Source organism: Eubalaena glacialis, chromosome 5 (genome assembly GCF_028564815.1).
Source record: "Eubalaena glacialis isolate mEubGla1 chromosome 5, mEubGla1.1.hap2.+ XY, whole genome shotgun sequence".
Taxonomy (NCBI): domain Eukaryota; kingdom Metazoa; phylum Chordata; class Mammalia; order Artiodactyla; family Balaenidae; genus Eubalaena; species Eubalaena glacialis.
The window spans coordinates 28,040,678-28,112,766 of NC_083720.1; the positions used below are offsets into that span (position 1 = coordinate 28,040,678).

General features: G+C 38.6%; 1 protein-coding gene across 1 annotated transcript; it reads left to right on the forward strand.

Annotated features, from left to right (window-relative positions):
• The first annotated feature begins 118 nt into the window (after positions 1-118).
• Positions 119-585, forward strand: LOC133091958 (ATP synthase F(0) complex subunit C1, mitochondrial-like). Its single transcript, XM_061191139.1, has one exon. The coding sequence runs from the start codon at positions 175-177 to the stop codon at positions 583-585; it is 411 nt and encodes a 136-aa protein (XP_061047122.1). The 5' UTR covers positions 119-174.
• The last annotated feature ends 71,504 nt before the right edge of the window (positions 586-72,089 follow it).

Here is a 72,089-nt window from a genome sequence, read left to right on the forward strand (position 1 = left end):
TGCACATTTGGCAAAACTTTAAAAAAAAACAGAAGAGTGCCTATCAGTCGAGACTGAAATAAATTAATTTGCAAGAGATATATGTGACTTGAGGAGTCAGTCGCCCACCTCAAGCCGGGCGAGCACTGTGGGCCGAGCAGGGGCAGCAGGGCAGTGGGAGTGCAGACTGAAAAAATGCAGACCACCGGGGCACTACTCATTCCTCCTGCTCTGACCCGCTCTGGTACCAGGGGTCTGATCAGGCCTGTGTGTGCCTCCTTCCTGAGGAGGCCAGAGGTCCCATCTGAACAGCCTTCCTACAGCAGTGTCCCACTCCCCATGGCCAGGCGGGAGTTCCAGATCGGTGTTGTCTCCCGGGACACTGACACGGCGGCCAAGTTTATCGGCGCTGGAGCCGTCACAGTCGGTGTGGCTAGTTCAGGGGCCGGCATTGGCACAGTGTTTGGCAGCTTGATCATTGGCTACGCCAGGAACCCATCTCTGAAGCAGCAGCTCTTCTCCTATGCCATTCTGGGTTTTGCCCTGTCTGAGTCTATGGGGCTCTTCTGTTTGATGGTCACCTTCCTCATCCTCTTTGCCATGTGAGGCTCCATGAAGGTCACCTACCCACCCCTGATGCTTCGACTCCAGGCCATGCCCAGTGCTAGAGTGTGGTAAGCTTTACCATTAAACACAATGTTTCTCTAAAAAAAAAAAAAAAAAAAAAAAGAGAGAGAGAGAGATGTGACTTGAATAGCATAAATAACAATGTTTGATTTTATATCTATTTGTCACAGATAACCAAAGGTATTTAAAAATCTAGTAGTGTGTTGACATAATAAGAAGACGCTCTCTAAATCTTTTTTTCACACACAAAAAAGATGTATATCTCCCACTAAGATCAGGTATATGGAAAGGACATTCCCCTATCACCACTTCTTTGCAGCATTATAATGGAAGTCCTTGTTAATGCAGTAAGGCAAGAAAAGGAAATAGAAGGTACACAGGCAGATTGGGAAGGAAGACATAAAACTGTCTTTGTTTGCAGATGACATGATCATCTATGTGAAAAACCAAAAGGATCAAACAAACTCCTGAAGCTAATAAGTAATTATAGCAAGGTTGCAGGATACAAAGTTAATATACAAAAGTCAATTGCTTTCTACGTACTAACAATGAACAAGTGGAATTTGAAATTCAAAACACAATAACATTTGCATTACATCAAAAAAAAAAAATACTTAGGTATAAATCTAACAAAATAAGATTTATATGGAAGATGGCGGAAGAGTAAGACGCGGAGATCACCTTCCTCCCCACAGATACATGAGAAATACATCTACACGTGGAACTGCTCCTACAGAACACCCACTGAACGCTGGCAGAAGACGTCAGACCTCCCAAAAGGGAACAGACGCCCTCAGGGGACCTACATGCAGAGGCGGGTCCAAATCCAAAGCTGAACCCCGGGAGCTGTACGAACAAAGAAGAGAAAGGGAAATCTCTCCCAGCAGCCTCAGAAGCAGCGGATTAAAGCTCCACAAACAACTTGATGTGCCTGCATCTGTTGAATACCTGAATAGACAACGAATCATCCCAAATTTAGGAGATGGACTTTGGGAGCAGGATATATTAACTTTTCCCCTTTTCCTTTTTTTTGTGAGTGTAGATGTGTATGCTTCTGGGTGAGATTTTGTCTGTATAGCTTTGCTCTCACCGTTAGGCCTAGGGTTAGGTCCGTCCGTTTTTTTTTTTTTTTTTTTTTGGCTTAAAAATTTTTTTTTTCCCTAATAAATGTTTTCTTAATAATTTTTTCCTTATTTTCTATTTTTAAAAAAATTTTTAATAAGTTTTTTCACATTTTTTATTTTAAAAAATTAAAAAAATTTTTTTCTTAATAAATTTTTTCTAAATAATTTTTTTCTTATTTTTAGTATAAAAAATTAATAAATCTATTTTTAAAAATTAAAAAAAAATTTTTTTCTTAATAAATTTACTCTTAATAATTTTTTTTCTTATTTTTTATTATAATTGCTTTATTTTATTTTATTTTATCCTCTTTTTTTCTTTCTTTCCATTTTTTCTCCCTTTTATTCTGAGCCGTGTGGATGAAAGGCTCTTGGTGCTCCAGCCAGGCATCAGGGCTGTGCCTCTGAGGTGGGAGAGCCAACTTCAGGACACTGGTCCACAAGAGACCTCCCAGCTCCACGTAATACTAAACGGCGAAAATCTATCACAGATCTCCATCTCAACATCAAGACCCAGCTTCACTCAACGACCAGCAAGCTACAGTGCTGGACACCCTATGCCAAACAACTAGCAAGAGAGGAACACAGCCCCATCCATTAACAGAGAGGCTGCCTAAAATCATAATAAGGCCACAGACACCCCAAAACACACCACCAGACGTGGACGAACCCACCAGAAAGACAACATCCAGCCTCATCCACCAGAACACAGGCACTAGTTCCCTCCACCGGGAAACCTACACAACCCACTGAACCAACCTTAGCCACTGGGGACAGATACCAAAAACAACGGGAACTACGAACCTGCAGCCTGTGAAAAGGAGACCCCAAACACAGTAAGATAAGCAAAATGAGAAGACAGAAAAACACACAGCAGATGAAGGAGCAGGGTCAAAACACACCAGACCTAACAAATGAAGAGGAAATAGGTAGTCTACCTGAAAAAGAATTCAGAATAATGATAGTAAGGATGATCCAAAGTCTTGGAAATAGAATAGACAAAATGCAAGAAACATTTAACAAGGACGTAGAAGAACTAAAGAGGAACCAAGAAACGATGACAAGCACAATAAATGAAATTAAAAATACTCTAGATGGGATCAATAGCAGAATAACTGAGGCAGAAGAACGGATAAGTGACCTGGAAGATAAAATGGTGGAAATAACTACTGCAGACCAGAATAAAGAAAAAAGAATGAAAAGAACTGAGGACAGTCTCAGAGACCTCTGGGACAACATTAAACGCACCAACATTCGAATTATAGGGGTCCCAGAAGAAGAAGAGAAAAAGAAAGGGACTGAGAAAATATTTGAAGAGATTATAGTTGAAAACTTCCCTAATATGGGAAAGGAAATAGTTAATCAAGTCCTGGAAGCACAGAGAGTCCCATACAGGATAAATCCAAGGAGAAACACACCAAGACACATATTAATCAAACTATCAAAAATTAAATATAAAGAAAACATATTAAAAGCAGCAAGGGAAAAACAACAGATAACACACAAGGGCATCCCCATAAGGTTAACAGCTGATCTTTCAGCAGAAATGCTGCAAGCCAGAAGGGAGTGGCAGGATATACTTAAAGTGATGAAGGAGAAAAACCTACAACCAAGATTACTCTACCCAGCAAGGATCTCATTCAGATTTGATGGAGAAATTAAAACCTTTACAGACAAGCAAAAGCTGAGAGAGTTCAGCACCACCAAACCAGCTTTACAACAAATGCTAAAGGAACTTCTCTAGGCAAGAAACACAAGAGAAGGAAAACACCTACAATAACAAACCCAAAACATTTAAGAAAATGGGAATAGGAACATACATATCGATAATTACCTTAAATGTAAATGGATTAAATGCTCCCACCAAAAGACACAGACTGGCTGAATGGATACAAAAACAAGACCCATATATATGCTGTCTACAAGAGACCCACTTCAGACCTAGAGACACATACAGACTGAAAGTGAGGGGATGGAAAAAGATATTCCATGCAAATGGAAATCAAAAGAAAGCTGGAGTAGCAATTCTCATATCAGACAAAATAGACTTTAAAATAAAGACAATTACAAGAGACAAAGACGGACACTATATAATGATCAAGGGATCGATCCAAGAGGAAGGTATAACAATTGTAAATATTTATGCACCCAACATAGGAGCACCTCAATACATAAGGCAAATACTAACAGCCATAAAAGGGGAAATCGACAGTAACACAATCATAGTAGGGGACTTTAACACCCCACTTTCACCAATGGACAGATCATCCAAAATGAAAATAAATAAGGAAACACAAGCTTTAAATGATACATTAAACAAGATGGACTTAATTGATATTTATAGGACATTCCACCCAAAAACAACAGAATACACATTTTTCTCAAGTGCTCATGGAACATTCTCCAGGATAGATCATATCTTGGGTCACAAATCAAGCCTTGGTAAATTTAAAAAAATTGAAATCGTATCAAGTATCTTTTCCGACCACAACGCTATGAGACTAGATATCAATTACAGGAAAAGATCTGTAAAAAATACAAACACATGGAGGCTACACAATACACTACTTAATAACGAAGTGATCACTGAAGAAATCAAAGGGGAAATCAAAAAATACCTAGAAACAAATGACAATGGAGACACGACGATCCAAAACCTATGGGATGCAGCAAAAGCAGTTCTAAGAGGGAAGTTTATAGCAATACAAGCCTACATCAAGAAACAGGAAACATCTCGAATAAACAACCTAACCTTGCACCTAAAGCAATTAGAGAAAGAAGAACAAAAAAACCCCAAAGCTAGCAGAAGGAAAGAAATCATAAAGATCAGATCAGAAATAAATGAAAAAGAAATGAAGGAAACAATAGCAAAAATCAATGAAACTAAAAGCTGGTTCTTTGAGAAGATAAACAAAATTGATAAACCATTAGCCAGACTCATCAAGAGAAAAAAGGAGAAGACTCAAATTAATAGAATTAGAAATGAAAAAGGAGAAGTAACCACTGACACTGCAGAAATACAAACGATCATAAGAGATTACTACAAGCAACTCTATGCTAATAAAATGGACAACCTGGAAGAAATGGACAGATTCTTAGAAATGCACAACCTGCCGAGACTGAACCAGGAAGAAATAGAAAATATGAACAGACCAATCACAAGCACTGAAATTGAAACTGTGATTAAAAATCTTCCAACACACAAAAGCCCAGGACCAGATGGCTTCACAGGCGAATTCTATCAAACATTTAGAGAAGAGCTAACACCTATCCTTCTCAAACTCTTCCAAAATATTGCAGAGGGAGGAACACTCCCCAACTCATTCTACGAGGCCACCATCACCCTGATACCAAAACCAGGCAAAGATGTCACAAAGAAAGAAAACTACAGGCCAATATCACTGATGAACATAGATGCAAAAATCCTCAACAAAATACTAGCAAACAGAATCCAACAGCACATTAAAAGGATCATACACCACGATCAAGTGGGGTTTATTCCAGGAATGCAAGGATTCTTCAATATACGCAAATCAATCAACGTGATACATCATATTAACAAATTGAAGGAAAAAAACCATATGATCATCTCAATAGATGCAGAGAAAGCCTTCGACAAAATTCAACACCCATTTATGATAAAAGTCCTGCAGAAAGTAGGCATAGAGGGAACTTTCCTCAACATAATAAAGGCCGTATATGACAAACCCACAGCCAACATTGTCCTCAATGGTGAAAAACTGAAACCATTTCCACTAAGATCAGGAACAAGACAAGGTTGCCCACTCTCACCACTATTATTCAACATAGTTTTGGAAGTGTTAGCCACAGCAATCAGAGACGAAAAAGAAATAAAAGGAATCCAAATCGGAAAAGAAGAAGTAAAGCTGTCACTGTTTGCAGATGACATGATACTATACATAGAGAATCCAAAAGATGCTACCAGAAAACTACTAGAGCTAATCAATGAATTTGGTAAAGTAGCAGGATACAAAATTAATGCACAGAAATCTCTTGCATTCCTGTATACTAATGATGAAAAATCTGAAAGTGAAATTAAGAAAACACTCCCGTTTACCATTGCAACAAAAAGAATAAAATACCTAGGAATAAACCTACCTAAGGAGACAAAAGACCTGTATGCAGAAAATTATAGGACGCTGATGAAAGAAATTAAAGATGATACAAATAGATGGAGAGATATACCATGTTCTTGGATTGGAAGAATAAACATTGTGAAAATGACTCTGCTACCCAAAGCAATCTACAGATTCAATGCAATCCCTATCAAACTACCACTGGCATTTTTCACAGAACTAGAACAAAAAATTTCACAATTTGTATGGAAACACAAAAGACCCCGAATAGCCAAAGCAATCTTGAGAACGAAAAATGGAGCTGGAGGAATCAGGCTCCCTGACTTCAGACTATACTACAAAGCTACAGTAATCAAGACAGTTTGGTACTGGCACAAAAACAGAAATATAGATCAATGGAACAGGATAGAAAGCCCAGAGATAAGCCCACGCACATATGGTCACCTTATCTTTGATAAAGGAGGCAAGCATATACAGTGGAGAAAAGACAGCCTCTTCAATAAGTGGTGCTGGGAAAATTGGACAGGTACATGTAAAAGTATGAAATTAGAACACTCCCTAACACCATACACAAAAATAAACTCAAAATGGATTAAAGACCTAAGTGTAAGGCCAGACACTATCAAACTCTTAGAGGAAAACATAGGCAGAACACTCTATGACATAAGTCACAGCAAGATCCTTTTTGACCCAGGTCCTAGAGAAATGGAAATAAAAACACAAATAAACAAATGGGACCTAATGAAACTTAAAAGCTTTTGCACAGCAAAGGAAACCATAAACAAGACCAAAAGACAACCCTCAGAATGGGAGAAAATATTTGCAAATGAAGCAACGGACAAAGGATTAATCTCCAAGATTTACAAGCAGCTCATGCAGCTCAATAACAAAAAAACAAACAACCCAATCCAAAAATGGGCAGAAGACCTAAATAGACATTTCTCCAAAGAAGAGATACAGATTGCCAACAGACACATGAAAGAATGCTCAACATCTTTAATCATTAGAGAAATGCAAATCAAAACTACAATGAGGTATCATCTCACACCGGTCAGAATGGCCATCATCAAAAAATCTAGAAACAATAAATGCTGGAGAGGGTGTGGAGAAAAGGGAACACTCTTGCACTGTTGGTGGGAATGTAAATTGATACAGCCACTATGGAGAACAGTATGGAGGTTCCTTAAAAAACTAAAAATAGAACTACCATATGACCCAGCAATCCCACTACTGGGCATATACCCTGAGAAAACCATAATTCAGAAAGAGTCATGTACCAAAATATTCATTGCAGCTCTGTTTACAATAGCCAGGACATGGAAGCAACCTAGGTGTCCATCATCGGATGAATGGATAAAGAAGATGTGGCACATATATACAATGGAATATTACTCAGCCATAAAAAGAAATGAAATGGAGGTGTTTGTAATGAGGTGGATGGAGTTAGAGTCTGTCATACAGAGTGAAGTAAGTCAGAAAGAGAAAAACAAATACAGTATGCTAACGCATATATATGGAATCTAAGGGAAAAAAAAAAAAAAAAAAAGAGGTCATGAAGAACCTAGTGGCAAGATGGGAATAAAGACACAGACCTACTAGAGAATGGACTTGAGGATATGGGGAGGGGGAGGGGTGAGATGTGACAGGGTGAGAGAGTGTCATGGACATATATACACTACCAAATGTAAAATAGATAACTAGTGGGAAGTAGCCGCATAGCACAGGGAGATCAGCTCGGTGCTTTGTGACCACCTAGAGGGGTGGGATAGGGAGGGTGGGAGGGAGGGAGATGCAAGAGGGAAGAGATATGGCAACATATGTATATGTGTAACTGATTCACTTTGTTGTAAAGCAGAAGCTAGCACACCATTGTAAAGCAATTATACTTCAATAAAGATGTTTAAAAAAAAAAAAAAATAAGATTTATATGAGCAAACCTCTGATTAATGAAATAAAAGAACTAAATCAATGGGGAGATACTGCATCTTCATGGATGAGGAGACTCAATATTGTCAAGATGTCAGTTCTTCTCAACTTGATCAATTGATTCAATGCAATTCCAGTCAAGATCCTAGCAAGTTGGGCTTCCCTGGTGGTGCGGTGGTTGAGAATCTGCCTGCCAATGCAGGGGACACGGGTTTGAGCCCTGGTCTGGGAAGATCCCACATGTCACGGAGCAACTGGGCCCGTGAGCCACAACTACTGAGCCTGTGCGTCTGAAGCCTGTGCTCCGCAATAAGAGAGGCCGCGACAGTGAGAGGCCCGCACACTGCAATGAAGAGTGGCCCCTGCTTGCCGCAACTAGAGAAAGCCCTCGCACAGAAACGAAGACCCAACACAGCCAAAAATTAATTAATTAATTAATTAATTAATTTAAAAAAAAAAAAGATCCTAGCAAGTTATTTTATGGATACGGACAAGCTGATTCTAAAGTTTGGGGACTTCCCTGGCGGTCCAGTGGTTAAGACTTCGCCTTCCAATGCAGGGGGTGTGGGTTTGATTCCTGGTCGAGGAGTTAAGATCCCACATGCCTTGCAACAAAAAAACTAAAAATATAAAAAACAGAAGCAATATGGTAACAAAGTCAATAAAGACTTTAAAAATGGTCCACATCAAAAAAATCTTTAAAAAAGATAAATAAATAAAGTTTGTACGCAGAGGCAAAAGACCCAGAATAGCCAACACAATATTGAAGTAGAATAACAAAGTTGGAGGACTGATGCTACTCAACTTCAAGACTTACTATAAAGTGGCAGTGATCAAGACAGTGTGGTACTGGTGAAAGAACAGATAAATAGATCAATGGAACAGAACAGAGATCACAGAAATAAACTCGCATAAATAGAGTCAACTGATCTTTGACAGAGGAGCAAAGGCAATACAATGGAGCAAAGATAGTCTCTTCAACAAACGGTGCTGCAATAACTGGACATCCATGTGCAAAAAAATGAATCTAGACATAGACCTTACACTCTTCACAAAAATTAACTAAAAATGGATCATAGGCCTAAATGTAAAATGCAAGAACTATAAAGCTCCAAGAAGATAAACTCCCAGATAACCTTGGGAACAACGCCACCAAAGGCATGATCCATGAAAGAAATAATTGATAAGCTAGACTTCATTAAAATTAAAACATCTGCTCTGCAAAAGACAATGTCAAGAGAATTAGAAGACAAGCCACAGACTGGAAAAAAAATATTTGCAAAAGACACATCTGAAAAAGGATTGTTATCCAAAATATACAAAGAACTTTTAAAACTCAATTATAAGAAAACAACCATATTAAAAAATGGGCCAAAGTCCTTAACAGACATCTCACCAAGAAGATATACAGATGGCAAATAAGCATGTGAAAAGATGCTCCACAACATACGCCACCAAGGGAATGAAAGTTTAAAAAATGGGATACCACAACACACCTATCAGACTGGCCAACATCAAACACTGGCAAGGATGTATAGCAACAGCAACTCTCATTCATTTCTGACAGAAATGCAAAATGGTACAGCCACTTTGGAAGACAGTTTGGCAACTGTCTTAAAAAATTAAACATATTCTTATCTTACAATCCAGCAATCGTGCTCCTTTGTATTTACCCAAAGGAGTTGAAAACATGTCCACACAAAAACCTGCACACAGATGTTTATAGAACCCTTATTCATAACTGCCAAAACTTAGAAGCAACCAATATGTCCTTCAGTAGAGGAATGGATAAACTCTGGTACATACAGACAATGGAATGTTATTTAGCACTAAAAAGAAATGAGTTATCAAGCTATGAAAAGACATGGAGGAAGCTTAAATGCATATTTCTAAGTAAAAGAAGCCAATCTGAGAAAGCTACATATTGTATGATTCCAACTATGATATTCTGGAAAAGGCAAAACTATGGAAACAATGAAAAGATCAGCAGTTGCCAGAAATGGGGGTGGGGGTGAAGAGACAGAGCATAGAAGGGTTTTAGGACAGTGAAAATACTCTGTATGATATTATAATGACATATTATTATATGTCACTATGCATTTGTCCAAACTCATAGAATTAGAATATATAACACAGTGAACCCTAAAGTAAGCTATGGACTTTAGGTAATAATGATGTGTCAATGGAAATTCATCCTTGGTAACAAATGTACCAATCTGGTGAGTGATGTTAATTATGGGGGAGGTGAGAATTCCCTGGTTGGCCAGTGGTTAGGACTCAGTGCTCTCACTGCCGAGGGCCCAGGTTCAATCCCTGGTTGGGGAACTAAGATCCCACAAGTCACACAGTGTAGCCAAAAAAAAAAAAAAATTATGGGGGGGGGGGCTATGCACGTGTTGAGGCAAAGGGTATATGGAAAACCTCTGTACCTTCCTTTCAATTTTGTTGTGAATCCAAAACTGCTCTAACAAATAAACCTTTAAAAAAAAAAGGTGTACATCTACATCCAAATCTCATATTGCCATATTTTTTTACACACAGTGAAGAATGGATTTTGCAAGCCAAAATATTTTGGTCAACATTGTAAATAATTTACAGGCTATCTCAAAATAAGATTGATTTTTCTTGTAGTTGAATTTAAATATTAAAGGCTTTATGGTTCCAAGTGGTAATGCATAATAACTGGGTCTGCTTTACAACGATTTTTTAAAGCAAAGCATAAGTAGCAAGAAAGTTTAAAGGAGTAAGATGCTAAAATGTTCTTTCCTGTGTCTAGTAGTATGCTTTAAAAAATTTTTTTAACCATAATTCTTTAATTGAAATATCTTCCTCGACTCTGTCTGAAGTGAAGGTGGCTGAAACCTTTTATAAAACAAGCTTAATATTCTGAGAAAAAAAAAGCAAGTATCCAGTTTTCCAAGATAATCTCAACTAAATCTACCTACAATGCAGGAACATTGACTACTAAGTATTGCTAACCTGGGAAAAAGAGAAAAGCTTACAGTTAAAAAACAACACCGACTGGTAACGATTTATTTTCCAAAGTCATTCCAGCACCTCTTACCTCTTTCTACAAATGTGTGTACCAAGAGCACAAGGGCCACGGAAGCTTGGCAAAGAAGATTCACCTTGGTATGCCCAGTGTTCATTATTGAAGCTCAGGCTTCCCTGTATCTTTTCAGGTTTTATGTAAGAAAGGGTCACTACTTCCAAGGGCCTCAAAAATTGAGGGTCACTAGAAAGGCTAAAGATATATTAGGTATCAAGGAGAAGTAGCAAAATAAGCGTGAGAGAGTGGGCAGTAAAAATGGATAAATATTCCCACCAACGATCCAGATGTACAAACTCTTCCATCATTTACATCCACAGCCCACCATAGACTATTTATTTATTTATTTTTGGCTCTGCTGGGTCTTCGTTGCTGCCTGCGGGCTTTCTCTAGTTGCAGTGAGCGGGGGCTACTCTTTGCTGCGGTGCACGGGCTTCTCATTGCGGTGGTTTCTCTTGTTGCGGAGCACGGCCTCTAGGCATACGGGCTTCAGTAGTTGGGGCACACGAGCTCAGTAGTTGTGGCGCACGGGCTTAGTTGCTCCGCGGCATGTGGGATCTTCCCAGACCAGGGCTCGAACCCGAGTCCCCTGTATTGGCAGGCGGATTCTTTAACCACTGCGCCACCAGGGAAGCCCCCCACAGCCCATAGACTCTTGAAGATGGATTTCTCTCAAGAGCAAGCAGCTGTTTCACCAAAGCTACACTGGGGTTATTTCTATAAGATAATATATTATTTTGTGAAGACTCCCTCTCTCCTCATATTTCTGGTTCTTTCCCTCTTTTTTTATGTTATTGGCCACAGTATCAAACTGAGTAAACATTTTCCAGCTCAACCACATTATCTGCTTTGTCTATCCACACAGTTAAAGTTGCTCTTAAGGGGGGCTGTATTTTTCTGTGAGAACAGGTGAAATACAGTCTGTCATGAGAATCAGTGCGAACCATCTGGAATATTTTCAGGAAGGACCAAATAAAATCCAATCAAATACGTTTGAGAAGCAACAGAAGTTTAAGGTGGTGTTTTTATCCACTAATTGTAAAGTTTATAAATTGCCATTGTTGATAGGTGTTTATCCTTTGAACACACTCATAGGAGTATGCCCTATATATTTGTAGGAGCAGTGCCTGTCATAACAAAAGACTAGAAACAACCTAAATGTCTATCAGTAGGGAGCTGGTTAAATAAATTAGTTTACCCCATACAATGAATGGATACTATGCAGCTAATGAAAAGGAATGAGGTAGACCAATATTTCTGAGATGGAAAGCCCACCAAAGAATAATAAGTGACATTGAAAACAAGTTAAAATGAAAAGTTTAGGTTTAGTTCATGTATTTTCAATTGTGTACTATGCCAGAGTATGAGGATACCACAATATATTTATAAAACATATCAACATAAATGTATCTCATAAACATAAATTGAGGGCAAAATGCAAATTGTTAAAATACTAACAATATTATATCATTTATATGAAATTTTAAAACATGAGAAACAATTCTACCTACTGTTAGGGACACATATATATGAATTAAGAGTACAAAGAAATGAATGGGAATGATGGTAGTTATCACCTGGGGGTTAGGAGGGACAATGTAATTGGGACAAGGTATTGGGTTAAACCACATGATATTGCCAATGTTCCACCATTTTTGACCTACAAAAACAACAATGTCATATATGGTTCAACCTCACATGTAAGTGGTCTTTGACTATGTTAAATAGGTTTTACTTTTTAAGCTAAGAGGAAGATACACGTGGGTTCATAGGAACCCATGTGGATCCACCATTATTTAGCTCTATGACCCAAGACAAGTTATTTAACCTAATTTCTTTACCTGTAAAATGGGGATAATAATGAAACATAGCTCACAGGGGTACCATGAAAATCAAATAAGTGAATATATATTAAGCACTTAAACAGTACCTGGCACATGGGTAAGCATTATTTGATTCAGCTACTATTATATTCTATAGCTTTTTGTACAGCTGTAATATTTCATGAAAATATTTTTCACTTATTATTTTTCACTTATTATTATGGAAAACTGTAAATATAAACAAAAGCAAGGAGACTAGTATAATAAGCCCAAATGTACCAATCACTTTGCTTTAATAATTAGCAAAGCATGGCCAACATGTTTCACTTCTACCCCCATTCCCAGAAACGCACATTAGATTATTTTGAAGGGAATTCTAGATTTCATCCATAAATACTTTTTATATGTCTTTAAAACATAAGGATTTCTAGAAACATAACCAAAAATACCATTACCACATTTTAAGAATTAACGATTCCTTAATATTATCAAATATCTAGTCACTGCTTCAATTGCCTTGCTTGTCTCATAAATACTTAAGTAAATTTTGTTTTGCAGTATTTATAAGTACACAGCTTGCTGAATTTTTACAAAGGCAACATTCCCATGTAACCAGCCAGCACTTGGAAGAAGAAATAGAATGTTGAGTTTTCCATCTTTTTGTGTGTTTTTTACAATTTTTTTCAAATCAGGATCTAAATAGGGTCACATCTTACAAATGGTTGACAGTCTCTTTCACAGTAATTTTTCATTTTTAAATTAACATTACAGTGATGAAGGATATGAGCCTATATCTACTTTTTAGACAATTTAGGTGTTTTTCATTATTTCTAAAAGAATATATAAAATACTGTTTGTTACCACTGGCAGTGAGAATGGAAGTCAGAAATATGCCAGGGTAGTCTTTCAAGGCATTACCAACAAACAGCATTTTTAGAAAGGATATACCATTGAAAATTAAAAACAGATTCAACTATGGTCATTAAAGTATAGCAAACAGCCAGAGATCTATTCTCCAGCTAACTCAATATAGAGATTCGCTTTTAGAATTTACTTGTATTTTTCATTATCATAATTGTATTCTACCTTAACTACTGTGCTTCCTTACTTGGGTTTCCAGCCCTGAGTCGAAATGAAATGAAAGTGTCTCAATGGTGCGCCGGTAATAGAATTTGAAAATCTTTATTCTGAGATATTGTAGTTTTGCAACCCTTAATGGCATTGTCCTTGACTGGAGATGCACAAGCAAATTCATTTCCTGCCAGCCTCTCTGAGGCTAATGGGCCTTCCAACTGCAGAGTTTTCACTGACTTCTAATGACTGGGTGCAGCAGAGAGGGGCCTCTGGGAGCAGGATGCTGTCTTCTGGCAGAGTTCCTGGGAGAAAGGAAACCTTGAAAGATGCACTGCAATAAATCCCTTGTTCGGGGAAAACAGAAAGTCAAGCTCTATCATAAATTTTTTATTTTCCTCCATAATCCGACTTTAAGATTATGTTCAGGTGAAAGCAAGAGAAGATTGTCTGATAAAATAATTGTGAAAAGGTCTGAAATTAAAATATATATAAATGCTTATGTAAAACAGTCATGTAGAGTATTCCACTCTCCAAGACTTTGAGAAAAATGCTACATCTGGTGATAAAATCTGAGACTGTCTCTCACACATTTGTAAAATTAAGATAATTATGTGAGTAAGTGAGAAGAAAATGAGAAATCTATATACTATTATACTGCATTGTCAGTAAGAATAAAGTGACTGATTTTTAAAGAAAATGCAGAATTATCCAAAAAAAAAAACACTTACCTATTCCACATTTATATTATAAGATGTGTGTAGCTATTGAAAATATACCAGAACCTCACCCAGAGAGTGTTTCCACAGTCTAAGAAGACAGCATTGATAAATGGAAGTTGCATATCACACAAACTGAATGGTGAGGTAGAAACCTTGCACAGAAGCAGGCTTTCATTTCTGACCACTTTGGTACAAACTAGATTTCCCTAGAGGTTCAATTTGATGTAAAGAACAGGCAATTTAAGCTAGCTCAGCAAGTCAGAAATCAGTGGTAATAAGAAGTTGTAAGTGCCTGAAAAAGGTGATGTCGAGAAGTCGGAAGCTATTATAAATTCAATTTCCCCATACAAAAGAAAAATTAGCAAAGCAACAAATGCAGTTCCAGGCATTGGTGTGCGGGATGGTTATCTGATAGTCAAGCCACTCTCTCATCATGCTCTCACCCCGCCAAACACAAACAAGAATAATTTAGCTAGCCAATCCTGTTGCAGTCTGGCATCAGTTCTCAAAGATTTGGTTCCATGACATAGTTATTGCAAGGGGGTAAGCAAGGTACAGGGACCTGCTTTCAGAGGAAAGGAACCTACCGACCTCTCAAGGAAAGGAACTGTGTGCTCTATTTACCCTTGTCTTCCCAGCCCTTAGCACTACCAGGTCTCATTGTATCCTCCACAGATGTTTCTTGACATTGCAGTTGGTTGGAAGTCATAATATTTCAGGATTTGTGTTCAGCCAGACCTTGAAGTAGCATAGTAAAGAAGAAATCAGCTATGTGTATGAAACTGCTTTTAAAAGGATACATTATTTCATGAATAAGTTAAATTTTGTCAGCACCCTGCTACTTCAAGGTCTGGCTAGAATAATTATTATCCTGATTTACAAAAGCTGTCTAAGACTACATGGGACTTCACTAAAACAACCAAGATAGGTAACAAAGATGGGCCTCAAACTCTGGTATACTATATCCAGTGTGATTTTCTCCATACCTCATCTGTTGAGCTATCAAATTCCAACAACCACAGAAAAGAGAAGGGCGGGTGACAGCCACCCTGATTGGCTCTTCAAGGTCTTACTGTTATTATCAGCAGGACCCTGGTCTTGTTTGTGGCCAGTACAGAGATCAACTGTCTTGACAATCCCAGAATCAGCTGTGGCCCCAGGGCCAGCATAGACTGTTTTCACTACATTCTGATGAGTGTTGGAGATTGGGAATATTCATCTGGAAGTAATAAGCAAGATCAGAAGTGACTGGAGGCAGGTAGAGCAGTTAAAGGACCACAAAAATAGCCCTAGAATAAGAGACTCTCTTAAGTAATACAAAAGGAAAAGAAACATAGATCAATAGCTGAAACACAGATAGATAATAGGTGGGTAGATATATATCTGATAGATATCAGATACATACATATAAATTAGAATGTCTTAATTCTGAACTATATATCTTTACACATCTAATGTTTCTGAAATAGGGATGCATTTTATAATCAATGTGCATATTTAACACAACGGTCTTTTTTTCCTAACACTAGAGAAGGGAAGAAATATACATGTAATTTCTATTGCCTAACGACTTCTTTCCTTTCATTTGGAACTGTAGATCAGAGAGTGGTTGATCAATAAACTAAATTTGATTATCATTTATACTCTTCTTATATTTTTGCCTTACTACATATGATCTCTCTGAGACCAGAGGCCCCATTTTACTTATCTCTGTAATTTCCCATTACACCTAATATTTCTTGATACACAGAGTTTAATACGTATTTGCTACTGGGTATTGCTAAAAGTTACACACATACAATTAGCAAAAAAATGTGTCAAGCAGGTGATTCATGTCCAACAAAATGAAAGAAATTGAGAAAAATAAAACTGTTGAGCATATTTAAGCACTAGACACATCCATTAACTCAGATGAGATATCATCTAAATATCTAAACAGCAAGGAGAATGTTGCCAAAAATTAATTTCTGTTTATGACATTTTAATAGAAATTCTCTATCATACAAAAAAAGAACATTAATTTTTACCTCACTGTATTTTGATTAGAATAAATTTTAAAAAGGAAACAACTGGAGGCCATAGTTAAATTATGATACAACCATAAACTAGAATGCAGTGCTGCCAATAAAAAATGAGGTTTCCAAAAGATACTTAATGACCACATTATAATATTTAGTGGAAAAAAGCATGATATAAAATTAAATCAATTATTTGATTTAAATTTTCTAAATATTGATGGAGTTCAGAACATGCTGCCCCCAAAATATGGCTCCATGACATACTGAATATTTTAAGCTAAAGGAATTTGAGAAATGACAGATACAGAAAGAACTCTCAGACCTACCCCATCTCCCCTGAAACAGGTGATAAGACCCTCATATGAGAGGTGCCGTCCTTATACCTGGAAGAAAGTAGCATCGTTATCTCTGAAGACAGAGGGGCACCAAGAAGAATCCCAATAAACAGGCCTTGCTAAGTTTCCCCCAGTTTACTACCCTTAGCTCATACTTCTTTGTCCATGACTATCCACTCTTCATCAAATCTAGAATAAAAACACTCAGGTTTAACTGTTTCTTCAGGTCTTCATTCCCTTATGAAGGCTCCCAAGTCACATAAACCTTAAATAAATGTGGTTGCTTTCCTCTCGGTAATTTATCTTCTGTCAGTCCAATTTATAGGGTCCCAGCCAGAGAACCTAAGAGTGTAATAAAAAGAAAAAAAAAAAGAAATTTTCTTCCCCTACAAAATATATGAGACTAGAAAGAAATATACCTAAATCTTCATAGTGGTTATTTCTCAAATATGAAATTACAGATATTTTTAAAAACTAATTTCCAATATTTTTATCAGCAGGGCTTTTAAAACGTTTACCTTAATGAGCAAGTTCCCCACAGTGTGATTTTGCTCATTTGAGTCTTCTTTGTGCATATTGCTGGCCAGCTGTAGCTTACCCCTCAGAACAAAACTGTGTATAGAAACGACTCAACCCAATTAACAAGAATATACCACACCAACCTTTACTGAGTTATTGTTACCAATATTATTTTTATTTTCCTCCTAATAAGAAAATTAAAATCTATTTCAATTTTTAGAAGCAACTCACATGAAATCTCAGATTTGGTCTGACTTTTTTATTCCAGGAATGGGTTAAACTGATCAGTTAATGAAAGCACTAGCTACTGAGACTGGTAGGAAATGGATGACACCCAAATGAAAGCCATTCAGGGATTAAACAGAGTGAGAGGGATTCCTCGAAAAAGACCAGATTTCTGGGATTCACAGCATCCTCTCTTTCTCCAGTTCTCCTCTGATACTTCTTATCTAACTGTATACCTGAAATGTGCGTATTTTATGTGCAAACATATGTGTGTAATGTACACATTTAATGTACAGTTATTTTTATTACTAAGCAAGGGAACACTAAGATATATCTATAAGTAGCTCTCACTAGCTCCTCTTCCTTCACTTCCTCCTTAAGCTGGGCACTGCCCCAATTCCCACCCTCAGCCCTCTTCTTTCACTATATGTTTCTTTAGGCTGATGCTTCTCCAAGTGTGCTTCCAGACCAGCAGCATCAGCATGACCTCAGCAGCATCAGCACGACCTGGGCGTTTGTTAGAGCTGCAAGTTGCTGGGCCTATCCCAGACTGAATCAGAAACTCCAGGCATGAGGCCCTGCAGTGAGTTTTAACAAGGCCTCCAGGTGATTTTGATGTGTGTTGAAGTGTGGAAAACCACTGCCTCCAGGCAATCTCATCTGCCTCTTAGGTCTGTGGCTATAAACCTATACTTCCTGGCTCTGACCTCTCTTGTGAGCTCCAGACCTGAGTTACCATCTGCCTGCTAAGTCTCTCTAACTGAATATCCCCAGTGTAACTCAAACTCAGCAAAGTAATAAGCTTCGACCTTCCTACCCCTCTCCCTGACCACCTCTACCCTAAAGCCTGCTCCTTTTCCGGCTCTCCCATCTCAATTAAGGATACCTAATATTCACCTGGTCTCTTAGCCTAGAAATCTTAAAAATCATCTATTTTAGTCTTCTTCTGGTCACAAGTCCTGACTCTACCTTAGCGATGTCTCTCATGTCCTACTCTCCTTTCTTACTTTCACTACCGTACTGCAGTAACAGGTCTATTCACCTGTTGATCCCCACCCAAATCCATCCCTCACACTTCTGCTGGACAAAACAAATAAGAGGGAGAAAGACTATGTTGTACATCAATATAATCCCATTGCTGGTTGCTCCAAAAGATTCTTTTTCTGGGACTTAATTCTTTCTGTGACCCTGTTGCTCATAAATATTAATAGTATTGTGTTATTTTTCCAAAACATCAGTCTTTTCCTGTTAAATCTCTTCTCAGAAACTTTCAGGAGGAGGGGAAGAAAAAAAAAAACAACTTTCAAAACTGCCCATTGTCGAGACTTCCCTGGCACTCCAGTGGTTAAGACTCCGCGCTTCCACTGCACGGGACACAGGTTCAATCCCTGTTCGGGGAAGATCCCGCATGACGTAAGGCCAAAAAAAAAGAAAAATTTCCCATCGTCTATTTAAATATCTCAACTCTTTAAAATGATGTTTTTAAACCCCTGCCCCCTCCCATGACAGCGTGGTCCCACCCCACACTTTCACTCATGCTCCTCCTTGGATCTGGATTTCACCTCCCATTTCCATCCCTCTTTCTTTACCATTTTACTTTTTATCCTTCAAAGACCAGTTTGAATGCTACTTGCCTATCAGAACTCACAAATCAGTTATCTTTGTGCCGCCCATGCACATTTCTTTTTTTTATAACGTATTTATTTATTTATTTTTTGGCTGCGCTGGATCTTCGTTGCTTCACACACGCTTTCTCTAGTTATGGCAAGCGGGGGCTACTCTTCGTTGTGGTGCACAGGCTTCTCATTGCGGTGGCTTCTCTTGTTGCAGAGCACGTGCTCTAGAGCACAGGCTCAGTAGTTGTGGCGCACGGGCTTAGTTGCTCCACAGCACGTGGGATCTTCCCGGACCAGGGCTCCAACCGTGTCCCCTGTATCGGCAGGCGGACTCTTAACCACTGCACCACCAGGGAAGTTCCCCATGGCACATTTCTTACACCTCCGTGAGAGCTTCCTTTCTTCCAGGCATAGTAGTTATTTGCTTATCTGATAACACATGCCCTTAAGGGCATGATGGAGACCTTAATTCATTTCTATCTCTTAAACTACTTAGTCTACTTTGAAAGCACTATGCTATGGTCTGAATGTATGTGTCCTCCCAAAATTCATATTTTGAAATTCTAATGCCTAATGTTTACAGCATTAGGAGGCAGAGCCTTGGGAAGGTGATTAGATCAGGAGGGTGGAGTCTTCGCGAATGGATTAGTGCTCTTATAAAAAGGCTCACAGAGCTCCCTAGCCCCTTCGGCCATGTCAGGATACAATGAGAAGCTGGCAACGGGGAAGAGGATCCTCACCAACCATCCTGACATCCTGATCTTGGACTTCCCAGCGTCCAGAACTGTGAGAAATAAATTTCTGTTGTTTATAAGCTACCTAGTCCGTGGTATGTTGTTATAGCAGCCCAAACAGACTAAGACACACTCAACAAACACTAACTGAGCGGAAATACATATTGTATCAATTATCACACAAAGGTTAAGCCAAACCAACCTATCTTGGCACAAATTAAATGCTTGAATGGGTCTCTCCTAGTTTCTCCAGAACAGGGGCTGTCACACCTGGGTGATGGTGAAAGAAGAGGGCTGAGGATGGATTTTGCAGCATGCTCAATTTAAGAAGAAAATGAGGGAAAAGGAGCTAGTGAGGGATACTTATAGATATGTTGTAGTGTTCTCCTCACACTGTAATAAAAATAGTTCTACATTCAGTATGTACATTTCTTCCCCAAAAAGTAGATTCCCAGAATATTATCTAGATAAAAACAGGGGAAAGCAATGAGTGATTACTTTTTAGTAAAGGAACTAAGGAGAAGAGCATGGAGGGAAGATTTTACTATATTAATGTTCCAATATGTTCATATTTCTATTCTTAATGCCAATATAGGTTATCTGAGTAGAGGAATATGGGCCAATGTTATGGGTTTTTATTTTTTATTTTTTTTATAACTTTTTTTTAAATTTATTTATTTTATTTATTTATTTTTGGCTGTGTTGGGTCTTTGTTGCTGTGCACGGGCTTTCTCTAGTTGCGGCGAGCGGGGGCTACTCTTCGTTGTGGTGCGCGGGCTTCTCATTGCAGTGGCTTCTCTTGTTGCAGAGCACGGGCTCTAGGTGCCCGGGCTTCAGGAGTTGTAGCTCACGGGCTCTGGAGCGTAAGCTCAGTAGTTGTGGCACACGGGCTTAGTTGCTCCATGGCATGTGGGATCTTCCCGGACCAGGGATTGAACCTGTGTCCCCTGCATTGGCAGGCGGATTCTTAACCACTGTGCCACCAGGGAAGCCCCTTTTATGGGTTTTTAAAAAATAGTTTTCTGTATTTTTTTAAGACCTAATACATTGTATTAAAATTAAATTAAAATACAGATTCTAAGGCCTCATTCTGGAGGTTCTCAGCTGGTAAACCTACAGTGGGAAGCTGCATTTTTTTCCAATCCCCTCACATGATTCTGGTACACCCCCCAGGACACATGTTCCCCAGTACAATAAGCTCCTACCTCTGGTGGTAAATGGGTGGAGAAACTTCTGTTAAAAGTGTAACAGAAGAAGAAAGCAACTTCACCAGCAGATAATAAAATGGACTTGAAGGTGTGACCTGGCTACAAAATCCATCGCACCAAGGGTACCAAACAGACTAAACAGCAAGGGTTTTGGCCCTCTCCCTCTTGAACACACAGTTCTTCCCTGAGGTCATGCTGTACTATTTAGTGAAGCTACATTTGCCTTTACTGCCTTCTTTTCCCCTCAAAACAGTCCTTCACACTCTTTTAAGCCAGATTTCAGGAGAATAAAATATTGCCTAGCCAAAAGGGGAGGGTAATCCAGGTGTGACACACCAGAGAGGGGATGGTGCTCTTGGCACTGTCGCTTCTCCGAGGTAGAATCCCCTGTCTTCACATCTGAGCTCAAGTTATGGGGGTCCTTGTTAACCGTGCTGAGGAGGTGGGACTTTATTCAGAGATAAAGTACCTTTCAAAGTGCAATTACCAGACCATCAGTAACAACACGATGCTAGGAACCTGTCAGGAAATGCAATTCTTGGGCATCACCCTAGATCTACTGAACCAGAAATCCTGGAGGTGGGGCTTAGAAATCTGTGTTTTAAAAAGCCCTCCAGGTGATCCTAATGTACGTGAATCTGAGAACTACTGATGTAAAGGAAAAGTAGTGGCTGGTGGTTTAAAACAAAGAAATGATGTATTGAATACTTTTATCTGTGTTTTAGAAAGGTAACTCTGATTGTATAAATTAAAGCAAAGAGAAACACAGAAATCAAACATTTATACTGCACCTACAGTGTATCAAGTACCAGGTACTTTACAGATATCTTTGTCTTGTTTGGACTGAAAGCCAGTGAGGCTGTCTCTGTCCAGACTCCCAGAGAGCCCTCAGTGCAGTTCTCCCAGTAAGGGTCCCCGCAAACTGCCCATGCCTGCTGCCCTACTGCCCCCTCTGCCCACTCTCTACTCATTCTGTCCTATGTCCTTCTTAGACGCTGACCTTTGAGTCCCCCAATTCCTGTCTAATGGCCAGAACTGGCTTGCATGGACCTCAGTGAGGCACACTGAGATAATACAGTGTCTGCTGGGCCCGTGTACCTTTTGCGCCTTTGCCACAAAGCTTTAGAGCTCCTCGGATCAGAACGGTAAGTCAGCATCAAACTTTTCAGTATGGAATCCCTCCTCCAACCCCTGTGTCCTAGGGCCAGAAACAAAAAAGAGACACTGGTGCCAGATCTGGATGAGCCACCTGCTAACTTCTACCACAATGGTCCTAGGGCCACAGTCCTCCCCAAACACTTCCTCACTTCATCCTCGCAGTAGAAATACTCCAATATCCCACCCAGATTTTCAGCCACAAGAGATTTTAGATTTTCTTCTAGAAATGTCAAGCCTACGGCACCAGCTGCTGTTCTTGTAGAAAGTATGAAGATTTAAGGCTCTGAAAGGCATCAGCAGAGGCATGCCCAAGAAGAGATACCACAGAGAGACAATGCCATCCCAACCAAGATCTGCTTTTAGTGACCTTCTGTGACCCCAGCGTTAGAGGCCTCCAGAATCTGTTTCCAATGCTGACGCATCCAGTTCTCTGCTGATGAGTGTACTATGGAGAACTGGAATCTTCATCGGCATTAGCTACAGTAAAAACTGCTCTCCTCCCATTTCACCAGGGATATTACCGATGAATGGAGCATGAGTCCTTGGGATGCCTTCTGATACCCTATCGGTAACGGAGCAGGACCCTATGGGGCCTGCCCAGACAGACCCCTCCCCCATATCCTCTGCTTTAGCTCCTCTCTTAAGTACCCAGATAATACTATCTCATGCATATTTCCTGAATTTTTCAGATGCTAAAAACCACCACCAAATGGAAGAAATTAACTACTTGATGATCATGAGCATGTAGCCCCCAGACCTACTGGTGCCTAAGGATTGATAATGTTAACCGCCCTGTTACCTCAACATCAACCAATCAGAGAATTGTGCACGTGCTGATCACATACCCTGCAACCCCACTCCCTTACCTGGCCTTTAAAAATGCTTTGCTGAAACCCTTCGGTGGATTGGGGTTTTGGGGGGCATGAGCCACCCGCCTCCTTGCATGGTCCTACAATAAACCTTTCTCTGCTCCGAACTCTGACATTTCAGTATTGTTTGGCCTTACTTGTGTCGGGCACACAAACTTGCGTTCGGTAACATATCCCATGCTGGATGAACAAACAGCACAGAATCTGCAGCAGGCTCACCCAAACCATATGTCCACACTCCCTGGAGCTCCTGACTGGGGCACAGGACTAGGAGGGCTAAGACATCTCTGGGGTTGTGAGTCAGAACTTCCAGAAAAGGGAAACCAAACTGACGGGTATCTGCAGGGTTCATGGAGAAACTGAACCAGTTTTGTTGTGATCTGATGTAGAACTTGATAAAACAGGGTGGGGGTGGGGAAGCCTGCCAGTGCAAAGACTATTACAGTAATTCAGGAGAGTGATGGTTAAGGTCTTACATCAATCAGCATTAGTGGGCACTGATGAAGAGAAAGAGTTGATTCAATTCAAAGGAAGAATGAAGACATGATCAAAACTCTCAGAGGAAAACACAGGCAGAACACTCTTTGATATAAATTGCAGCAATATCTTTTTGGAACCACCTCTTAGAGTAATGAAAATAAAAACAAAAATGAACAAATTGTACCTAATTAAACTTAAAAGCTTTTGCACAGCAAAGGAAACCATAAACAAAACAAAAAGACAGCCCACAGAATGGAAGAACATATTTGCAAATGAAGCAACCGACAAGGGATTAATCTCCAAAATATACAAAGACCTCATATAGCTCAATATCAAAAATACAAACAACCCAATCAAAAAATGGGCAGAAGAACTAAATAGACATTTCTCCAAAGAAGAAATACATATGGCCAATAGGCAAATGAAAAGATGCTCAACAACACTAATTATTAGAGAAATGCAAATCAAAACTACAGTGAGGTACCACCTCAAACAGGTCAGAATGGCAATCATCAAAATGTCTACAAACAATAAATGCTGGAGAGGGTGTAGAGAAAAGGGAACCCTCCTACACTGTTGATGGGAATGTAAATTGGTACAACCACTATGGAGAACAGTATGGAGGTTCCTTAAAAAACTAAAAATAGAGCTACCATATGATCCAGCAATCCCACTCCTGAGCATATACCCAGAGAAAACTATAAATGGAAAAGATACATGCACCCCAATGTTCATTGCAGCACTATATACAATAGCCAGGACATGGAAGCAACCTAAGTTTCCATCAACAGATGAATGGATAAAGAAGATGTGGCACGAATATACAATGGAATATTACTCAGCCATAAAAAGAAATGAAATTGAGTTATTTGTAGTGAGGTGGATGGACCTAGAGTCTGTCGTACAGAGTGAAGTAAGTCAGAAAGAGAAAAACAAATACCATATGCTAACACATATATATGGAATCTAAAAAAAAAATGGTTCTGATGAACCTAGGGGCAGGACAGGAATAAAGACGCAGATGTAGAGAATGGACTTGAGGACACAGGGAGGGGGAAGGGTAAGCTGGGACAAAGTGAGAGAGCAGCATGGACATATATACACTATCAAATGTAAAACAGATAGCTAGTGGGAAGCAGCCACATAGCACAGGGAGATCAGCTCAGTGCTTTGTGACCACCTAGAGGGGTGGGATAAGGAGGGTGGGAAGGAGACATAAGAGGGAGGGGATATGGGGATATATGTATACATATAGCTGATTCACTTTGTTATACAGCAGAAATTAACACACCATTGTAAAGCAATTATACTCCAATAAAGATGTTAAAAAAAATAAAATAAAATAATACCTGAAAAAAAAAATGAGAGAGCGAGATGAACAAAGTAAAAGGAATTCACAATCCTGTGTGTGATAAGAGGTGAAGGGGAATGAGGGACACGTGATTAGAAGGGTAAACTGCAATGGACTTTTAACACAAAGGACTCAGATGCAACCCAGGTAATCCATGAGAAGGCTCGCATGCCCAGCATTCAGCTGAGGGAACCATGATGGATGGACCTGGCTGGGGTCTAGGGAGAAGACATGGGAACGATGCTGAGGAAGACCATACCTCTGCAGAGAAGCAAAAAGGGCTTCATACACCAGGGATGGGAAGAGCAGGCAAAGCAGAGCTTCCAGTCAACACTCAGCTAATAACAGACATGTGAGGCAGCCAGGCCAAGCCAAGAACTAACCAGCTGATCCAGAGATGCACAAGCAACAACATGTGCTTGTTATTTTCAGCACCGCGTTGGGGGAGGGTGGGCTGTTTTGCAGCGGTAGCTAAGGGATGCATCCGACTCAGCAACGCTGAGGCAACCAGAGGTAACTTCAGTACCATCTCCATTTGAACCAAGTATTTTCTTTGCTGTCCATCCTTTCTGTGTTGTTCATAAAACCTCAAAAGTATATAATTCACCTCAACATAATAAAGGCTATATATTCTATATGACAAGCCCATAAAAAAAAAATACTATATAGATCGTTCCTGGAATGTGACAAATTCATATTTTGCTTTCTGGAACTTTCTGGAATTGTTTGGTTTTTTTCTGAATATTTTTGATCCATGGTTGGTTGAACCTGTGGAGGTAGAACTTGCAGATACAGAGGGCTGACTGTATTTATATCTTGTTATATTTTTTAACCACAATAAAAATTAAAATCACTGAAAAAAAAAAAGACATGGAAGCAACCTAAATGTCCATCAACAGATGAATGGATAAAGACGATGTGGTACATATATACAACGGAATATTACTCAGCCTTAAAATAGAATGAAATAATGCCATGTGCAGCAACATGGATGGACCCAGAGATTATCATACCAAGTGAAGTAAGTCAGACAGAGAAAGACAAATATCATATGATATCACTTATACTTGGAATCTTAAAAAAAAAAAAAGGATACAGGGACTTCCCTGGCGGTCCAGTGGTTAAGAATCCGCCTTCCAGTGCAGGGGACGCAGGTTCTATCCCCTGGTCGGGGAAATAAGATCCCACATGCTGCAGGGCAACTAAGCCCGCGCATCACAACTACTGAGCCCGCACGCTCTGGAGACCCTGCACCACAACTAGAGAGAAGTCCGCTCGCCATAACGAAAGATCCCACGTGCCGCGACTATTCTTTTTTTAATAAAAAATTTAAAAATTAAATTAAATTTAAAAAAAGGATACAAATGAACTTATTTACAAAAGAGAAACAGACTCACAGATTTCGAAAACAAACTTATGGTTACTAAAGGAGAAACGTGGGGGGAAGGGACAAATTAGGAGTTTGGGATTAATATGTACACACTGCTATATATAAAATAATCAACAACGAACTACTGTATAGCACAGGGAAATCTACTCAGTATTCTGTAATAACCTATATGGGAAAAGAAACTTAAAAAAATGGATATAAAAAAAATGGATATATATGTATAACTGAATCACTTAGCTGTACACATGAAACTAACACAACATTGTAAATCAACTATACTCCAATATAAAATAAAAAATAAATTAAAAAAAAGAAGACATGATCAACTAACTGCATGGAAAGTAAAGGGAATAGAGAAACCAAGGATAACTCTGAGTCAAACTTAGAAAAGTGCAGTAAATTGATTCCATTAATGGCCCCAATTAAATGGACTCCCATATCTAGACCCTTTACTGTATATTTAGTTCCCTCTTACTCTGACTCTGGGCTGGGCTATATGACATGCTTTCACCAGTGGGACCATATCAAGCTTGAAGCAAGCAGTGACTTGAAAAAGCTTTTAAGAACTTCTACCTTCTTTTGCTTCTCTGTGATCGCTATGAGCATATTCTCCAAGCTTGCTTGAAAACATGCTCAGGCTGGCCTACTACAAGGCCATGAGAAACATGAGCATATGAGAGACACCTGAAGAAGAGCCCAGTTATCCGACTAAGGTCATCTTAGACCAGCCTAGAGCCAGCTGCTCCTCAAACATGTGAAAGCCTAGTCAGGCTCATCAGAACCACGCAACCAAAGGGCAGCTGACTTCACACTACGTGCGCAAAACCAGCTGAGACCTGTAAGCCATAATAACGACTGTAGTTTAAGCCACTGAGCTTTCAAAGTGAACTGTTACACAGCATTTTTGTAGCAACAGGTAAAGGTAACCGAGATAGTTAAGAAACCCAGTGGTTCTCTTTGCAGACTTTGAAACAGAGGCAGAGCATGTGAGTAGAGAAAGAAAAATTGAAGTCTAGACATCATGAGTTTAAGATCATTATAGGACAACTAGGTAAAAACATGCAAAAGTAACATAGAAACACAAGTCTAGAACCCAAACAAAATTTTGAGCTGGCGACATAAATTTGCTCCTTCAGCATAAACTGATCTCAGAGAGCACAAACTGTAAGATTTCTTTTTTAACAGCAAAATAAAAAAGTAATAATAATAATAATAATTTTTTAAAAACAGCAAAATAAGAAATTTGGGGAACACCATTTAAAAGGTAGTCAGAAAAACAGGTATTCTCTCCTGCTACAGAAGAAAATAATACTGCAAAATATAAACAAACAGAATTTCAAGAAGGCAAGCATGAACAATAGTACCAAGGGCTTCTGATTTCAGTTCGGATGAGGTCTGAAAATGTATATGCCTATTGATTATGGAGTAATGTCAATGCAGATAGAAGGACAACATATAAAGTTAAACATCGCTTACATCCATGTGCCTTACTCCCATTCAACAGTAGCCATTCAAGAAATCTTGCACATCAACGTTGTCTTCCCAGGTTTCTTCCTCCTTGCCCTCTCCCAGTTTCCTGCCCCTTTTGTGCCTTTCTGGCCCTATTCCTTTCTTCCTCTGATTGTTTTCAGCTAAAAGGCAAAGGGGGTATTTCAGACCTTGATATGGGATTGAGGAGATGGGAAAGGTATTCTTATAATAGGAGTACTTGATTGCCTGGGTCAGAAACCCCAGCCTTTTTGAACATTAGTTCCTTTTTTTTTTTTTTTTTTGATTTTTATTTTATTTATTTTTTTATACAGCAGGTTCTTATTAGTCATCCATTTTATACACATCAGTGTATATATGTCAATCCCAATCCCCCAATTCATCCCACCACCACCACCACCACCCCCCCCCCGCTTTCCCCCCTTGGTGCATACGTTTGTTCTCTACATCTGTGTCTCTATTTCTGCCCTGCAAACCGGTTCATCTGTACCATTTTTCTAGGTTCCACATATATGCGTTAATATACGATATTTGTTTTCCTCTTTCTGACTCAAAAGTCCAGCATTAGTTCCTTTTAAAGTTGAAAAAAAATGTTACTCCTAACATCTGCTAAGGTAACAACAATGGCCAAAAATGCAACCAATGAGGGACTTCCCTGGTGGTCCAGTGATTAAGACCCCGAGCTTCCATTGCAGGGGGCACGGGTTTGACCCCTGGTTGGGGAACTAAGATCCTGCATGCCGCATGGCCAAAAAAAAAAAAATACTACCAAGGAATAGACATTTAATTTTTAACAATAGCACCTACATATTCAAGACATATCCAAAAAGAAAATTTAGTCTATAAATAATATTTGCCTGCTGTCCATTCCCTTTGCCCCAGAGGTGAAAGCTAGGAATATATGGACTAAACTATATTTTAAGAAATTAAATTTAGCATTTTAAGTCATACTACCTTGAAGTGTTCTTCAATTATTTTACTAGAAATTTTGTTACCAAGGCTGTTGCCCCAGAATCATACCCCTGCCCCTCCCTTGAATAGAAACCAACTAATCTAAGTTTCAGGAAGAAGCTGCAAACAGAAAAAAAAAAAAACAAACATGAACTGGTTAGAACCAATTAGGCCCAAGATGGGGGAGGATTTGCCTGCCAGTAGACCTGGAGCTTCATTATAGCTAATTGTAATGCACTAGATTGCTAAATGACACACCCACCAGAGCCATGACAGCTGATGATTGCCATGACAACAACTGGAAAGCCCAAACAAGGAATGAAAAGGAGAGTTGCATCAATTCCAGGTCCAAACCACACCCCTGTTCTTGGATAACTCATGAACATTCCTCCTACTCTTTCCAATTTCCTCCCTTTTACCTCCACCCTCCTATATATTTGGTGTCTCTGCCTGAATTGAGACGATGATTTGTGAACTAGGTTCCGGCTTCTCCATTCTTTGGCCATTGAATAAAGCTTGTGCTGTTCTAGTCTCAGCATCAGTTTCGTTATTGGCTGCACAAATCCTATCAGAAAAAGAACCTCCCTGGCCAAAACCTCCTATCTCTCTCAGGCTAGGACCCAGGCGCCGGTCTGGTCGACCAACTCAGTACAATGTGACACTACAAGTAGGCCTCAAGAAATACTTGTAGAATCGAATTAAAGACTTCAGTTCTATTTGGGAATTCCCTGGTGGTCCAATGGTTACGACTTCCAGCTCTCACTGCCTAAGGGCCCAGGTTCAATCCCTGGCTGGGGAACTAAGATCCCACAAGCCATGCGGTGCAGCCAAAAAGAAAAGAAAAGAAGAGAAAAGAAAAAAAAAAGAAAAAAAACACTTCAGCTCTATTTGGAATATTCCTTTAGTTTCTAGTTTCATGGTAAGACAGGGACGATGCTTTACATCATAAGATATTCAAAATACACAAATAATGTTTACTATTTAGTATTGTATAATAACATTAAAATTACACTGTATAATTACATTTTTAAAATCTGTCCCTGGTTCAGATGATGATGACTGAGTGAATATTTGATTGGTGTTCTGTACTGAGTGATGGGTTTGAGCAGTGGAAATGCATGCTGTTTTGCTGTTTCCTGCTCAGCATCCATCCCCTCTTCTTTTGATAAAAGCATCTGGTGCAGATGGGCTAACTTCAGTGCCTGCCTTGAGTGAAGGAAAAGAAACAATCTTGCCTGACCTGTTAATGTACCCCATCTCCTCTGGCCACAGTGATTGGCTTAGGTATGAGCAGGTGATGCAAATGACTCTAGTAAGATGAAAGTGTGGGTTGGACCTGTTAGGAAAAGGAAATTCTCCTTTCTCCTGGACTTCAGGGTAAGGGATATAAACCTTGAGCTGCTGGGCACTCTCTTGAGGAAAGAGCCCATCAGAAAGTGAAGCCAATATTCAGAGTAGAAAGCCAAAAGTTAAAGGAGATCAAGTGCCAATAATACAATTTACGGCCATGGATCTGGCAATTGCTGAAGGCAGATACCCCTGAAATTTTCAATTACATAATCCAGTGTGAACTGAGTTTTTCTCACGTGTAATTAAAGGAGTTCTAACAAAATAATTTTGTGTAATGTGTGTGTGTGTGTGTGTGTAGCAAAACAGTCTGCTTTAAAAGGTCAAATTTCAAAATTCATTCATTCAACAAATATTTATTGAGCACCTACTATGTGCTGGTGTATCGGTCAACCAAAAGTAAATTACCTAGTGTCATCTGCATAGTGTTTTTCAACATGGGCACTATTATAACTTTAGGCAAGATAATTCTTAGTTGCTCAGGATTATTCCAAGCAGGGAAGAACATTTAGCATCCCTGGCCTTTGGCCAATATACATGCCGGTAAGCCCCCAGTCACTGTGACAATTGAAATTGTCACACATTTCCAGAAATTCCCCTAGAGGGCAGTACTACTCCTGATTGAGAATGACTGAGAGGCTAGGAGGGGGGAGACCCTGATCATGACATCACAGAACTAAGGATTTTAGAGATGTCAGGCATGTCCAGTATAAAGGACATATCAGAAGTACCCATCAAGGAAAAAAAAAAAAAAAAGAATAGGAAAAGTTGTTCAAGAAGTCAGAACAGAGTGATATCTACTATTAGAAGGTAAAAGGCAAATAAGGGTTTCAATGAATAGAAAGAGATGTTATGAAATAGCAAATGATTAAGGATGTAAAGAAAAAAAATGCTTGAGGTCACCAGCAGCCAGGGGCAAGACAAAACAAGTTAATAATAAAATAGAGCTTCAATCTGACAAGTTCAAAAAGGAGACATTCTGCAGGCAATTGGTCCTCCCTCTCAGCAAGGCAAGGTCAAAAACAAGTTGGGGCTGGGGGGCAGTGAGAACTATTCTAGATTAAAAGAGACCTAAGAAACAGAACAAGCTAATGCAATAAGTAGGCTGAGCGTGTTTGAATCCCGATTTGAACAAATTCGCTGTAAAAGACATTTGGGGGACAAGTGGGAAAATCTGAACACAGACTGGATCTTCAATGATATTAAGAAGTTGCTGTCCAGTTTATTTGATGTAGTTATATAGAAAAATCTTCATGTTTTTAGAGATGTATAATTAAATATTCAGGGGTAGACAATCATCATGTTTGTTAGTATGTTAAAATATTTCAGATGAAGCAAATATGGCAGAATCTTAACTGTTAAATCTAGGATACTGTGTTAGAGATTCATTTAGCATTTTAATTCTCTTTAACTGCTTTTTAATTATTTTGTTAAAATACTGCTGGATATATAGAGTTTCACTAGCCTATTCTCTCTACTTTTCTCTATATTAGAAGAATTTTCATAATAGAATGTCAATTAAAAATTATAACTTTATCATAGTTAATTGAAGAAATAATACATATGCATCCTTCCTGCGGTTTTCTATTTCTTGTCCTACATAGTTTCTATGTACTGATACTATTTAAAGATTCGTTTAAACAACTTCCAATTTTTTTAATAAATAACTGTTTATTTAAGAAAACACTGAAGGGTATGAACTGTGCTATAATATTTTGGTCTCCCCACTCCTTTTAATTTTAAAGCTGAAGAAAAACTAGAGAAACAGCTAAGCCTACACACTTAGAACATCATTTCGAAGCTACTTGAATCCAAAACATGGGCAAGTTGCTTAAAATCTCAACACCTCAATTTCTTCATCAGTAAAATAGAGATAATAATTATTTTATATGTGGTTGAGATTAAATGAATTAATACTTGTAAAGTGCTTAAAACAATACCTGGCACATATTAAACTGCATATAAATTCTTTTTAAAAAGATCATTTCAGTTTAATAAGTGACAATTTGGAAGGAAAAAGCAAACTCCTCATGAGACATCCTAAAATAATGGTTCTCAGTGATAATTGTACGTTAAAACAACCTGGGTACTGGAGAGTATTTTAAACTTCTTTGCAGGCCCCACCCTAGACGAATTAAATCAGAAACTTTGGGAGTAGAAACTGGGCGTCAGCAGTTTTTTGGGGGGGTTTTTTGGGTTTTTTTTGTTATAAATTTTATTTATATAAGCACATATATCTTTTTTTTTTTTTTAAGGGACGTGGTTATTTTTATTTATTTATTTATTTATTTTTGGCTGTGTTGGGTCTTCGTGTCTGTGCGAGGGCTTTCTCTAGTTGCGGCAAGCGGGGGCCACTCTTCATCGCGGTGCGCGGGCCTCTCACTATCGCGGCCTCTCTTGTTGCGGAGCACAGGCTCCAGACGCGCAGGCTCAGTAGTTGTGGCTCACGGGCCTAGTTGCTCCGCGGCATGTGGGATCTTCCCAGACCAGGGCTCGAACCCATGTCCCCTGCATTAGCAGGCAGATTCTCAACCACTGCGCCACCAGGGAAGCCCACATCAGCAGTTTTTAAAGCTCCTCCGGTCCTGTGAGCAGCCAAGTTGATAACCACTGACCCAAATTTTACTCTGCATTCATTCATGTGTGCATGCGGGGGTCCCCCATCCTATCTGGGTGATGCCCTATCAAATTCCTGATACCAACCTGCAGTTAGGAATTTATACTGGCTTGAGTCAAGAAGGGGTTTTTTAATAACACTGACCCTGCATTTCAGCATTTGGCTACTCTTTCTTCTAGGGCTATTCTCACTTTATGACCCAGTTCTGAAATTTGAGATAAACTGACTGGGTATCAATATCCCCATTACTAATAAGAAGACACTGGAATGTAAATATATGAAAGATCTTCATAACTGAAGAAGTTTCTGATCCAGATAAGAACTCAATATCATGATTATTAATATTATTTATTATCATCCCATTTTGCAGACATGGCTCAAAGATATTAAGGACTTGTCCAAGTTCACAGAGCTCGTAAACAATGTAGGCAAATCATAATCAGAGGCCTCTGCCTCCATGTTCAATGCACTTGAAAAAAGTGAAACCACAGGTTAGCCCTGGCCTGCACTTGAAGAATATAACTTTAGCAAGTGTATGCAGAATGAATTAGACCGGAGAGTCTTAAACTACAAATTCCTGAGCCCCATCAAAAATCTAGTAAAATGTAATCTCAGGTCCAGGAATCACTCCAGCTAATTCTCATCCTTTGGGGAAAACTGAAGTGGACTCACTGGTTCTTTGTAGAATGTAGAGGGAAGAGAAAACAAAGTATATTGTTGAGGGTCTGATATATCCCGGGTGGTTTGAGAGGAGCAGAATAGAAAGTTCTCTAGGTGATCTTGATTCATGATGGCCACCTGTGCCAGCCCTACTAGTCAAGACCGTAAATCAGAGGGGATTTATAGTGAGGTCAAGGAGACCAATTAGAAGATACAAGGGAAAAAAATCAATGAGAGATATAAAAAAAACACAAAAGTGACTGGAATAGAAGGAGCCATAGATTAGAGAGCTACAATAGAAAAGAGATCAATGGGACCAAGAGCCATCTGATTGGATATGCAGAGTAAGTAAAGTCAAAGATGATGCCAATATTTAGTGGCTGTATAATGGGAGGATGGTGGGGGGAAAATAACCATGAGACCCAGAAGGAATAAACGTGGGAGTTATGTTAAATTTTAAGTGTAAGTGAGATATCCAGGGAAAGCTATAGGACCACCAGGTGGCACCAATCACCAAGTAGGCCAATGGAAATGTTATCTGTGCGGCTCTGGAGATATGTACCTAGAAACACAGATTTAGGACTACTCTGCACGAAAACAGTGATTAAAGCATTGGCTGTAAATGAGATCAGTAAATGTACAATAACAATGTTGAATATAAAAGCACAAATCTTGGCATAGATGAAGCCCTTAGAGCTAGCTCTCCGTGGCCTTTAAAGATAGATTCCAAGTGTGCAGACAGACATGGAATGCCCTCCAAGATATGCTCCTCACCCATCTCCCTAGTTTAGTAGCAACCTGCTGTGGACATTTAGCCACAGTGAACTTTCATGTCACTAAGGCCAAAACTAGACTCATCAACTTTCCCTACAGCAAGACCTGCTCTCACATTTTCTATTTTACAGTCTGATCTATCTTTAATGACCGTGTCAGAAGTGTGGAAGACTTTCTCAACCCCTCACTCTCTGGCTGATGTCCAGTCAACACCAGGTCCTGAGAAATCTATCTCCTGAAGCCATCCTGTCTTCCTGTCTCCTGAAGCCTTCCTGTCTTCCTATCACCAAGGCAGCCAGCAAAGCCAGGCCTTCAACTCCTACGTCTCTCCTGTCTCAATACCCTTTTAACTGGGAGCCTGGCTTTCAGTCCAGCCCCTGCAGCCACAGAGAGAGAAACTCCCTCAACCACAAATCTAATCCTTTCACTTGCCAGTGAAAAAATTGCCTTTGGGATAAAATCCTAAGCAATTAACATGACCATTAGGGTTTGGCCTCAGCTTCCAGGCTAATGTCTATTCATTTATTTTAGATCTCAACTTTAATGTCACCATGTTCTTTCTTGGTAGTAGTTAACTCATCACACCTTAAACTGACTGCTTAACTGTCAATCTCATATGCTACACTAGAGAGTAAACTCATTGAGAGTAGAGACTGAGTTTGTCATTCCTAACATAGTACCTAAGCATAGGTACTCAAAATCTATCAGGTGGATGGAAGGCTATGGAGTCTTCCAAACTTGGCAAACTCTTTTTATGGTTTTTTTGTTTGTTTGTTTTTGCAGGATCTCGCTTCCCTGACCAGGGATTGAACCCAAGCCGTGGCAATGAAAGTGCCGAATCAACCACTAGACTACCAGGAAAATCCCCATGGTTTTTTGTTTTTTGTTTTTTTTGGCTGCGTTGGGTCTTTGTAGCTGTGCACGGGCTTTCTCTGGTTGCGGCGAGCAGGGGCTACTCTTTGTTGCGGTGCTCAGGCTTCTCATTGCAGTGGCTTCTCTTGTTGTGAGCACAGGCTCTAGGTGTGCGGGCTTCAGTAGTTGCAGCAAGAGGGCTCAGTAGTTGTGGCTCGCGGGCTCTAGAGCGCAGGCTCAGTAGTTGTGGCGCATGGGCTTAGTTGCTCCACGGCATGTGGGATCTTCCCGGATCAGGGCTTGAAGCCGTGTCCCCTGCATTGGCAGGCAGATTCTTAACCACTGCACCACCAGGAAAGCCCAATCCCCATGTTTTAAATGTATGTTTTACATGCTGTAACCTCTGCCCAAAAGGTGCTTACACCCCGTCTTAATTAAATCTTCTTCAAACTCTTTGACCTTATTAAACATTTTTTAACTTTCAACTCTGGCATCACTATTTCAGTTCTCACTGCTCAGTTTGTAATTTCCTAGGACCCCAAGTATCATAACCCATATCAGAATAATGCCATAGCAATGCAATCATACTGTATTGTAATGGTGTGCGTCTTTCCCATACTAGACCTTAAACTCCCCCTCATTGTACTTACTTGTTTTTAAATGTTTTGTTGAAGACTAATAAAGTGCACAAATCATGACGTAGGGTTTTATGAACTTTCACAAAGTAAACACATCTATATAATAAGTAATCAGGTTAAGGAATAAAACATAAAACACCACAGAACCATTTTCCAATGTCCAATGACTAGTACAGTGACTCTCCTCTTCTCTCATACATTCACACACACACTCAATGAATGAATGCCTAAATAAATGAATTTGGAGAAGGACCAGTCAGATTGATGTGTCACAGAAAACAAAAGAAAGAGCTTCAAGAAAGAGGAAGGACTTAACAATGCCAAGAGTAAATGGAGGTTAAAAAAAGAAAGAAAGAAAATATGTTAGAAAACTGGTGATTGCTGATCTTAAAAAAAAAGTTTTGATCAAGAGCCAGAATGCAGGCAGTGGAAGAGTAAGTAGTTGATAAGGGAACAGAGATAGTGGATTGATTTTGGTGATGAAAGGAAAAGAACATGTTGACAAGATCAGGGAAGGATTTTAAGCCAAAAAAGAAAAAAGAAAGAAACAAAATGCCTGCATAGCACTGTGGTTGACAGCAAGAACTCTGGAGTCACACTTCTCGATTCACATCTTCACATCACCAAACACTAGGTGTGTGACTTTGGACCTCTTACTTCACTTCTCCATGTTTCATCCAGTTCCTCATTTGTAATACAAGGTTCATAGTTTGTACAGCACAGGGAATTTAGCCAATGCTTTATAATAACTATAAATAGAGTACAAATTATAAAAATTGTGAATCACTATATTGTACACCTGTAACTTATATCACATTGTACATCAACTATACTTCAATTTTTTAAAAAACTAAAAAAAAAATTTCATAGTAATACCCATAAGATCCCCATAAGATCATGAGGATTAAACGAGAGACTGCTAGAAAATACTGAAGTACTAAACACCCAACATTTGTCCTTGAAAAATCTCAGTAGGTGGACAGGTATTTGAAAAAAGGAGAAGAGGTCAGAGGTCAAGAAGATAAAAGGGAGACAGTAATTCAGTGGCTAGAACACTGGACCAGGATCTTGGAGATGTAAAATCTTGTCTTGGCTCTGCCATTATCTAGTGAACACTATCCCCCAAAATGTGGCACCTTGTCATACCGAATGTTTTAAGCCGAAGGAATTTGAAAAATGGCAGATGCAGGAAGGACTCTCTGACCTCCCCTGCTTCTCCTGAAACAAGTCTTAAGACCCTCATGTGAGAGATGCCTTCCCTATACCTGGAGGAAAGGAAGATTCTTATCTCCAAAGATAGAGGGACACAGAGAGGAACAGGCCTTGCTAAGTTCCCCCCAGTTTATTACCCTTAGCTCATACCCTTTTGTCCTATCACATTTTTCCGTCACTCTTCACTCTTCATCAAACCTAATTCAAAAACTCTCAAGATTAACAGTTTCCTTGGGTCTTTATCTCCTTAGCAAGGCTCCCAAGTCACATAAAACTTATGTTAAATAAACTTGTATGCTTTTCTCTTGTTAATCTGTCTTTTGTCAGATCACTTTCTAGGGCCCCAGCCAGAGAAAAAAGAATTTTTTCAGTAGGAAAAAGAATTTTTGGGCTTCCCTGGTGGCGCAGTGGTTGAGAATCTGCCTGCCAATGCAGGGGACACGGGTTCGAGCCCTGGTCTGGGAGGATCCCACATGCCGCGGAGCAACTGGGCCCGTGCGCCACAACTACTGAGCCTGCGCGTCTGGAGCCTGTGCTCCACAACAGGAGAGGCCGCGATAGTGAGAGGCCCGCGCACCGTGATGAAGAGTGGCCCCCGCTTGTCACAACTAGAGGAAGCCTTTGCACAGAAACGAAGACCCAACACAGCCATAAATTAATTAATTAATTAATTTTTTTAAAAAAAAGAATTTTTGTTCCCCTACGCTAGCAAATCATTAAATGTTTCTGAACCACATCTGTAAAATGGGATCACTATAACCTATCCCATAAGGATAGTGTAAGATCAAATTAAACAATGGGTGTGTACAAATGTACATCCATTGTTCATATATGGATGGTAAGTAGTCTAAGTAGAAAGGAGCACAGAAACAGCTGATTGAAAGAGATGGACTAACCAACCAACTCACTATAAAAGCAATTATGTCAGAACTAGGTGGAAATGATTTGGTACATCCCTATAGGGAGGCTGCATATCAATGACAAAGGAGAGCCTTGAAGAACAAAGTCTATGCCAGAATCCAAGAGAGGTAGCCACTGGGAGTATTGTTGCCTCTTCACTATAGTTTCAATTTAGAACTGAAATAGAAACCCTGGGCCCAGATACGAAGCCAGAGCACAGTCTCAGCATTCCTAGTAAAAAGAGAGGCTGGAAGATCCTAGGGGGCATAGGGAGTGCAGAAAAAAGGTGATTTCCAGTGAAAGAAAAGACAACAAGATATGTTGAGAAGCTTTGCCCTAGAAATGTTTGCAACTGTCATTGCTTTAAGTTATTTTAATACTGTGACACAAGCTAGGTTCCTCTGGCTTACTTAACAGTCAAGATTCCCTGGAATTCCTGAAATTAGCTTCAGCAGTTGTATATGGGTCCTCCATTGATTGGGACTATGAACTACTGAGTTAGAGGGAAGAGAGAGTGCAGTCAGGAGACCAGTTAGAAGATACAGGGAAACACCTCAGTGGAAGAAAAGTATGTGTATTCCAAGGGAATGATTTCTTTGAGGGAAAACTTCCTGTTTGCCAGATGGTAGGTTTAGTCAAAGTCTAGAATGAACCCTTAGGTGAGTGAGCCTTGCATTCCAGAAGCCACCTTGGAGTCTGACAGTGTTAACTCCCACAGGCAGATTCCAATGGGCAAAAGCAGTGTTTTTTTCATGGGGCCTGGATCTTAATGGCTGTATCCTAAATAAAGTGATAATTGATATTAAATGTGTTTTGAAAAGTTTCAAGGACAATTCATAAAGTTGAATGGAAACACCCCAGAGTCCCCCAACAAAGACCCAAATGAAGCCCTAACAGTTACATAGTAAAAAGAGAAAGGTGCACAATAAACACTAGTCACAGATCCAGAGAGAAATGTCTAGTCCCATTCCCTTGGGAGACTAATTCTACATGCCTTTATTGACCTTTCAGGCCTAGCCTCCTTTATGCATTATAGTTTTGAACTCAGAGACTGGCAAAATTTTCAGAATGTCTTAGCAGTTGCCAAAAGCCTGGTTGAAATATCCCTTTTGAATGGCCCTCCATCTCTCTCTGTCTCCTCATGCTCTGCCTAGTAACAATTCCTAGCAATAAAAATAACCTAATTTTTAGGGACCTCCCTGGCAGTTCAGTGGTTAAGACTCCGTGCTCCCAATGCAGGGGACACAGGTTTGATCCCTGGTCAGGGAACTAAGATCCACATGCCGCAAGGCATGGCCTAAAACATTAAAAAATAATAATAATACAAAACAAAAAAAAACTAATTTTTAAAGTTGTTCTAAAATTAGCAAGTGCTTTATCTACACATTTCATTTAAGACACAAAATCAAACTAATAAACATTGATATTACAATTCCCACTTTACAGATGAGGAAACTGAAGCCCAGCAAGGATAAATGGCAACAGCCAGTCAGAGTTGAAGCAAGTGTCCAAACTCAGTCTCCAGACTCTGGGTCTTGAGCCCACCATTGGGGTGATGGCAAACAGGGTATTTTAAATATTGTGGGCACCACCCTCCCACTGGTGAGGTGACTGATCTTGAACTAGAAGCAAGGTCTTTTATTAAAGTTTTCAGCTGCATGATTCTGCCTTGAGTTTTTCAAAAGAAACATGACAGGTTATCTGATACTTTGTACCTCTATAATCTGATTTCTGGGATCAGGGAAAATTCCACTGCACTTAGTTATCTTTTGAATACAGCAGACTACTGCCTCCCAGGGGCAAAATTCCCTAATTATTGAAAACCTAGAGATGAAAGAAACTATGTAAATTACCACTCCACTTTGTATGTTCTTGATTTCCTCTTGATTTGATATACTTAGCTTCTTAGATAAGTGTATCAGCTCCAAACTACGTACGATAACACTTTTTGAGAACTGTAGCCCACTGATTCTTTTTTTTCTTAAATGAATTTAATATTCATCAAATGTTCCAACAATGTTTCTAGGAGTTATTACTTTATGTTAATCCAAATTAGTGCTGCCTTCCCATTAGTTGTAAGCCTAATTTTCTCCTAATGAAATGTTGAATATGCATAAAATTAACTATATCAAGTAGTATTGAGCATTTTCAAAACACTAAATTAAGGATTTAATAGTTCATTCCTGCCTCTAGAGGGCACTAGAAGCTCAGAAGCACAAGCATTTAAAAAATACCATAGTTTTCAAGTTGCTAAAAATTCAATTTTGAAGTATTTAAAAAACACAGTACAGGTTAGAGCGTCAAAATATTTAGAAAATCTAACTCATGGCTTAATTTTATTCTTTTCCATTAAATATTTTTAAACTGATTTTTTAAAACTGAAACAATATTTGAAACTCTTACAAAAGTAAAAAATTATCAGAATTATATTATCGAGCTTATTGCAATTTTAAATTAGAAGGTATTATGCTTAAACCAATAAATTACCTCACTTTATTAAGGGTACAGATTTGAGCTTAGTAATTTTCACCTTAGCTAACATATTTCCTTGCCTTCTCTTATATTCCAATGATTTATTTAATCAAAAGTTAAGAAAACTTTTTTTTTTTTACCTCTTTTATTCCAAAGACACAGACTAGCCCTCAGAGGTCTATGTTTCAGTCTTTCAATGCACTGATCAACTGGGGCAACAAGTCACACCTAAAATGCTGGAACTCTCCCTACCTTGGTGATATGATTCCTTTTACCTGAAACGTCTTTCCCCCTAGCCCAATAAATTCAAGGACCAGCTCAAATATTGGTCCAGCTGCCTTTCACACTATGTCACCTGTAGAAAAATTAATCACTCCTTCCTCTGTGCTTTTCTGTACTCCTACAACACTTGGTGTTTCCAGTGTCATTAGATGAAGGAAATATTTCTTAAAAGCCTACTATATGCCATGCATCAGAGGTTTAGCTTTTTCCCTCAAGGAGTTTATATCATGGGGTTCAGAACACGTTTCCCTAAAATACGGCTTCTTGGTATATTTAATATTTTAAGCTGAAGGAATTTGAGAAATGGCAGGTGGAGGAAGGACCTTTTGACCTTCCTCTAAAGCAGATCACGAAACCCTCCCTATACTCAGACAAAAGGATCATCCCTATCTCCAAAGAGAAAGGAACACAGAGATAAATCTGAATGAACAGACCTTACTAAGTTTTCCCCCAGTTTACTGCACTTACTTCATACCCTTTGTCCCATCACTGGAACCTTTCCAAAACTTTTCACTCTGCAGCAAATCTAGCATGGAAATACTCAGGTTTAACCATTTTGTTTCATTAGGTCTTCATTTCCTTATAAAGGCCCTGATATCACATAAAAAATATTAAATAAACTTGTATGCTTTTCTCTTGTTAATCTTTTGTTGAAGGGGTTGCAGTCCAGAACTAAAAAAAAATAGAGAAAAAATATATTTTTTTCTCCCCTACAATAGGTAATAGAGTGACACGAGAAAAAAAAAATACAATTACATGCAAAAATAGGTATATGGTAATGGAAGAAGCACAGTAGAGGAAGATTAGCAAACATTAAGTAAGCATTCATTACTGAAAGAAATATTTCCAAGTACTATCTTTGCACTCAACTTGGTAGAGAACTTTATTTTTATTAATTGAGATCCAGCTCAGAACACTGTATTAAACACTGTGAAGAAGCCTACAAAAGAAATAAACGGCACAGTTTCAAACTTTAGATATTTTAAGCACACACACCCAAAACTTCAGTACATTACAAAAGCAATATACCTTTAAATGTAATACATTTACTATAAAGACAGTGCACACATGTTCAAGAAAAAAAGGAATAGTTTATAAAGAAGGTACACAAAATTAACCCACCTAAAGCACTTTTGATTTCATATATCAGAAAATAAGTCCCATTAAGTCTAGAGGAGAAAACTCAGCTTTAAGAAAATGGAATTTGAAAAATATTTTCCTCCTAACTCTACAGAACGAACTGGAACTGGGGTGAGAATGAGGATGGGGGTGGGGACTAAGCAGTCAAACTGTGATTTATGGCCTGGAAGGCAGTGGTCCAGAGACCTGCAGGGGGCAGGGGCAGGCAGGGGACCTATAATCTTGCCAAAGTTACATAACACCCATATCTCAGTTTCTTCATTTAACAGATGATGTGTTCATATTAAATGGTCTCTAAGGATTCTTCCAGCCCCACCATGCTGTGATTTTTATGATATCAGCTACTGAAATGAAGGAGTTGAATCTAAAAGACATAATAGTCAGGGAATCAATAGAAACTTAACAAAAATTGGGTAGGGAGAAGATGAAGGGGAAACGGAGTGAAATACATCATGGATGCAGAAGCCCTCTGAAAAGCATAAAGTCCTCTGCAATGTATGAAGCTCTCATAATCACTATTAATCAAATAAAGGTTCCAAGTCTGGATGACAGGAAAATGCTGGAGGGATACCATTGAAACCAATCAGAACCACAGAAGTTAAGGATGAGAGAGAAAAGGGACTTTCCTTTCATATGCTAATTTACTCACCACCACCACCCACTTCTCTACAGTATTGAGATGGAATTTACCACCAAGAAATGGACCAGAGGGAATCCTCTTATTTTTATGCAACTTCCACCTTTGTTCTTATTGTCTGATACCAATTCCTAGGAAGATACAAGAAAATAGCAATTCAAGTTTGGTAATTAGAAAGATCTGCTGCCTTGTAAAGACTGTTCTGACAGTTTAGTAGATCTGATCCTTAGTATTGTTTTCTGAAAATCATAAATAGAAAAACTAATTTGGAAGGAATGACATTCAAAACTGATCAGAGAATTAAAATATATTTAGGTTTGCATTTCAAATCCAAAATAGACAATAAACAGAAAAAAATTCTATTTTTCTAACTTAATGTTAAAACTTGTACATCATCATACACCTAAAACACTGCATCTTTGGAAAGATTAAGACAGGGTTCATAATCAGGACATACTACCCAAAACATGGTGCTTTGGCATATTAAACGTTTTAAGCTGAAGGAATTTGAGAAACAGCCGGCGCAGGAAGAACTTTCTTACCTACCCCTGAAGCAGGTCTTAAGCTCCTCATGTGAGAGATGCCATCTCTATACTGGAGGAAATGAGCATCCTATCTCTTAAGAGAAAGGGACACAGAGAGGAATCTGAATGGACAGGCCTTGCTAAGTTTCCCCCAGTTTACTCCACTGACCTCATACTCTTTGTCCCACCATATCTTTCCCTGACCTTCCACTCGCTGACAACCAAGCATAAAAAACACTCAGGTTTAACTTCTTCTTCAGATCTTTCCTTATAAGATGCTCGCATGTCTTATAACACTTATATCACATAAATTTGTATGCCAAAAAAAAAGAAATTTATATGCTTTCTCCTATTAATCTGTCTTTGTGAGTCTCATTTTCAGACCCAGCCAGGAAACCTAAGAGGGTCAAGAAAAACGTTTTCTTCTCCTACAGTTAACAGCTCCAAATTATGAAGCCCTTGATATTTCTGTCTTTTACCACATACACCATTTCTCAACCCACAGACTTTATTCCTGTGTTAGGATGGGATGGCTACAGACACAAAAAGAAGATTCACCCTAAAACCTAGCAGGCAAAATGTTGAAAAGTGTAAGACATTCATGCTTGAGAAACTCTGTTATTTCAATTTTGTAAACTGTGGATTACTTATTAAGTGACGAACTGCTCAGAAGTAATCTACCATAGACTAACTCAGTACTTCCAATTCCTCATCTATAAAACCAGAGAATATAGTAGATCCCGTCTCACAGGATTATTGTGAGACTTAAATAAATTAATACATGGAAAATGCCTGACACATGGGGTGCCATCAAGGTAGACTCATTAATACTGTCAGACAGTTACTAATAAGAAATGTCACTGTCATTAAGAGACCACAGGAAATGCCAAGTTAACTGTCAACAATGAAATTGTAACATGGGAATTGTAGGATGATGTAATCACAAATGGAAAAGGTGAAATCACAAGAAGGCAGGGATTGACTTTAAAACACTATAGCAACAAAAATGAAGGAAAGGGGCTTCCCTGGTGGCGCAGTGGTTAAGAATCCGCCTGCCAATGCAGGGGACACGGGTTCGAGCCCTGGTCCTGGAAGATCCCACATGCCACGGAGCAACTAAGCCCGTGCGCCACAACTTCTAAGCCTGTGCTCTAGAGCCCGCGAGCCACAACTACTGAGCCCGTGTGCCCCAACTACTGAAGCCCGTATGCCTAGAGCCCGCACTCCGCAACAAGAGAAGCCACCGCAATGAGAAGCCCGCGCACCGCAACAAAGAGTAGCCCCCGCTCACCTCGACTAGAGAGAGCCCGTGCACAGAAGATCCAATGCAGCTAAAAATAAATTAATTAATTTTTTTAAAAATAGGGTTCAGATGAAGCAAGAGCAAATATTAATAACTGTTGAGTTAGAGTGATGGTTATAGAGAGGATTATTAAACTATTCTCTCTACTTCTCTACAGGATTGAAAACTTTCATAATATGAAAAGTAATATTGTGGTTTTTTTTTTTTTTTGGACGTGCCACGCAGCATGTGAGATCTTAGTTACCCGACCAGGGACTGAACCTGTGCCCCCTGCATTGGGAACGTGGAGTCTTAACCACTGGGCCACCAGGGAAGTCCCAAGAAAAGTAATTTTAAAAATCAGAAGAGCATTAAGAAGTACACAACTCTTAAAACAATATAATTGCTATTATTTACTGTTGAACTTATTGAGAGCTCAAAAGGTTTTTTTTGTTTGTTTGTTTTTTCAAAAGGTTTTAATCAACTCAGTTTTATTTTTGCTGGTTTGTTCTTCTTTGGTCCTACTGCTGTTAATAAACTTGGCTTTTAAGTCAAGTTCCTAAATAAATCAAAACTGAACTTCTTCAATGTCAAACGAAGGCAAGTTTCTTCTCTGCTTTCCTCTTGTGCAGTCTGTCCACACACTGGAATTTAAGGTTTTTAGAAGAATTATATGGCTGCATGATGTGATGAAAGATACCCTCACCTGGGATCCAGGCCACTTTCTGTTCTCAACCAGCTGTGTGGCTCACCTTTCAGAACCCAACTTACTCACTTTTAAAATGAGGGATTTGAACTCCATCTTTTAGCTTCCTTCCAGATATAAACTATTTTGACTTCTAATTGCAAGAAGAGGGGTTTCCTCAATCACTGATACACTATTTATCACCTGCATTTCATAAGGATAAGGGATAAAAAGGACTAGATTTGCCAACAAGGAATAACCTGTCTTTCTAGAGAATGAGATGGGGATTTGTTGATTTTTCTCAGACATTTAGTATAACTGAAACTCCACACATTTATGTATGGCCTGTTTTTCCTTTTAAAAATTAGATGCATAGGGGAAAAAAACAGAAAAGCATACAACAACACGTTAACAATGATCATTTTCAAGTGAATACTATCAGGGATTTTTACTTTTTTTCTTTTTATCTGTTTTCTTATTTTTATTTTTCTACATCTATATCACTAAAACTATTTTAATTACTACATTCAAATATTTTAAGATTCAAAAGTATCCTTCCCCTCCCCCAAATAATCTTCTATCCCCATAGGGAACAAATAATATCAGTTTCATTAGAATCCTACAAAATATGGTCTCTCTGTTTACAAGAAAATACTTGGACATTGCTTTGCAATATGGCAAAAGAGTGTTTTAAAGCAATAAATAAATAAACCACCAATGTTTACTTTCTATTCTAGCCCCTCTTTGCACTGGCCTAACACCGGATCCCATTTTTCACTTGGTAAAGGCTCTAGTAACCAGAAGTCAATCCTGTATTCCTGCTTCATTCAGGGGCTAGCTGAGCTCCCAGCAAGGAAGGCCCTTTATCAGAGGAACTGAGGGGTCTTTCTACCTGAAATATATTTTCCACTCATAGTCATTAAGGAGTACAGGATATTTTCTTCCCTTTTTAAAAACTATTCAGACACATAGTGACTCACTTTAATAATAATTTCTAATAAAGAAGATGATGTTACACAGATAAATAATGCCGAAAACTTATGGACACAATGGTTAGGAAATAATAATAAAACCATTACCCTATTTATAAGGATTGGCAAGCTTAGTCAAGGTTGCAAATCAAATATGGGGAAAAGCAATGCTAATTAAGTGCCATCTAAGTAATTGTTGTTTTACTTGGCATCCTCCCAGTCTTTTTGAATTGCAACGTCTTCACTTTTTGCCTTCACTTTCTTGATTTAATTTGGCCATCCCCTCCCCCTACATCACACTGCCAATCTTTGTTCACACCTCTTCCCTACCTCCCCAGTCTGTCAGCAGTCAAGGGGTAGGAGGGTCCTTACACATCGTGTACCTTCTCACACACAGCAAGAACTTAACGTCATTAATTGAGCTATATAAATTGAGGTCAATAAAGATATATCAGAGAGAACCTTTTGGAGTCTCAGTTTGTTTTCTATAAACTATGTACAAGTTTATCCACTCTCAACAGTCTATGATTTTATGAAGGCTAGTGCTATATTGGTATTTTTCCAACAAAACTTGATACAAGGGCAACAATATACTTTGGCTCAAAATTAAAACAGACATTTATTCTAAAAATTAGAAAAGGCAGATCTACAGAATAAACTAGATGACTTTCCTGAAAAAAAATCATAAATAGTACATTTGACTTGCACATTTGATGCTGTGAGATTTAAGAGTGGATGTTTTATGTGGGTTTTTTTTGGTTTTTTTGTTTGTTTGTTTTTTGCCTGTATCGGGTCTTTGTTGCTACACGCGGGCTTTCTCTAGTTGCGGTGAGCGGGGGCTACTCTTCGTTGCGGTGAGCGGGCTTCTCATTGCAGTGGCTTCTCTTGTTGCAAAGCATGGGCTCTAGGCACCCGGGCTTCAGTAGCTGTGGCATGTGGGCTCAGTAGTTGTGGCTCGCGGGCTCTAGAGCACAGGCTCAGAAGTTGTGGTGCACGGGCTTAGTTGCTCCGCAGCATGTGGGATCTTCCAGGACCAGGGCTCGAACCCGTGTCCCCTGCACTGGCAGGCAGATTCCCAACCACTGCGCCACCAGGGAAGCCCTGTTTTATGTTTTTAACAAGGTTGGGAAGTCCAGATACACCTGAACAGAGCTTGCAGGGTTAGATTATTAAGGCTCTGATTTCCTCCACTGTTCTCTGTAGCAGTAACATCCCTGAATAATAGCACTGATAAGATAACCGCAGAAGGACCATAGTCTTCTATTGAACAAATATTTAGGAAGAACTTTCCACCTGACCTTAGAGAATCTAGTCTTGCCTTTTTTACACTGTAGAAACCAGGCCCATACAGTTTACAGGGCAGGACCAAAGTCAGATGACGTGCTGACATGCTGGAACCCAACGACCTCCCCTGGGACCGATTTAGTAAACATCCTCCAGTGCATGGTGAGACCAGATGCTGACAAATTCATGGCCAGTTATACTGGAACCGTTATCCCAACAGATTCAAATCACATCAGTAAACCTCAGCCAGCCAAGAATAGCCCAAAGGATCCTAGGAACCAACTTTGAGAAATACTGAAATATATGCTTGTCTCGAGTATACAAAGCAATAATCTTAAGATTAATAGTTCTCTTATTTCAACACAGTAATCATTTATTCTGCACCAATATCACTCTGCAGGGTTTATAGGCTAGTTAAAAGAATGGACAAGAGTTGTTCCTGCCACAAGGTATATACATTGGTCTACCACCAGACTTAAAATCTTGACAGAGTAAATATTAGCTACTTTTAAGTTTTTGATGTGCCTGAAAGTTTTCATCTTGGATTTTCCCCACTTGTAGATTGTCAGGACACAGAGTTTAAGGTAGAAAGTAAAAGTTTCCTCTCCACGCCTCCTCCTCTGTCTCTGTTTACAGGGGTGACCACTGTCAGGTTAGAATTTGTCATTCAGTATTCATCCCCCTCAATCTCCACTCCTGGTTTTTCTTTACATGATCCCTCACTCTCCCTTCTACCACTTTCCTTTCTAGCAAGTTGTCCTGGGCAGCTTTAGGGCAGGGACTCAGATACAGTACATACAGTGGTTAGGAAATAACATGAAAAGCTAAAACAGGCTTGTGGACCTGGGAACTGGTGAACTTTATCCAGTCCGCAGGTGGTGGCCACAAGAAAGTGGCTCCAGCTGATATCTATCTTAAGGAAACCAAGTTTTTTCAAAAGAAGCTGGAAATCCATACTTTTATATGAAGGCTTTTAACCATTGGATATTAAAAATTTTTGAAATAATTCAGCCCACACATGCAACAAAAACATAACATGGACCCAACTCAGCCCACAAGTTGACAGCTACCTATGCTTTTAATTTACAAGAAGCTTTAGCTTGCTTATAGAAACTTAGAACTGAAAAGGATTTTAGAAATCATGAAGTGCAAAAAACTTTGTTTTATGGCAGAAAGGAAACTGGGGCCCAGAGAGGGACCACGGCTTCAGTGCAGGTGAACCAGTGTTAACTGGGGTTGAATTACCATGCCAGGCAGAGGACACGGATGCCCTCAAGGAACTGTCCTCAAGCTGCTCAGTCTAGTGGAAGAAAGATCCTGTGTACACTTGGAAATCCGTGTCATCAAGGCCCAAGCAATAAGAGAAGATTGTTCAAGGCATGGAAATAGAACAAAGGAGTAAGTAGTCGACTCTCTGATAGCCAGCTGATGTCTGTCCTCCCAACCCTGGTCTCTTGTTCCAGTCTCAAGCTCCTCCAGGCATACCAGACGGCCTCCTGCCTCCTACAAACAACCCCAAACCCTCACTCCAAGGAAATGGAGCAGTATAAAATGTGGCCGTGCTTGCCAATACAGAGAAAAGCTGCCAGTACTTGGAATGCCATATACCAGAATCAGGCAACCTGTGAAAGAGAAGAAACACTTGGGCTTTAATTTTGAAAATACGACGGTGCAGCTAACACAGCCCTGGGTATGAGAAAATAGAGGTCCAGTCCTGGCTCAGCCATTAACTAGCTCAAGGATTAGGCAAATACCTAAACCAATGAGGTTAGACTGGAAGGCGACTTAAGGAGCTGCCAGCTCAGTCATGCTAAGACTTTTTATGACAGACTTCATTGAAATTCAAAGAGGAAAGATATCATTGTGGGCAGGAAACATTGGGAGCAGAGGAAACTTTGCAGAGGAGTAGTTATGGATTAGATTAGGTCCTAAAGGATGAGAAGGATTAAGTGGGGGAGGGGGGAAGGGATGGAATTAGAAGTGGGTGGGGGGAGGGGGCGGGGTGGGGTGGGGGGTTGGGGGCGGGAGAGCTGAAGGAAACAACTTTAGCAAAACTGTAGGGACTGGACTGCATCCTGAGATATGCTAAGGTGTGGGGGGAGTTTACACCAGATGGCAGAGATCTTATCTCTAAAGTAGGAAGTGAGGTCTAGCTGCATAAGGAATCCCAAGGGAGCTGTTAAGGACTTAAGAAGTGGGGCAAATTTTTGGACCTTTTCTTGTGGGGATGTGCTGAGGTCTCAAGAAGTGATGTTGCAACAGAGCTGAGAAGCCTGTTTAGTGAAGATGGTGACATCTTAGGGAGCTGCTTGTACTATCAGTACAATGATAGGGGGAATATAGTTTGGGGTATGCTCTGGTGTTTTTGCTACAATTCTTGGGACATATTGCCTGAAGATAAAAGACGATGGAAGCCAAGACTTCTTATATACATGGCCCAACCTGATCGTCACTCCCAGGAACTCTAGTTTCTTCAGGAGACGGAAAATCGAGGGGAAAAAAACCCCAATCCTTTATTCATCCATCAGTCATGCACTGAGTTCTATACGAGACCCTGTTAGGAACCTGACTCTGTGTTCTTTGTCCTCATTAGATTACTAACGTCATTCTCTGCTCTTTACCATCTGTTTCGACCCCACCAACCCTCCTTGAGTGACATGCATAGGTGTGTGCACGGTAAGCACTCCACTCACACCTGGGACACAGGGACGAAGCAAGAGAGATGCTTGCTCTCCGGGTCATTAAATTTTGGGCAGTTGGTGCCTCTTGCTTCATTCTAGGCCTGGCCTTGTAGTGGACACACAGCCTTTCCTTCCCTCTCTTCTAAGCAACACTCTCTTGGTCGGGTTTGTCTCTTTTCTTCACTGCCTTCATTTCATAGCGATGTTGTTCTCAGCAGCCTTCCAACGAGCCTGGTTCCTCTCTTTCTGCAGGCCTCTGTTCCAGGTTCTTTTCTGTAGCCCCAGGCCCTTTCCTTCATAGAGTACCTCATTGCCTCTCAAGGCCTCACCTGGGGGCTTCTCCTGGGCTCAGAGCTCAGGTCTTGCTTCATCTGCTGAGATTTGAAGAATTGCACTGGCAGGAGGTAGAAAGAGTTGAGGAGAAATCTCCACCTCCACAGATATATATACAATAGATACAAATAGTTATATTGTAGTAAACAGTAATATTAGATAGCAACATTGAATCTGGTTAAAAGGCAGTGTGCTGAGATTCTTGTCTGCCCTTATAACTCAACCAGATCTAAATACATAAAAGTCTGAAGGGTGATTTTTCTGAAAAAGAGGTAGATATTTCCTACTTAATGAGCTTCTGTCTCAAGGCCTTCCATTTCTCTTTGTCTTTCCTTGATGTGCTCAATCACAAATTCGTTGGAATGGGGCAGGGGATCCTGGGGCTTTCTATAAGCACTGACTCCTCCTATTAATTACACTTCAGTTAACCTGAGATTTACCCCTTCACTATCTGCTTCCTGTAAGAGAAGGTGAATGTCCTTACAGATCAAAGAAAGCCTAATAATATCCATGCTCTAATGCATGGAAATAAACAGGTGCTTACTTACTGTTGATCTGTTTAAATTTTTCTCATTCATGAACACTAGGGTAATCAAAAAAGTTTGGGGTTGGAGGCATCTTTCTTGAGTTTCCAAGTAAAAAATTACGGAAGTAAGAAAATAATGTGTTACAAGGTGCCTAGAGCTGAATAATAGTGAAACGAACACCTTTTATTACTATGATAAATCTCGATGTCAAAAATTTGCTTCCTTATTATCCAGCACCATCCAGAACATCATGGTGCAATCCTAGAAAATACTGCTGTGATTGTTTTCAATCCAGTGACTTTATTCAGTAGCCAACCATCTACCTTACAAGCACTGCAGGGTTGCAACAGCTGACTCTGGGAAGTTTTAGAGTGAACAACCCATGCTTTTCCATACTTTATCTGAATGTAACATTCTTTTCCCCAAATTTCAAAGTTTATTTATTTAGGTCCATAAGCAAATGCTTGCCATTAGTATCTATGGATCTAGTTTTATACCTAAGTGCAAAGTTAACCAAGATATTTTCCCACTAGAAATTTGAAATCCCCACATATATGTTACCAGTGACAACACTTTATAGATGGTGATAATTGCTGAAATGTGCAGGGGTCATAAAAGAATTGATTAAAAGTGACTTAGAATCATGAATCAGTCCAACACCTTTATTTTAAAGAACGACCTCTACTTTTACCTGTTATTTACTAAGTCGATTATCTGCAATTCTTGTTTCCAATAATTTCAAGCACTTAAAAAGTATGATTGTGTTTCATAATGTTCTTCAACAAAGTGGTTTTCAACTGCCTTGCTTCAGGGGACCATAAAGCATGTATATGAGAATCTTGTTTTCATCCATTCTCAGAACACATGCAGGACAAAATCATCTTGTAAGAAACTTCAGGCCCAACAGCACTAGACTTAGAGGAAAGGAAATAAGATTAAACAGGAATGTGTTTTCTGTGTATGAAATTGACACACCCTTATAGGTTAACCATAAGACAAAGATAGAGCCAACTAAAAAAAAAAAGACAGATTTAAGGAAAGAAGAATTTATCATTGTGAACTAGTCCTCTCCCCAGGAATTAAAGACACTGAGGTCACTCACTTTCCTAAAAGTAAGTGCTTCAGGTTCGTTATGAAGATGTTCTCAACCTTTCCATAGGAGGTTCAGTTGTAGCAAGTCTGAATTAGATCTACCACACTTGGGGACCTTGAATTTTATTTCTGACTTGTGCCTCCATATTTACTCTATGAAATTCACAATGACCATTTTAATTTGCTATCTAACAATTATTACATGGGAAACATGTTTGTCCAAAAAGACAAATTTGGTGGTTTAGCTCCTGATTAAAAACTGATTTTTGCCTCAGGTATCCCTTGTAAATTGGTACAGAAATTCAGGAACAAGAGAGTGTTCCAGAAGGGTTTTTAGTGTTCTACATCATACAATATTAATCACTACGTTTTCTTGATGTCCTGAAGATATTGAATCACTTGGAGGATGCCTTACCAAAAAATGTATGTATGAAAACAGATTTTACTGTATCTCAATAGCAAATGTAAAACTCATTATATTCTAGGATGATAGCCAGATCTTTTCATCAATGGAAAAAAAAAAAAAAGTAAACATACATATGATGACATCTTTGGGAATCCCTACAATAAAGAACTATTAGCTCCTTGTGCCAGGATTATCTTGATAACATCAGCAGATGATGTTAGATTTAGAAATACTTATCAATTTCTACCTTTTATCTCTTAATTAATATTTCTCCTTTTCAACCCTAGGATACTGAAGGGTTAAAGTATTATTTAAAGTCTATTGTTACTTCTGTCCTATCACTCTTCATATTTCTCCCACCTTCTTTTAATTCTCAATGTTAAGAGGGCAGCTGAATTCCAATAAGTAGAACCGGAAATTAGAGAACCACCATTTTAAAAAATCACTTCAGAGCAAAGTCAACTTGCTTAACTGTCAGCACTTAATATTTAACTTTTGATTTGCAAAATAAATCTACTTTTAAATTTAGTGCTTTCATGTAAAACTGTGCTTCCCCTACCGCCTCCACCCCAAAAGAACAGCCACCTTTCAACTCCCCTACAAAAGGTATTCACCTAACCAATTTGCGCATAAACCACTCATTTTCACATGCAAATATCCTTGTACGTTACCATTTAGCACCTTTAAATGTGATTTTTTCCATTTAAAGTCCAGTGGCAAGGCTTTAGAGATCCCAGCCTGTGGTCTCTGGATTAAGATTTCATTTCTAATTATCATTTCCTTTAGGTGCTAATGTGTTTGTTCCTTATTAGTGCCACTCACTGGCCTGGATGTAAATCAGATTAAAAGAAATTCCTTTGATTGTCCTGGTTTCAAAGATACAAAAGAATTTCTCACTTTGAAAATCCCCACAGAGTTTTGGGTGAAGAATGTATCACCTCAGGATGTTGATACCCTTCATTATAACTTACATTCTTAGGAATTCCTCAATCTCAAAAGACCTGGTTATTGTTGCTCCTTTCTTTTGGGGAAATTGGAGTCTGAAACTATTAATTGTACTCAATTCCTGAAATAATATAATACATATTGAAATTCATTTTAGAAATTTTATAAATAAGTGAATATAGTTATAGACCCAGTTGCTGCTTAAAATTGAATATTTGAATGCATTTGAAGTATTTAAAGAAAAATAAAATCATGTCTTTTTTTGGTCACCAAATAATAGGAATAACTTTAATAAGCTTCATCAGGCATTCCCTGCTACGCATAGTTAACATTTAAAATAATAAATCAAAAAAAATAAATCATTTAAACCTATTTTAAAGTAATAAAAATTAATAAATTCTTTTAGATTAATATGTATTAAGTATTTGTTCCTATTTTACAAATATTCAGATAAAACTAAATATTACTTAACAGTAAAGCACGTGCAAAACATAAGGGGCTCATCATTTGCATCTTTCCAATACAAGAAAAATAATATTTTTCTTTATCCAGAAAATTATGCACGTTAGAAAGAGGTAGGTATTTAAAGGCATTCTCTGGTCCCCAAGTTAACTCTGCCACCTCCACAATCCAAATAACATTTTATTTGGACTCTCCTTTTATTTGCATCATACTTAAGAGATTAAAAAAAAAAAAAAAGCAGTTTTAACTGATGTAAAACATACAAAAAAGTGCTCTTTAAATATACTTAGGAAACTACTCTTAAGATTAATATAATTTTTCAATTTTCTTAATTCTTATACATTTTAATGATCAACAAAACCTGGCCATACATGCTAATGTATTTGTCATCCCAAATATGTGTAATCTTATCTAATAACTTCCAAAATATCTTAGCAACTGTATAATTGAAAATTCAGTAGATTTCTTTCAAGGGATGAAGTGAGGAGCAGGGGTGGGTTAGAGGAAAAACTCAATACTGTATTGCAAAAAAAAAAAAAAAAAATGTTATTATAGTTCTTATGTATGAATTTATATTTGATGCTTATGTGTTGGTACCTGTACAATAGGTGTATATGTAATTTTCCTCTTTAAGAATTAGGGAAGAAGTATATAATGAAGGAAAAAAGAGTGGTAAATATGACTTCCTGCTTATGAATATAATAAAGAAAAACTATGATAAATGGAATCCAAGGATTCCAATCCAACTGCAAAAAAATTAGTTGATCACATATGACTTATACAAAAAGTCCTCATAAGTCAATTAAAAAGAGACCAAAGCACGAATAGAAAAATGACAAAGACTGTGAACAGACATTCACAAACAAGGACAATATAAACGGCTAATAAACTTATAAAAATATGTTTAACCTAATGACAAATGAAGAAATACGTGTTAATCCAACGAAATGTGTTTTGACTGTCAGGTTGGCAAAGATAAAAAATGAGAGGAAAGATTTATCATTGGCAAGCATTTGCTGAAACAGGCACTCTCATATTCTTTAAGCAGGAATGTAAATTTGTGCTGTAAGTACAGAGGACATTTGGCAATATACTCTAAAATTCAAAATACACTGAAATTTGACTTCTAGGATCTCATCCTAAGGAAATATTATAGGTAACATGAAACCTGGAAACAATGGAAATGTCCCTAGAGTAGAATTACCCATTAAATGTAATACTCTGCAGCCATTAAGTAAATGTATTTATGCTATTTTATCCAAACTGTTCAGTGAGAAATATAAACTACAGAATAATATACATCTACATGTGTTGGTTTAAACAACAGACATGTGAAAAAGTTGGAAGACTGTATACTAGGGAAGTTATCTTTAGGGAAGAGACATGTATTTTCCTTTAATATATTTCTATAATGCTTCAAGTTTTTACAAGCAAATACTATGCTGTAGCCAGAAAAATACATTATTTTAAAATAAAATTCAATATGTAGAACTGAAACAAAATATGTAAATAACAATTTAGTAAATAAACAAAGTGACTCACAGGATTCTACTCTAATGGGCTTGTCAGATATCGACCATAGACTACCTATATTTTCATGTTTCTGTCCCAAATGGAAAGGAAAGATCACAGAAAACCATTAAAATGATGAGACTGGGGAAGAAGCCAGTTTCCTAACGACTGCATTATTGACCTAGCAATGCAGTGAGCTGATGTGGGAAAAGATTTGCTTTTACAGCCTAAGGAAGATTAAAGTTCCATATTCTTCATGCAAAAGATCAGAGTCAACATTTGGGCTTTGACCTGATTTGGTGGCCCCAGTAGAACTCAGAAGGGCACGTGGAATGAAGATGGAAATCTCCAAAATCTGTTTATGGATTGTTATAATGGAATTTTGGATCATCTGGCATTTCATTTGGGGAGACTTTTACCCAATTTTAGTTTTACTTTGTTTTAAGAAGAAAAGTAAATCTGATCATGTTACTTCTCTGCTTGCAAATCTATTACGGGGAACCATTGTTCAAAGGATAATTCCCAAACTCATCCTTATCAAGTCAAACAGGCCCTTAGCATTCTGGCCCCAACCTACCTTAACCAGACATACCTAGGATCTCAGTTCGCCCAATTCCACACCCAACCTACACACACACACACACACACACACTGCTCCGTGAAAAGTTTGATGAGTACACAGTGCTAACATAGGGTGAACTTCATCTCCTCTATGGAGCCTTCCCTGAGTTTGTGTGATATTTATCACACTTTATTTGTTTAAGTGCTTATTCTCTGTTGTAAACAGTAACTTATTCAAGTAAAGTGTAAGGAAAATGCTTTGAGAAGTGTTTTGAATCCAATACCAATTTTAAAGATTTACAAATCAGCCATTTCACAGGAAGCATAATGAAATCCAAATGGAATGGAGAACAAAAAACAAATTTATAATTATAAAATTATATCCAGAACAAAATCTGACTGTGAGTGATTATCCCAGACAGCTCTACAGACCCCAGCCCTGAGACAGATGGCTGTGGTGGGGGACAGCCAGCAGCTCTGCAGACCACACTTCCCAGTTCCAGCCCTAAGAGAGCATGCACAGGGCAGCCTGCCTTGTCCAGATGACCATGTAAGGAAAAAGGAAGCTCTGTACTGATATAGGGCCAAGTGTAGAAGTATCACACTTGTTGGAAAGAAGAGGCCTTATTGGAAAGTGCTTTTGGAAAGAGGAAAGCCTACTGGTTAGGGAAAAGCCTAGTGGGAGCAGTTAGATCACTGAACAGAAGGGAGTCATGCTCATCTCTTTCTCCTGGGTGTTTATGTCGGGGTGAGAAAGGCAAAGCTGAGTCTCTGGATCCAGAAGCACATGATAAAATGGTTGTTGCTAGGGAGAGGATGGTTGTCATATGTGATAATAATCCTTCAGAGAATAATGCTTTTGCCCCTTTGGTAATACCCATTTGTTTCTGCTTTTCCTCTTTCTCCCCATCCCCTCAGTAAGAAACTGGACTGCAAATACTGACAGCTAACCACATTTAAAAGGAGCTGGCTGGTGGTGAGAATTTGGAAAACAAAATAGCCAAGCTAGAAAAACCAGCCTGCAAGCAAGATTTTACACACACACACACACACACACACACACACGCATATATATGTATATATATAATTTGTTTGTTTTGTTTTGTTGGCCACGCCGTGCGTGTGGCTTGCGAGATCTCAGTTCCCCAACCAGGAATCGAGCCCATGCCCCCTGCAGTGGAAGCACTGGACCACCAGGGAATTCCCAAGATTTCATTTCTTAAGAAGGGTTTTTCCCAAGAAAAACTTTACCATTCATTTAACAATTCATATAACATACATCTTGTGCCTTCTCTGCACCATGCACCATGCTAGACACTGGGGATAAAATGAATAAGACAGAGTCCATGCCCTCCAGGATGTTACAGATGTTAAGACAAAGAAGTGCATTAAACTGTTAGAGGTGGCGACAATGAAAGCTTAAAAAGGTGGAGGCCAAGCACAAAGAAAGACTGATGAATTCAACCTGGGAGACTCAGAAAAGGCTCCCATAGAGGGTTGACTCTTAAGATGAGTCTAGAGATAGAAGTAGACTCCGTGGGTGGCAGGAAGGGGGAAGGCTTGGAATCCAAACAAAGGAATTTGTATAAGAAGCAAAATTTGCTTGGCCCATTCAGAGACCTGGGGCCTTGCTCAGAAGGGACAATTCAGACTGTGGAGGATCTTAGAAGCCTTATTAAGAATCTGAACTTTATCTTAAAGGCAATGAAGAATCATTGAATAGTTTCAGGCAAGGAAATAACAGGATCAAATTTGAGTTTTAAAAAGATCTTGCTGGCAACAAAGTAAAGGATGAAATAGAGGACACTAGGAGACAAGCTAGTAAGAGAAGAGAGTAAGAAAAGCAAAAAAGCAAAAGGGACATGTAAGAGATGTTACTTCATCATTCTAGCCGGTGGGGGGGGTGGCGGGGAAATACTGACAAGGATTAAATTTTAATCTATTGTTTTAGTATCAAAATGTTTGTATTGTACACCTCTTCTTCCAGCCCTGAAACTCCAGCCATGCTTTCCTGATAGACCCAGAAGAAAGCATATAGGCGTTTTCTAGCCCAGCATGAGTGTTAATGCGAATTATGCACTGGCAGCTAGAGGAGACCGGGTTTCTAATTCAGGGCAAACTGTTAGCCTCATGGAAATAGGTAAATAGAGGAACCACTCATTGAGAACTTAACCTGACATTTACCTGGGTTTTCTTAGAGCTAGAAAGACTCTCCTAGGATGAACAGTAGTCCAATCCATCTGGACTATGTCAAATTTCCCACATCTTTCTGAAGAAAATATGGTAACACAAGGTCATACTGATGGGATTGAAGATTGTCCTCCTCAAGTAGCTATCATTCAATAAATTAGTCAAAATTGTTTATTATAAACAAAATATTTTAGATATAAACTTTAAAAGTATATATAAGATTATATATATTATATGTATGTATGTAATTTATATATATATAATATAATTTACCAATATTTACTTAGTTCCAATTAGGTTTCAGGGGAAATGAACAGTGAAAAATGAAACACAATCCCTGCCCTTGTGTAATTTACACTTGAACAACAACAACAAAAATTTATATATATCCTCCTATTTTCTGAATATATATGTCATGAAGGTAAATTTGAAAATGTATTTCATAGCATACTTCTGATTGTACAAAGCATTCAGATATTTCAGAAGTTACTTCACCCTGTGTCTACATTTCTTTTTAAGTGGTTTAGACTCAGTTGATTATTTTTAACATTATTATGCAAGATGACAATTTGGGCAATACAGAAAGTACTAGGAAGAAAATTTAAAATTATACGAGCTATTATTTTTTTAATCACAAACCTTGCATCTTATTGCTTCCTTTCTTTCCCTCACCCACCAACCGTAGCCAATTTATCAGGAAGTCTGCAACTCTATCTTCTAAATACATTCAATACCATCCACTTTTCTCTATCTCCATTGATAGTACTCTAATCCAAGTTACCATTATCTGTTCCATGGATTGCTATATACTATCATAACTAGTCTTGTTAACACTCTGGTCCCCATTCCACCTAATCTCCACCCAGTAGTGATTGAATTTTTTAAAAAGTAATTCAGGGGACTTCCCTGGCGGTCCAGTGGTTAAGACTCCACGCTTCCAACGCAGGGGGTGCAGATTCGATACCTGATCGGGAAACAAAGATCCCACATGCCGCGTGGCACCGCCAAAAAATTTTTTAAAAATAAAAAATAAATTTAAAAAATAAAGGATAAAAAGTAATTCAGATGATGTCACTCGCATACATACCTTTCAATGTGGTGACTAATAAGCAACTCTTTATAGAAGTTCATCATCATGACAGTGACCTTCTGTCCAGCAGGATAACTGTTGCAGTTTTTCTCTACTTAATTTTTCCATGGTCGTGAAACACCCCCATTCCCTTGAGTATCATCCTGTCTCATTATTCCACATTAAATGAAGTCTGAAAATGATTCAGCTGCAAGGGATCTTAAAGGTCATAAACTCCAGTGGTTTTTCAGTTTTGTTTTTAGCTGTATAACTCAAATGAACAATTATACAACAACCCAATACATAAGGTGATATGAACTGTATTTTATTAGGATAAATGTGTTATATAAATTCAAATCTATATTTTTTTGTAAAGATACTTGTTAAGACTTATCTAAGATAATAACTTGGAGCTGGTTATGTGCTTGACTCTACTTGGTGGACAGAGCATGCTGGTGCTGATGCGAGATTGTGGAAGTTCTCTTCTGATGGCTTCCTCAGTGAATCCAGAAGGAAGGTGAGAGTGAAGGTGAAGGAGCAGATGTTAGAAGTTTAAGAGAATGGAGAAATGAAATTATGAAATAGAGTGAAAAAGTGAATGGTCTAAGACCCTAGTTTGCAAAGTGTGGTTCCCAGACCAGCAGCATTAGTATCATCTGGGAATTTCTTAGAAATACAAATCTCAAGGACCACCAGACTTACTGAATCAGAAACTTAGGAGGGGAGGTACTCCTGGATGTCTTGTTCTAACAAGCACTCCGCCCTGGTGAGAGTGATATGCAATGAAATCTGAGTACATGGGATGAGGGAAGTGCAGTGACATTTCTGGACAACATTAAGTGCCCCTGGAGGTTCAGGATTATGACTCTAAAGGGAAACCAGACACCACTGTTGCATATTTTTCTTCGGCCAAATGTAACTGTGGGGTGCAGGCTTGAAGTAAATGGAGATTTTAATTTGACTCAAATTTGTGGTTTCCTATTACAGTACTTTTATTTAATATATTTCAATGTTATGCTTTTTTTTTCAATGTTTAAAAATGAAATAAATATATTTAAAAAATAAAACCCGAACCACATCGTTTTCATTCCTAAAGCAAAAACACCATATGAAACCTAAACCATGGGCTCTAATCCAACTTTCCCATTACACAGATGAGTATGCCTCATTTGATTAAACTGGCCACTATTTTATTCTAATTGATAAGAATTCATATTTTGAATAGGAAATTGGACAATAGTTATATTCAACAATGACAATGATATTTTTAAGAAATATTGGGAATTCCCTGCAGGTCCAGTGGTTAGGACTCGGTGCTTTCACGGCCTAGGGCCCAGGTTCAATCCCTGGTTGGGGAACTAAGATCCCGCAAGCCACGCGTCGCGGCCAAAAAAAAAAAGAAAAAGAAATATTTTTCTGGAAACTTCTTAGCATACTTGAGTTAAATCGGTGGTTCTCTAATATTTTCCTCCGCTAACAAAAGAGAAGGAGACAACACAGATTTATCAGAAAGAGAGATTGGAGGGGAGGTAGGAGGAAATTGCTCCCCCCACCCCAAGGAAACATCAGGAAGTTGGTAATTTGGCATAAGGGGGCATGGGCATAGGTAGCCTTTAAAAGCTTCCATCCTGTGCACTTTATTTATTTATTTTTAAGTAGAGTTGATTTACAATATTGTATTAGTTTCAGGCGTACAGCAAAGTGATTCAGTTGTACACATACATATACATATCTCATGCACATTTGCCTCTCTCTCTCTGGAATCACTTGGGAATTTTGCTGATAACCTCAAGGTCGAAGGGTCAATCCCTAGATTCCTGAGTACCAAATGCGCACTCCTCTTTGCTTGCTATTTTGCAAGCACACGCCCGTGGCTCTACGTTAGCAGTAAAGAAGCAGTACAACCTCAGCACGGTTGCTACAGAGAGGAATCACTCACCTCATTCACACACACACTGGCTTCCATTCTCAGCACTGGGCTTTTTCATCTGGAATGCTTCCTCCCCTACACCTTACCATTTGAGGCGTTTCACATCATTTAGTATCCAGACAAAACAGATTTCTCCTTACCTACTTTAACTCTGCTTCTCTCCTTTCATCTGAACTCCTACAGAATGTACTGTTTTTACCTCACAGTTCAGAATTTTCCTGAACCCGCAGACTAGGTTAAGATCTCTGCTAAATCCTGCCAACATATAGTTCTTACCATTCTCAGAGCACCGTCAAACCACAAGTTAGTGAAATCACTTGTTTAATTGCCTGATGTACGCTCTATCAAGGCAAGGATCTTGTACATTTTGTTCACTTGTGTATCCCCGGTGCCTACTACAAGCCCTGGCGCAGGATAAATGCTCAGTAAATAACTGTGGAAATAACAAATAAATATCCTCTTATACACCAAGGGTAGTCAAATATTTTTATTAGATTAAAGGTGTGGCAGTCTGTTACATGAATGGACCCAGATGAACCACACCTCCTGCTATTCACAACCTTGCGCAGTCCCCTCTTCTTGAATCTGACACACTTTAACCAATAAAATACAGTGGAAGATACTCTGTGCCAGTAACCAGGCCTAAACCTTAAGAAAGCTTAGCAGCTTCCTTTTTTTGCACATTTGGAAGCTAATCCATGTACATAGTCCAACTACCCTAAGACCATCAAGCTAGGAGGAAGCCCAAGTTACCTATATGCTGGGGCCACATGGAAGAGCACTGAGAACGCAGCCAACAGCAAGAACTGAGGACTCAGCTGAACAAGAACTGAAGCTCTCCCCCAGCCAGCACCAACTTCCCAGGCATGTGAATGGGCCATCTTAGAATGGACCATCCAGCCCCAATCAAGCAGCCCCAGCTGATGCCACATGGAGCAAAGACAAGCTAATCAGCCAAGTCCCACACAAATGGCAGAATCATGAACAAATAAACGATTTGCTGTAGTTTTAGGCCACTAAATACTGGAATGGTTTGTTATGCAGGAATTGATAACTGAGATAGATGGTTGACGGACAAATATTAAATTTCATACAAATAATACCCAATAAATAAATATATACACAAGCATACTCAAAGATTTGCTTCAATGAAAGGCAACAAATTTACAGAAAGAACTTGTATATTTTCTGGACATACGAGAGTCTGATGTGTTATTAAATCAAGCAGTATGAAGTGTTTGCATGTTGTAGGCATCACTTAATCCTCACAATGATTCTGTGCTACACATATTATCCCCAATTTACAGATGAGGAAACTGAGGGTTAGAGAGATGAAGTACTCTAACCAGTCCAAGGTCACACAGCAAGCAAGATTCAGTGCCAGGATTTGAACCCAGACAATGTACCTTCGGATCCCAAGATCTTAAAAACACTACAGTGACTTTCAGAAAAGGACCGCTGCCACCGCCACCCAATCATCAGAACCGTTTAATTGTGCTCCTTAAAGGAAGAAAACAGCGATCTGTCACGCAAACCACTTCTCTTTCTCTAGTTTCAGCAGAGCTCCTCCAGGGCTACTGGTCAAGTGGGAGAATCGGCAATATTTTATCTCTAAAAAGGATTTGTAGAAAGACAGTCAACCTGGCCAACATTCAGCACCTACGGAAATGATGTGATTGCAAAGAAAACCTGTCTGACCAAAAATTTCTTCCCCAACTGGTAGATGCCTGAAGTGTGCCATCACAGAAGGGAAGTGATACTGATCTGTTACATAATTCTGTAAACCCAATTCTCTGGACTCAATTTCTTCATGTGTAAAATTAGAGAACTTTATTTTTTTAATTCTATGGTTCTTTTTTTTAAAATATTTTAAAGATAAATTTAGCAGCTATGTCACTAAGTTAGGTAAATTAGGGAATGTAGCTGTTTAAGTCATTAAACAGTTAGGTAAAGGACTATAAAATATCATGACTTAATTGAAAGGTACTGGTAATACATGGGGTTTCTTTCTATTCTGAAACTTATAAGAAAAGAGAGTTCAGGGAACACTTAGTACAAATGACTCCCAGACAAATTATCTACATTAAATCTGCCAGCAAAGTTAAAACTTGTTGAGAAAAAAAAATTTTAAACTCGAGAATAAGAAATGTTACATAAGTAGCCCTCATGGTCTCCACCAGTATGCACGGCATGTAGCTAAAGCAATTCTCTGTATGGGTCAAATTGCTTTATTCATTTAACACAAGTTTATTGAACATATTTAACTAAAAATTTTCTGTTCTAAGCAACATGAACGATCAGAAAATGCACATTAAAAAAGAAAATATACATGACAATATCCTTCTGGTAGCTTAAAATCTGGTAGGAAAGAAAAGATGCATCTGTGAATAATTGCAATCAAAGAAAAATATAGTATATGAAATACTGTGTGATTCTACTTTCATGAGTTATCTAGAGTAGCCAAATTCATAGAAATAGAAAGTAGAATGGTGGTTACCAGGGGCTGGGGGAAAGGTGGAAATGTGGAATTGTTGTTTAATGGGTACAGAATTTTAGTTTTGCAAGTTGAAAAAGTTCTGGAGATCGGCTGCACAACAATGTGAATATACTTAACATTACTGAACTGTATGCTTAGAAATGGTTAAGATGGTCAATTTTGTGTTATGAGTTTTTTTTACCACAATAAAAAAGAAAGGAAATAGAATATAAATACCACATGAATTATACAGATATTAAGTAGTGCATGGGTTCGAGGAGATGGGAGATACATTTGTTTGGTGTGAATGTTAGTGTGATAAGGGAAGCTTTCTTGTAGGAAGTAAAACTGTGACTTGAGTCTTGACAGGTAGAGATAGGGAAGATTGAAGTGATGAGAAAAACTGGGGAAGTAGAAAAGGCCAGTGTATTGGGAGATCAGAAGAGAACCACTCTGATTTTGCACTAAGCAATGAGCACAGAGAAGAAATACTTAAAGAACCAAAATCCAGGGAATTTTAACTTCATTGTAGTTAGAGTTATATTTCCACTGTGTACCATTTCATAACTGAGACAACATATGAGGTTGCCCTAGGGAATGAACTTTTTATTGCTTCAATCTTAGATTGATAAGAACTTGTTATAAGGTATCATTAGTAACAGCTAATAACAGTAATGATTTAATAAGTTTAATGTAATCTAAGGCACTTTACAAATAAACAAAAATTAAACCAAACTGGGCAAAATGCCCAGATTACTTCCTACACACACCAACAAAGTACTATACAAAGTAAAAATGGAAACAAATGTCTCACAATAATGCTGGTTATATTTTGGATGGTAAAATAGTGAAAGACTTTTTTCTTCTTCTTCCCTGTATTACTTTTTATTTCTGTTTTAAAAATAAGCATGAACACCTTGTCTAATGAAAAAACATTTCATGAAATAAATTTCCAATATAATAAATGACATTGGAAAGTAGAAGAAGTATTCCTTGAAAGATGGGGATCCTCTTTGATGAAATAAGGGGATATATTCTCTTGGTCAGATTCCCTCAAAGCCTTCTCAGACCACTCTCCACATCTATGTATCACCAAGCAAAGTGGGGATTACAGCTCCACGGTGGCAGGTAACTTGTGTTTCATTGATTTTACATACCCCTAACAAGGCTCTTTCCAGCATACTTTCTCAGTAAATAGTTCTTGAGGATTAGTGACTCTGAACACAAAAGACAGAAGGCACTAAGCCATCCCTGGGCTTCATTTTGGCCCTGAACTTAACTAGAAAGAGGGAACAGTGGGAATACTCCCATCACTTATTACGCGAAGGAGAATGTTTTATATAAATTGTCAAGTCCCATCGGTGAGCCAATTTGGGGAGTTAGTTCCCTCACCCAAAAAGTAGAAGACATGGCATCTTCTCATAAGAAGAGACTGTGAGTAGGCTTACAATTGAACTCACATTCTTCACCCCTAAAAAAAACCAATGTTACTAGTTTCTCCCATTTTCTTCCATATTCTGTGTATATAGACACAAATATGTATGTTACACACACACATCACATCGTATTACATCACATAAGCGATCTCTGTGTCCGATTTTCCAATTTCTTTCCACCCCCAATATATTCAACCTCCACCCATAGTATTAATCCTTGTTCATTTGAATTGAATTGTTCAATTGAATCAAAGAAAATTTCATTTATTCATTCAACAAGTGCCTAATTTGAGCTAGATGCTGAGTCTACACCAGTGAACCAGACAGGGTTTCTGCCATCACAAACTTTAGAGTCTAACTTGCAAAATCATAATAGGCTATTAGTCTAAAACCTACCTAATTTATGCAAAAAAATACACTTGTATGAAACAACTAGAGAAAAATTACCAATGGCGTCAAATGCTTAATCACTGATAGGGCTACAGGCTACACAAGGAACAGATGCTGAGTCTCCAAACATCAGGGCCAAGAGGCAGAACTGCATAGGCTTTGGTTAAGCAAGAATTTTATGCCTAGAAGACATTGTAGATATAAGAAAATCCAAATTCTTTACTTTTTTGGTGAGGAATCTGAGTCTCAGGAAGAATAGTGAATACTATTTAGATGCAGAGGGAAACCCAGGCCCTTTCCAATCCAGAGTAGACGGTATTGTCTGGTGTTGATGAAAACCCGTATAGATGACTTTTAAGAGTACATTACAACCTTCAATTGTGAGGCTGCATTTTTTTTTGTAGAAAACACTGTAAGGAGAGAACACCTCTTTGGGAATAATCAATAATAGCAATGCAAAGCATTTAAGGCCATGAACTCCAGAGCCTGACTGTTGCAACTAAAATTCTTACTCTGCTACTTATTATCTGAGTGACCATGGGCCACTGACCTTAACTTCCCTGGCCTCCATTCCTTCATCTGTAAAATGGGAATGATAATAGTACTCATTTTATGGAGTCATTTTGAGATTAAAATGAGTTGATAAACACACAGTGGTGTGATGGAAAATGTTTAACAATTGGCCTGTGAGATAAGGTTGCTTTGTAGAGATTGCCTATTTCCTTCCACAGCCAATTTCAAGCCACCAACATAAAGACAATCCGCTCGCAGAATTCCTGATATTTGAACAATTGGTTCTCTCAAGCTGGTACATGGCTCACCACTGCATGCAGAGCATTATAAAATACACACACACACACACACACACATACTATGTAGATATTAGTTACTATATATATATATATATACTATATATATATATACACAAAATACGTAGATATTAGTTACTATATATACTAATATAATACATATGACAGCATTTTCTCTGATTTTGTATCATTCAAATACCCTATAATATTCACAATAACTGAATTTATAGTCGTGCCCAGGGGGCCCTACTTCCCAGGAGGCCCCCCAAAAACATACAACCTAACTAAAATAGTATATTTACTATGCAAATACAGATCAACACAGATTCCCCCAATGTCTCTGCCACTTCTAGTCAGATTTCCACCCTCATTCCCCTCCTAGAGTAGAGCCACTGTAAATGCATGAATGATTCCTATTTGAATGACATTATTAATGATACATGATTTCTAATTTCATGACAATTAATTGTGTATCCCATGTGCTTTACTTACAATATCTCAATGAATCCTTACAGCCACCATATTGGGTGGATATTATCTCCAAGTGAAGAAACTGAGGCTTAGAGAGGATTCATAACTTTCCAAAGGGTACACATCTAGGAAATAATATAACATATATACTTAACCTAGTCTTTTGAGGGTAGAGCTTAGGCTTGCTCCATTATCCCATATTATTTCATAATTAGCAGAAGTTTTTTTGTTTTGTTTTTCTTTTTTTTTCAGTTCCATGTAAAAATTTGGGTTAGCTTATATAATAGTATTTTAACAATAACTCTCTCTGCTGCATACTACAGCTACTATATACTGAACCATGTATGTATTATTTAATTTTATATATACCGTCCATAGTAAGCTCTAGCTGGATATTTATAAACACTGAGAAAACTCATCTTAGTGTATATTTTCCAGTGAATTACCCATAATACCAAAATCAATAAGGCTTATACTTAGATTTCTGTAATTTTTAATTTACTTTCACAATAATGGAATTCTTAAAATAAGTTTTAATTTCTGACTCTGAAGATTTAGACACAATGTTAATTCTGTAATGTGAACATTCTGGAAACATATTCCTTTAGAAGAATGGCAAGAGGGGGCAGAGTTGGGGGGTTGAGGGGGTGAGAATCATACTGAATACAGTTTAGGGAATGTGTGAGTCAACACAAATGTTCATCTGTTAACTGCAGAGGTACAGAGAGTGAAACATATATGATTTAGATCAATACAATCATCTGCTTTCCAACAAACCAACACTATGCCTACAATTGTAGAGAAATATAATACCCATATTTTATTCATGCGAGGACGTGTTTATACACACTCAGTGTCATAACCTGAAACACGATCTGTCCACCACCACCTCTGCGAGATCTCATTCTACCACTCTCCTCCTCACCTACTTTGCTTGAGCTACACTGGCAAGCTCCCTATTCCCGGAACACACCAAACTGGTCCTACCATTGACCATTCGCATTTGCTTTAACATCTGTCTAAAACGCTCTTCCCCCAGAGGTGGGTCCCCTCCTTCACATACTTCATGCCTCTGCCTGACTGTCACTCATTAGGGAGGTCTTCTCCGGTCATCAGATATAAAATATCAATCCACACCCCTCCCCGGACATCCCATGTGTTCCCACACTCATCTTGCTTTATCTTTTCCATGGCCCTTATCACCACCTGACATTTTATTTCTTTTTAATTGTGGTAAAATATACATAAAATTTACCATCCTAACTAATTTTTAGTGTACAGTTCAATAAAGTACTTTCACATTGTTGTGCAGCCAATCTCCAGAATTCTTTTCATTTTCCCAAACTGAAACTTTATATCCAATAAACCACCACATTCTCCCCTCCCCACAGCCCCTGGCAACCACTATTCTACTTTCTGTCTCTATGAATTTGACTAGGTACCTCATATAAGTGGAATCAGACAGTATTTGTCCTTTTATGGCTGGCATATTTCACTTAACAATGTCTTCAAGGTTCATCCATATTGTAGCACATGTCAGAGTTTCCTTTCTTTTTAAGGCTGAATAATATTTCATTGTATGTACAGTCAGCCCTCATATCCATGGGTTCCACATCCATGATTCAACCAATCGCACATCAAAAAAAATTTTTTTTAATTTTTCCAGAAAGTTCCAAAAAGCAAAACTTGAATTTGCCGCATGGCAGGCAACTATTTACATAGCATTTACATTGTATTAGGTATTACCAGTAATCTAGAGATGATTTAAAGTATACGGAAAGATGTGCATAGATTATATGCAAATATTGATACTAGACCATTTTATACAAAGGACATGAGCATCCTCAGATTTTGGCATCTGAGGGGTCCTGGAACTGATCCCCTATGGATACAAGAGATGACTCTCTCCCTCTCTCTCTCTCTCTCTCTCTCTATATATATATATATATATATATATGTATATATATATATATATATCATAATATATATATCATATTTTGTTTATCCATTATTCCATTGATGGACACTTGGGTTGCTTTCACTTTTTGCCTATAATGCTTCTATGAACACAGGTGTACAAATATCTGTTCAAGTTCCTGCTTTCAACTCTTTTGGTTATATACCTAGAAGTGGGATTGCTAGATCATATGGTAATTCTATTTTTAATTTTTTGAGGAACTGCCATACTGTTTTCCATAGCAGCTGTGCCATTTTACTGTCCCACCAGCAGTGCACAGGGTTCCAATTTCTCCACATCCTCACCAACACTTATTATTTTTTGCTTTTTGATAGTAGTCATCCTAATGCGGGTGAGATTGTATATATTTATTCTTATGTCTTTATTTTCTATCTTTCCTACCTACTAGAATATAAGCTCCATGAGGGCAGGGACTTCATTTTTGTCACTGTTGTATTCCCAAATCCTATAACACTGCCTGATACATATTAGTTATCCAAAAAATATTTGTTGAATGAACTAATGATAGCCCACCTTAAAGATTTCATTCATCTTAGCATAACTTTCAAATTGAAAAGACAAGAGAATAGTTATTGTAGGAATTATTACATAGACCATCTTTAACAGATCCCCTCAGAAGTTTGAGTGTAAAATTGAGACTCTTATCACTACTGATGACATTTTAAAATTCAAAAGCAGATGTAACTTCAGTAATGTAATGCATACATCACATCAGCTGAAGAATCAATTCTTTCAAAACACATTCTCAGCAATTGTCAAGAACCATATTTGTTTGTTCCTGTGATCATCATCTAAACAGTTTCCTTGCTGTTAGGTTCTAAAGGAATGTTCTTAGATGACAATGTTTTTGATCACCATGGAAACATCAACCGCAAAGCTTATACCAAGCCCTTGTAGAAATAGCTAAACAGAAAAAGAATTTTAAAACGACTTTTCCTTCCATTGAGGTAGATAAATTGAACATAAGATACAGCATTTAAACCTAATTGTGGTAAATATCCAGTAAATTAATTGCAGATTCATGAGCTCTAAAATTCAATTGAGTTCTATCCATGTAGATGTAGCAGATTTCTTGGTTGGCTACCAAACACCTTTCTCAAATTTTTCCCAAACATTTTGGTTGGATGATAATGTACCCAACCTCAACACATGACATCCTGTTCATTTTTAGGGATTTTTCAAGGGATAGGCAGGCACATGATCCAGTTCTAACAATGAAATGAAAGGAGGCTTTTGCAGGATGGCTTCTAGGAAAGATTTCCCTCCCTTATAAGAAAAAGGTATGACCAGAGGAAGACCTGGCCACCACCTGCCACCTTCGCCTTACCCTTGCTATCGGCTTTGGCTGTTACACAAAGACACGATGCGTGGAACTGTGGCAGCCATCTTATGACCAAGAGAGATGACATAACACCTGAGGACTGCAAAGCAGAGGAAACAGAGAAGCTTCAATCACTCATAACATTACTGAACCACTGAACCAAACATCCTGGGACTGATAACTTCAGCCTCCTTGTTAACTAAACAGTAGATATCTGTATGGCTTAGGGATGTGTGTGAATGTGCGTGTGTGTTTTAGGTAGACTCTTCCATTAAATAGCTGTAATTCTAGACCACAGCTTCATCTTTTGCAAAGAGAGAGAGGGACAGAGAGACAGAGAAAGAGAGACTGTTAGGTGGTTCAAACTTATAAGCTTTGGGGACCAGAAGTAAGGATGAGTTAAAAGAGAGTTGAAGACTAAACACAAGATAAACTGCAACTATATTATGCTTGTGGGAACTGTCCCTGCCAGCCTTGAAGCAATTTAGAGCATACAAAATGGTGGTAGCTAATTAGAAATCACTCAAATAATATGTCTGCAGATACAGGAATCTGTGGACATAAAAGTTAACAAAGCAAAACCTTTAATAAAAGTTAATAAAACAAAACCTTTTATGAGATTACATTTTTTTCTATTAAACTTGAGGACAACAAATGAAGTCTGATAATAATGCATGTAAGATAGGCAAATTCCCTCTCTGATGCCTTCCCTTCTCTTCTAAGAGAAACTCATTTTAATCACTCTCCATGCCATGAGTTTAGATTAGTGTGATCCCAGGTGATTCACTTAAACAATGACTTATTTTGATATCTTTTCTGTTAAGGCTCACAATTCCACTTCCATCACACCTGCATGTGAGTTGCTAGCTAGACATAATAACTTCTGACACTTTCAATTCAGGATTCACAATTTCATTGTTACGTTTCCCTTTGAAAAGAGCAACAGCTTTGGAATCATTTGTCCTACTTTCCACTTCTCCCACATTCTAATTTGGAAACTCACAGCCTTTTTCCAGGTGTACAGGGACACTGCCTTCCTCAGGGCAGCCAAACTCCTAGTCAGCTCCAGGGTGATGAAGGAATCTCTATTACCTTCATCACAATGGCAAACCCAGTTCAAAGAAACACAAAGGAACTCTTCATCTTCTGTCCTACCTTTTCCTCAGCTTCCTTCTCCCACCCTACCTTTCACATAGCCAACCTTTAGAGTGGCCTGGGAGCATATGGGCTTTTGAACTTTAAGAAGAGAGTAAAAAGAGCCCACAAAGTTGAGGGGGGTGGCGTGGGGGACTTTTTAAAATACTGAGATAATCCCATGTAACTTTTCAGGAAAACAACAGGTAGGCAAAACTTCTTAGTCATGGACCCATTATATCTTTCAGCCCTCACTGATAGTCACAGCCAAATTTAAGCTCTTTTTCAGTACATAATGGCTTTTCCATTTGCCAACACAATCTCTAGACAACACATATCTGAGTTATTCATTACATAGTAAAGCGCTCTGAAATAACTTAATTATTAAAAGTACACTATAAAACCAAACTCTACTTTTTTCCTTCAATCTAGTCCACATATGTGAGACTTTTTGTGGGGTAGAGAGCAAACAGTGACTTCCTTTTAGACAATATTAAGTTTGAAGGACCTGAGGAATAAAAAGGAGAAGATTTACAGAGGTCAGATGAAATTATTAAGTCAAGAGAAGGGTTGGCGCTAAGATAGTGATGGAAGAAAGATCAGCATTTGAGTGGTAATGGAGGCTATAGGACTTGATGATTGGGTATGGGAAGAAATATAAACACGTAAGAGAAAAAAATCAAAGATAGCAAGCAGAACTCTGAGAGACACTAATATCTAGATAACAAGGGAAGGAAGAGGAAGAGATGGAGGAGGATGATAAAGAACTGCCTGGGAAAACACTAGGAAGAAAACCACAAATGAGTCATGATAATAAACAAGGCTTCTTATGATCTGGCTCTAGACTGACTCACCAGTCTCATCTCCTGTGACCTCCCCCAGACACCCTGCTCCAGCCATTCAGGACTGCTGATCACTCCCTGAAATGCAATATGCTTTCTACTTCCATGCCTTTGCACCTGCTCTTTCCTCTGCCTGGAATTCCCTCCCTATCTTAGTCATGTTGCAAACTTTTACTCTTCCTTCAAGCACCAGCTTCTCCTTGAGGCCTTTGCTGAATTCCCTAACCAAATAAAAGCCCCCACTGCATTGGATCATACCTCAATATCAAAATCATCACATTCTACCTGTTTAGTATGTTTTCCCTATAACATATATGCCATATAACTATAGCGTAAGTTCCATGAGTACTGAGTGTTTTCACCTCTGTATTTGAGGTGTTTTCACCTCTGTATTTCCAGTCCCTACCAGGGCACCTGACATGAAGAGGTGGTATCATATGCTCTGTTTAAGGATGAGGGTTCTGATGCCTAACACATGTGAGTATGAATC

Coding starts and splice junctions, on each gene's coding strand:
- LOC133091958 (XM_061191139.1), top strand. CDS start 175: ATGCAGACCACCGGGGCACTACTCATTCCTCCTGCTCTGACCCGCTCT.